Source organism: Neopsephotus bourkii, unplaced genomic scaffold (assembly GCF_033783945.1).
Source record: "Neopsephotus bourkii isolate Nb327-2 ecotype Australia unplaced genomic scaffold, CSIRO-AGI_Nbou_v1 NB_1820, whole genome shotgun sequence".
Classification (NCBI taxonomy): domain Eukaryota; kingdom Metazoa; phylum Chordata; class Aves; order Psittaciformes; family Psittacidae; genus Neopsephotus; species Neopsephotus bourkii.
In genome coordinates this window covers 14026722-14080756 of record NW_026902293.1, presented here as the reverse complement: position 1 = coordinate 14080756, position 54035 = coordinate 14026722, and the positions used below count along the sequence as shown (strand labels likewise).

Sequence of the window (54035 nt, the reverse complement as noted above, 5' to 3'; positions counted from 1 at the left end):
TGTAGAAAGGGTTGAAGGTGGAAGGGTGGTAATATGAAGATAAAGCTGTGTCCTGCCAGGCTAGAATACAGGGTACTTTAACAAAATAAAAAGACAACAGCAGTGTTGTGTGACTTCACAGATAACTTCATATAAACAATTAGGACTACCGAGCAACTTCCTGCAGTGGGAAAGAATTAAAAATGGCTTGTTTCCCTAGAAGACATCCCATGCTGTGTCTGCTGAATTGTTCCTTTCTGTGGTCAGAAATAAGCATTATGTCAGTCAATTACAGGTGCCATTTGAAATTTCTATACACAGAGGGGAAAATTACAGAACCACTTTCCAGAATGCAAAGTAGCACTGAAGGGCACTGATGTAGCTGCTGCATTGAATAAAAATAGCTAGTGAGGTTGAGTGTGCAAAGCCATATAGGCTATGCTTTATTAAAACGCTCAGGTAAGGCTTGTAATTTAGCACAGGAATGTTTTTAAAATAGGAAGTGGGAGCTTCCAAGCTGATTTGTTGGCACTAATAAGGCCAGAGTCAGCTTCTATTTGAAAAGGAAAGCAGGACTCCTCAGACTGGTTCTCTTGGTCAGACACACCTGCTAACAAACCAGATTGAAGTCCATTTGTCAGTGAATCCAGATCAAGTTCTCTGTGGTAGAGCACCAGTGTTGCTGTATTCATATGCTGTCAATGCTTATTTTAAGAAATAAAAAAATTATTTTCAGGAAAACAATGGAACAACTCCCATAGCATTTATCACTACACAAATGCAGGAAAAGGCAAAAAAAAAAAAAAAAGCAAAATAAAACTAAATCCTAAATCCTAGACTTTCTAACATGGCTTCCATGAGCATATTAAAAGCTCTGATGCAATCAGAAATCCCAATTCTGAAGATTCCTGGAAACTCTCTCTTTTCCAAGAGCAGCTATTAATTTTGATGCATCTCCATGATGAGATGTGAGGTAAAGGTCAGTCAAACCCCTTCAAGCACCTTGATGTTATAAGCAACATCAAAGGAGGACGCATCTTATAGCATATCCTGCTTGTTCCTCTTAGGACATGAGGCATGATGATCTGTAACCTTCAAAACAGGTCTTCAGACTCAATTCAGACTGCAAAATTGTTTGGGTTTTTTTAAATACATCTTTGTAGAGGGATTAATAGGAACTGTTTATGCTAATGCTTTACTTATTGATGGCCTACTGGGAGCAAAGTTTTAAACCTATACTTGCTTTGGAACACCTCTGAACAAACTGCCAAGACCATTTCTCAGAAAGTTCTGGAAAAGAGGGAACCTCTCTTTTTGTATCCATCAATAGAACTGAATTTCAAGCAGAAACTACAGCTGCAGAGGGAAGAGCTCTGAACACCATTTCAAGTTGCACAATACAGGGTATTTATTGCATATAGACCTGCGATCACTTTTACACTCACATGTTAACTCACCCTCTGTGCCTTATGGATGTTCTTTACGAGTGATGTACAATATCAATAGACTGACATTTCCCCACATTAAGGGTTCTGAGGAGAAGGTTCACCTGGATTCGCTGTGTAGTTAAACTATTCCAGACCCAAGAAATTATTATTAAACAAAGACACTCTGGAAAGTAACTATATGGTGTTTCACTAACAAATTACTATTTTGTCAAATTGCATCATTTTCTGAGTTACAATACTATTCCAGTGGCAGCATCAGGCCTACACAAATAGTGAACTGTCTTTATCGTTACTTGTAGAAGAATCTGTAATGGTGCTTTCCAAAGAATTGCAATAGTGCTAAGTTCAGAATCCGTGGATTTTTTTCATGTGTCTACTATAATGTCTATTATATAATGAAAATATGCTGTATAGTGTATGAAGGGCAAAAAAGTGGCATTTTTAAGCCTAAACAGTCTTGCCTAAACAGGGTTTTAAGGTACTTAAAATAATTTTATCAGAATGAACCTAAATCTAAATGAGGTTTAATTCAACATTCTCTGAACTTTCTGCTTGAACATATTTTTATGCGTTATCTGTATAGTTTTTGCCAATAAACTCCTTTATCTGATAACCTACCTGAATTTTCTCTGAAAAGTACTACCCATCTGCTTTCCAGGAGAACAATAACCAGCATTACTCTTAAGTCCCTCCCATTTCTGTGTTTGACTCTACCTTACACAAGAATAAGGTAATGGGTGTGGACAACTCAGAATCAGGTATATGGAATAATTGTAACTTCGTTTTCAATAAAACTAAAGGCATTGAATTTGTTAGCATTTGAAAAGCAGATTTTATTCAATGGCTTGAGGCATTTCATATAAATTTGGTAGGCATTTCACATACGTTCATGTACTCTCACTTTGCAAAATTAGGAAAAGTGATCCTAACTTACCTTGCCAGCCTTAGGTTTGGCCAGAACTGAGACAGAAGTCAGGGAAGGAATTTGTATTATCAGACTCTATCTGTTCTACCTGTTCTACAGCATGCATATCGATATTTCCATGCCAACATCAAACCTATATAAATGCTATGCTGTATTTATCATCATTACATACCAGGAAGAGTTTGTATAATGGCAGCAGTACGTGACTGCAATGACCTGATTAAAAAGGAATTATTTTTCCTTAAGGCAGATAAAAGACAACAGGGTATCCTGTAGGACTAATAAAACATTAAATAAATTTCACTGCATGGGATTTGGCTGCAAAAGAAATGAAATATTTTGTTTGATTACAAGGCATGCAATAAGCACGTGGATGTGGTATTGATCTGGGACATCTTCTATTTGATAATATTTATAGAGGTGATGAGCAGGGTTTTTAGTTTAAGTGTCCTTAATATAAAAGTCGGGATGATGAAGGTAATGCCATAGAACCACAATCTTACATTTATTACCTTTTCTCCTAACTGGATCCTGCTTTAAATTTACAGGATTCAGAACTATAAGCTTTCTCATACTATACTCTGGTATTAGTATTTCACATTTTCTATGGAGTATTGTCCTTGAGTCCAAGTTTCTTCTTCTAATAAATTATGGTTACTCTAGTAAGCTCTTTTTCTCCCACAGATATCTCCATTTCTTCTGAAGTAAGACAGTCTCAGTGTGTGTCTTGGTCTCATTTTTGATTCAACTTTTCTGAATTCCCAATGTTGTTTTATTATTATTCCACAATCTAGAAGGGCTAATTCTGGAGCAGACATTTTCCTCTCCAAATTCTCCGCTAAACTGTTATCTGTCTCCCTTAGGAATGCCTCTCTTTCACACTTCGACTTTCCTTCATCGGCTATTTCATCCAAATCATCCAGCCCTTTTGTCTCTTTCTGTAAACATTCAGCAGTTAATCTTGCTCTGTTCTTCGCTGTGATTTGATGAATTCCTGATAATATCAGTTCATACCTTATTTTTCAAGCATTTTAGCTTGGCTTTTGGGCTTCCTGGCTGTTTCCTAGAGAAATCTGGTAAAACTAAATGTGCATTTCTACCTCATTTCTCCCTTATATTTTCCATAGTGCACATACAGCTTTGGAATCTTCTGGGATGACATCTAGACTCTTCAAATAAAAGGTATCTCTACATTGCAAGCACTTTTTCTGTTAAGTGACATCTACACTCCGTTCCCACAACTAAGATCTCAAATCCTTTATATATCTATGATGATAGCAGCCTGAGTTAGGCTTATCTTATGGGGTAATAATATCTGAATTAGGAAAATACTCTCCTAAGAATATATCTGAGCTAGAAAAATAAAACCTGCCTTTTTTTCCTATAATTTTCTGTAATGAGATTAAATATAACAGAGAGAGGAGAAGCCAGAATAAGGAACTCTTCACATTTCACTATTCACACATACTGTAGTGACAGGATAAAGGGTAACGGGTTAAAACTTAAGCAAGGGAAGTTTAGATTGCATATAAGGAAGAAATTATTTCCTGTTAGGGTGGTGAGGCACTGGAATAGGTTGCCCAGGGAGGCTGTGAATGCTCCATCCCTGGCAGTGTTCAAGGCTAGGTTGGATGAAGCCTTGGGTGAGATGGTTTAGAGTGAGGTGTCCCTGCCCATGGCAGGGGGGTTGGAACTTGATCTTAAGGTCCTTTCCAACCCTAACTATTCTATGATTCTATGATTCTATTTCTGTCTCTTCCAGGCCTTGTACAAACTAGCTATTCATTTCCCCCAGTACTCCTCTTCTTTTTAAAAACTGTATAGCCATACCATGCTGGTAGTTAACCTTCATTTTTCCTCAAATAATTCCAACATTAAAATAAATTCTTGTTTTCTCAAATCAAGGAATACTTGCAACTCAAAACTCATTGACAGTGGAAGTCTACTAGATTTCTAGTAGACAGATGGAAAGAACAGCCCCAGAAGGATGCCATTAGCAGAAGCTCCAGGCATGATTGTGCCATGATCTTGCAACACCAGGTGCAGTTGAGTATCTTGAGGTTCCTCCATCAATGACATTAGCAAATCAACATTCAACAGTGTGAGGCTAAGGACGTCAGTCAAATATTTATCTCTTATACACATCATGAGCCCTTCTACAACTTTTTATTAAGGTACTATCCAGTACATGGAGCACAAAACTGTCTCATCACTATCATTCTCTGGAAAGTCTAATTTACAAGAAAAGGGTGTTTCTGAACAGCAGACTGCAATCATGTGAAGTCAGTGTACATCTAACCAGGAACAATATGCTTAATATGCTTAATAAATTTTGTCCAACATTCTGTTGGCAAGTTTGTTCCTGGAGTTTTCTCCGAATCAATAGACATCTTACAATCTGGGGAGGAGATGGGAGGACTGAAATTAGGGATGCTCTGGGAGTAGAACCACAAGACTGTGAAAGCTCCATAAGCTGTAGTGTTAACGGAGTCAAGCTTCCTGCTTTCACAAAAATTGTCTGTTATTTCTAAACAAAAAGTTTTGACACAAAAGGGACAAGAGTGTAATTTATGGCTATTTTCATGAAGGTTATTTTTTCCCATGTGGAACACTTAATTTTAACTAAGAGGAAAAGACAGGTAACTAAGTACTTTGCCATGCTTCTTTTCCTGTCCATACTTTGCCAATTCCCCCTAAAATACATGATTTCCAACCAGAAAGTGAAAGTGAAAAAAAAAATTCAACACTCAAGCCTGTAGTGCATTATAATATCACTGAATTATAATACCACTGTGCAATTCTACATGAATAAACACTTTGGAGGTGAAGGCTAAAACTGGTGAGAGCAAGTGAGTACAGAAAATCTCATACCATGGCATGCAGGTCTGTTCAGTGTGTCACAGTTTTCAGTCCTACAGTTACCGGGCATCACAGTCTTGCGTTGTGTGGCACATACCCAGGAAGACAGTATGAACAGAAGCAAGACAGCATTGATAAAGTGGTTCCAAAGTCATAAATCAACATATCTGAAATGCTCCTTGTGGCACACTCATGAAATCTGGGTACTACAGTCTGCAGGTTTCATTGCATAGCCTGGGTTTTTTTCCTGGTCCAAGCATCATGGCTTATCAACCTTAAGAGCACTCCAGGCCATAAGAACATTATTGGATATTTCAAAGTTCAAGATTTAAACAGCCCTGGGGTTGCTGGGTAACCAGAAATTGCTGGTATTTAAGGAAGTGATGTATGAGCAGCAAAACAATGAGCTCGTGCTCAAGCACATGCTGAGCTATACAAGGTGTGCTAAGCATTTTATCAGAGAGCAGAGAAGAAAGGCTCTACAGACAGGCAACAAATTATTGCTATTATATAACTGGTATTAGGCAGGCTGCCTGCAAGCTTTTGTTGAATTTCAGTTTCATAAACTTAGGGTTAATTGTTCCACTTTTGAAATTACTAGTGTGTCCTGCTGGGCTTGTATTTTTTCACTGGCTACTCCTGCTATATTTATTTGTTTAGTATCTCTTGTTTTCTTGTATAGTTTTAAGCGTATGAGGAAACAAATATCCATACTTAAGTATAAGAGTTTCATGAAAATTTAAGAAAATATCAGTGCCATGGAATATAAATCAAGAGGTAAGAGAATTCAACAGAAATTGATGCTAGCAGAAAACAAAGTAAACCCAACAAACAACATGCACATACAAAAAGCAAGAAACTTTGTTCCATAAAATGCAAACGCAATGCAAAGAATACAAAGACATGCTCACATTTCCAGCAGCTTCATTTTATAGTCTTTCTACATGACTTGAAAACTGATCAATATACAGATAAAATAGAGTATCAGATGACCATCATCAGTATAAATATACATGTATTGTCACTCAAACTTCACCTTGTGGTGACACCTCTTACATTCCATGTCTCTGGTTCTTCACCTTTAATAAGTATTGAGTAATATAGGCTACCTTGGGCGCACTCTCAAAACCTATCGGTGCACACACCTCATCAAATCAGAAACCCCCAAAATAACATAATTTCTTTTCTTGCAAACAAGAAAAGGTAAAATGGTGATAACAGACTTACTGAGGCAAAAAGTCACAGATTTAGGAGATATAGGGAAGACGTTGTGTAAGGTAAGAAGTCATATATAAGAAATCATGTTACATAAATATAGGCAATAAAAGCAACAGTTATACAAAACAGTTCCAACTCTTAAGTTTTATGTCATGTTAATGTTTGCTCCTCAGGACAGAAGGAAGCCGTGACTTGGCAGCCCTGGCATGGTCTGGCTCAGTCTGGTTTTCCTCCTGCCTGCCCTGAGAGACCTCACAAATGAAGGCAGCATTGAACATCCTCCTTTAGCTGTGCCAAGGTCCCATGAGGACAGCTTCTGTGGTCTCCTGCCACTGCTGTGGGAGTCTGCTGGGGAGCATCTGCAGGGAAACTCTCCCTATAACTTTACTAGGAGCAATCCTCAATTTAGATCAGGCTTAAATCAGTCTATATTATACAAAACAGATGTTGACTCTAAGTGACCCCTGAAGTTATAGAAGATTGGACCTATCTAACGGAAACAGCTTCTCCAGTCTTTGGAGATTCATCTTGATTTCTTTTTCCTTCCTTAGATGAAAGGATTTAGAGAAACGTGTCAGTTAAAACTGTCTCTTGTTCACTCCCTGAAACGTGGCAGAACAGACTGTACCAGGTCACAACTCTGGAAGTTTTCTCATGCTGGACCTATGGCATGAGCATCAGACTCAAATGTCCATGACATTTTCACCCTTTGACTTGTACCAGAGATGACGTGATAGCCTACTGCTGATTTAGGCTTTACATTTCAAACCCTACCATCTACAAACAGTGAGTCTTTCTCCTGCCTCTGACAGGGTTTGTTTCTGCTTTCATAATGGAAATTTAATTACTTGGATACAGTGTGCACAGCACGGGGCATACAGATTAGGAGACAGCATCTGAAGGGCTACAGAGAAATGCACAATAGGGCTGACCCAAGCAGACCACAAAACAAAGGACTTAAGAACTACAGCACATTCAGAAAGCACAAGTTCAGTTGCATTTGCCTGTGTGCTGCCTGCGTTGCTACTGTCGTTCAAACTGTGCTTATCTATGTCGTTTATATTCTGTCTCTACTGCAGCAGGTCTTGTGACTGCATGGGGCTGTACCAGTGACGACACCTCTGCAGGGATGAGAAGTGATTCTCTGAAAGGTGAAGGCAAAGGGCTACATATGTGCAATTAAATCCAACTTGCATAAACAGGGGAGAGGAAAGATTATACCAAATATAAACACATTGCAAAAGCCTGTACACATCCCCTGAAATTCCTTTCTTCCTGAGATCAAATCCCCATTAATCTGCTGCCTGCTTTTCAGCTCACAGCCCAACACCACCTCCCCATGCCCCACATTTCTTGGCCCGTACACTCAGCTGTGCCACAGCAGATGCTCGGTCCAGTGTGACCAGAGCCCCTCTGCCCTCTCCTTTCCAGGCTGCACCCAAGGGACACAGTAGAACTTGTGCTCAGCATAAGTCCAGATTTATACTATGAGCTGCTACAGCAGTGATGGCATGGTGGAGGTCCGCACCAGAAACCCATGACATGTAATGGGAACTGATAAAAGTGTGGGATGCCAAGTGTGCTTGTGCCTAAATCTGCCAATCTCTGCACCAAGGGTAGGAAGGCTCTTCAGAGGGATCTGCATAGGCTGGATCAAGGGGCTGTGGCCAGTGGTATGTGGTTCAACAAGGCAAAGTGCCAGGTCCTACACTTGGGCCACAATAACCCCATGCAATGCTACAGACTAGGGGAAGAGTGGCTGGCAGAAAGGGACCTGGGAATGCTGACTGACGGAGCTGAACATGAGCCAGCCTGTGCCCAGGTGGCCAAGAAGGCCAGTAGCATCCTGGTCTGTAACAGCAATAGTGCGGCCAGGAGGGACAGAGCAGTGATCATCTCCCTGTACTTGGCACTGGTGAGGCTGCACTTCAAATCCTGTGTTCAGTTCAGGGCCCCTCACTGCAAGAGACATTGGGGTGCTGGAGTGTGTCCAGAGAAGGGCACCAAAGCTAGCGAAGGGCCTGGAGCATAAGTTTGATGAGGAACAGCTGAGGAAACAGGGGTCTGGAGACCTTATCTCTCTCTACAACTACATGAAAGGAGGATAGAGAAAGGAAGTGGCTGTCTTTTCCCAAGTAACAAGTGATAGGCCAAGAGGTAACAGGCCTCAAACTGTGCCGTTAGAGGGGAGGTCTAGACTGGGTATTAGGAAACATCATGGTCAGCCATCGGACCAGGCTTCCCAGGGGATTGGAATCACCAAAAACATGAGGCCCTCAGTGACATGGTTTAGTGATGGTCTTGGCAGTGCTGGGGTAATGGTTGGACTTGATAAGCTTAAAGGTCTTTTCCACCCTTCTTGATTCTATGATTCTGATTCACTTCTCCGTATAAATAAAACACACTATTGCAACATGCAAATGCTGCTGTGCACAGACTGTCAGGCGTGCTGCCACAAGCAAGGCAGGCTCCCCTGAGTTCACTGGAACTGCTGACTTGGTGCAACCGGCGCACAACGGTGGTCGTACTCCCTGCCCAACGGCCCCACCACAGCCGGAGGACTGCGAAGCGCAGCGGCAGAGACCCGAGCATCGCCGATCCGATCCGAACCCAGCCGAGTCAAACCGAATGGCACCGAGCGGAGCCGATCAGAGGAGCGGGGTGCAGCCGCCTGCGGGGCGGACGGGACGCTGGCTCGGCCCATCCTGCCTCAGTGAAGCCGGCAAACAGGCGTGGCAGCCGGGTACGGCTTCAGGCGCTGGGAGCGAGAGTTGCGGCGTCAGCGTTGAAACGGGCCGTGGCAGGAATGTCCGTCAGGCTCACCTCTTTCCGTGGGGAGTGAGAGTTGCCTCGTGCCCTGTCACGGGTGACTCTTCCTCGGGCTGAAGATGTAGCAATTCCTGCCTCACTGGTGCCTACACTGGAAACAGGTGGCCTGCATTTCTGAAATACAAAACGTCAGCACAAGTAAACAGTGAACAAGTAAAAACGAATTGTTGAGAATGGCTGTGAATAAAAGCACTTGCTCGCAGCTGTTATGTGGGGGCCACACCGGCATTTCCAGCCGGAGGGAGGTGACGCTGCACTGGGAAAATAGCAGGCTCTGTGAGCAGACACATGTACCTATGTTTAACACCTCTTCAGAATCCATCCTTTGGTTACATCCAAGACTGTGCTGCTCCCGTTTGGAAACCAATCGCAGGTGGGGGAGGAAAGGGGAATTTCATGTATAAACCCTCCCCTTCTACGCCGCCGCAATGTTCTTCTTGGCATTGATGGATGTTTGCAGCCAGTCCTGGGAAAGAGGCTGTCCACCTCCAGCGTGGTGTGCAAGGCTCAGGGCCACACACACAAGTTCTCCACTAAAAACTGAGCCACGGTATGGAATGCAGGGTCCAGTATCCCACAGTAGATCTTATGTTCTGGTGAAGAATTCTTTTCAAAGCCCTGTATGAAAATGTATGCAGGACAGTGTGTTTCAGGTCTTCTATTATGTATGTTTATAAATAAATGCCAATTTATAAGAGTAAATTGCCACGCATCATTTACCAAAATTAAACCAACAAAATATAACTGAAAATGAGGAGCAATTATTTCTAATATTTTTTAGGAGATTTGTTAATCACTGACCAAGAATAATGGCATTTACAGCTCAGATGAAATCTCATGATTTAAAAGTGGCCCAGTGTGGTGTTTCAGAACACAGACTCAAGTTGATGCAGAGACTCAAATCCCCGTTTATTACCACCAAGCCATTTTTATCCCCTTGTTCGGTACTTTCCCAAACTGCACATACATACAACGTTCAATCTCATTGGCCACTGTGAAACTCTCCAGGTAAATAGTCCAACCACAACGTTGCAGACCGTCTCACAACCCCCACATCCTCTGGCCTTCAAGGCCCTAGCTCATCACCCCGGGGCCTGTCAAAGCACCAAGGCCTGAGAGCTCGTTCCCAAACTGTTCTTCATGCAAATCTTACCGCCTTCACTGCCTACAGCCCAGAGGCTCTGGAGACAGTCCTTTTGTGTAGCCTGCAGGAGCTGCCATGAGACATCTGGCATTCATCCATATAACAGTTCATAGGGAGGATTTCTTTTCCTGTTCTAAGGCAAAGACTGTGCTCTTTATCTGGCTATTAAACTCAGAAAAAATAATAAACTTTGGTGTGCTGCATAAAATAATTTTTTATGAAAAAAAAGGGAGCAAAGTTTCTTCACAATGTGACATTTCACACTAAGAGTGTGATATTGGGGGCTGGAAATTCGCTGACCAATGACCAAATATGTTTCTCCACACTGGTTTGTATGCAGAATGATGATGCAAAGATGACTTGTTTGTTTGTTTAACCACCTCTAGTACACCTTTACTTTTATCTACCCTCCTCAGTTTTATCAAATGTAAGCAAGTATTCCACATGTTGAGGACCCATTACAACTGTCTCCTGTGCTGCTTCTCATCTGTTATTCACTATTTCCTGTTAGCTAAATGTTTGGCCCAAGACCAGTTCCAGTCACATCTATCTAAAATTTCATGGTTTCTGGTGGAATAACTATTGGTCTCAGAGACAAGGAAAAAAACCACACTGATGTAACATCAGTTTTGTGAAGGTGCTAGAGACATGAATCTGTGAGAAAACATCCTTGGAATACAAATGCTTTAATGACCCAGTTAGAGCTCACATCTCAGAAATGGAAGGTAGAAATGTCTCACCTCTGTGCCTTCTCTTTCCACACAAAATCAATACATAATTTGAGGAAATAAGAAGAAAACATTGTTCTCACATGCAAAAGGGCTAAGACTGAGTTACATAGTAAGTCCTTCAGTGGTGAGCAGTCAAATTGTTTACTACAGTGTAGAATGTATCTCCATTATTCTTCACTACAGCATTAAAGCAAAACAGTTATTTGATCAGCCCTTTGAGCAGCTGCAAATGAACTGCCATTTTCTTTCATTTTTGTGAGATAGATTAAGATTCCCTACTTATGGAAGCCAGAGGTAGCATTTTGCATCTCTTCCTTAGGACTTTCATGGTATTTTTCTCAAGATTCATTTTCCGTGCAGTCCATGCCTGTGGCACCCTCTTGCAGCTGTATTTATCTATATTAATGGCTACATTTGTCTGCCAGTGCCACGAGTGCCACACACGGAGGTGGAACTGCAGCAGCCTGCCTGCAGGTCAGGTGGATGACGCATTCTGTTGTGAATTACATGAATGACATGAATGACAACTGTCTCTGAAACACTGAAACCAAATATAAGGGGAGGCAGGGCCAGCTCATAATTATTAAATGGTAAACCCCTAGAGTTCCTGAAAGTACCAAAACGCAATGAGCTATCACTCATCATTTTTCTGACACGAATCAAATTAACAGTTTTGAATTGCCTTTGGCTAATGTAATTCTTGAAGTTCTGTATACCTACATGCTCTGTTTAATTTGGGTCATCTTGCTCTTCCTGATCAGAAGGGTCATGTGTGTTTTACAGTTAACCAGATACGTTTTTTTTTTGAGTAAATCAAGTTGAGCTTGAAACATCCTTAGGCAATTCTGGAGAAGAAAATTATTATTATTCTACCTGTTTCAGATTTTCTTTTTAATTACTTCCTGAGTTGTCATTAATCACAAACTACTAATGAGAAAGGCTTTAGTTAATAAAAATCTATCTAAGCATGATGTCTGAAACTTGCCCAAAAATATAGTATCTCCTGAAGTTACTTTGCTCTTCAAGTCCAGTCATGCTTATTCTTTCAAATCCCCCCTGCATGGCTCAGAACTGGAACTGAACTTGGCTGACCCATCTCTCAGGAAAAAGCCCTCATCAGCAGTTTATACAGTCAAGAAACAGGTTTTTCTTAATTACTTCTTTTGGTACTCTTCCTCATGGGTGCATTCAATTACACGTTGTCACCAGAGGAAAAAAAAATAGGGAGAGGGTGACTTCTACTGGGTGAAAGTGGGAAAGTCTCAGCTCTAATGAGTTTATAAATATATATGCAAAACAGAGCTTTTTTTTTTTTTTTTTTTTTTTTTTCAGGGAACAGGAACCACTCTGGAGCATCTGAGGTGCAACAATTCAGCTTTCCACCAGTTTCACTGGAAATGTTTTCTCTGTTGAAAGAGCTAGAAGATAGATGCAGGATTAAAAGTGTGTTCCCTGGGCTGTTTGTTACAGGACTAGGTGTATTCTGCACTTGGCACACAAGTCACAGTAAGAGGACAATACTCCATTTTCTTAGTGTCTAACCATATATAGAGTGCTCTGTTTCATAGATGACAGTGGAAGACACTTCTGTGAACTCCAGCTGATTCAGATTTTCCACAAAACACTCTTTCCCGTTGAAAAGTGCGTGGAAAGACTGTTTTAGAGCACTTTTATTTTTAGTTTACCAGATTGGCTTGGCTTCCCAAGAACTGAAACAAAACTTTAAAACAAGTTAGAATGTTTTAGTTTGATATTTTGAAAAATTATCCCTTTTTAAATTTTGAAATATTTAGTTTATATTTTTTCTTAGAATTGGGTAGATACCAAGATAATTTCAAGAAACATAAGCTGTTATCTCTATCTTCCTGAAACAACCTGAAAAGTGTTTATCAGACAGAAATTGAATTTTGGTTTGGCTTCAGTGACAAAAATTTTGTTTCATCTAACCTTTTTGTTATTGTTTAGGTTTGTACTGGGTTTGGATGACAAGGTTTTAGTAGCTGCAGGGTTACAGGGGAGGCTTTTCTGAGAAGCTGCCAGAAGCTTCCCCTGCATCAGACAGAGCCAATGCCAGCCAGCCCCAAGACAGACCCACTGCTGGCCAAGGCCATGCTCATCAACAATGGTGGTGGAACCTCTGAAATAAAACAGTTAAAAAGGGGTAAAAATTAAACCGTGTGCAACTGCAGCCAGAGAGAGGAGTGAGAATATGTGAGAGAAACAGCTCTGCAGGCAATCAAGGTCAAGTAGGAGAGGGAGAAGGTGCTCCCCTGGAGCACTGGGATAGAGGTTCCCCTGCAGCCCCTGGTGCAGATCAAGGTGAGGCAGGCTGTGCCTCTAAGGCCCATGGAGGTCCATGGTGGAGCAGATCTCCACCTGCAGCCTATGGAAGATGCCACACTGGAGCAGGGGGCTGCCTGAAGGAGGCTCTGACCCCGTGGGCAGCCCACACTGGAGGAGACTCCTGGCAGAGTCTGTGGCCGCATGGAGAGATGAGCCAATGCTGCAGCAGGTTTGCTGGCAGAGCTGTGACCCCGGGGGGGACCCACGCTGAAAAAAGTCTGTTCTTAAAGGACTGCACCCATGGAAGGGATCCACGTTGGAGCAGTTCTTAATGAAGAACTGCACTCTGTGGAAGGAATCCTGTTGGAGAAGTTTGTAGAGGACTATCTCCTGTGGGAGGGACCCCATACTGGAGCAGGGAAAGAGTGTGAGGAGTCCCATAGCAGCCAGAAAAGCCTCCTGCCAGGGGCAGAAAGGATAGATTCAGAAACCACTGATGGAACCATAAAGGCAGGAATAGGTGTAACGTAGTTCATTTTTCTTTGGGATATAAAATTCAGAAGGAATTGGTTATACCACAGAAGAGAGGAGTCTTACCAGCAGTGACTAAAGCATTGTTGGCCCCTTCTAACCATGTGTGATAACCTCAGAGGACTGTAAGTTTAGAGATATACAAGGCCCCTTTCCCATGCAGTATGGTTCGACAGAGACACCCTGGGTAGTTATGGTGCAGTCTTTTCCAAAACCTGAGCAGCATAATCCCTCACTGTCCCTTGCTACCAACACACACTCCCTCAGGAAGAGCCACAGGTGACCAGGACTATGCTGCTCCCAGGACTTAAGCCCCTCTTTCTCCAAAACACCCTGCTGAGCTGTCTGGTTTGATCAGTTTGCAATGAGCCATCCTGGATCGCCTTGCTGTCTTAGTGGACAGTGAAAAAATAATTACAAAGGCACCAGACTAGATCCAGTCTGTATAAGGCCTGGATAGTTTTGTCTTTTTTAGAAAAGTTTGTTTTCTCTAAATCATCTCAGGTGAGATACGGCCTTTTTAAGAAGTGGTATTATTGTCTAAAGCTACTTGGAACAAATCCTTGCTGGTTATTTGGGATTCAGATAATCAAGCCAGCATTAAGATTGCCAACTGGCATGAAAAAAGTGGGACTTTGTCTCTTTATTTAAATAGCAGGTCAAATAGCTAAATATAGTGATTTTTGTGATTTTTCCAGGGTGTCTGCCTACCCTTGTACAAACAGAGCTTCAACAAGTACAAAATTAAAACTGCAAAATTTGGAATGGTATTTTTCTCCTGACATACATTTTCTCCCAAATGCAGGAGCAAGCTTCCTGCCTGGGGTATCTCGGTGCATCACAGAAATATTTCATATACTTAGATCAGTGTTCAAAGTGTTGAGAGATGAACAAGAAGAGTCTGTGACATACCTTGGCTTCATGCTCTTCTCAGCTTTCTTGGGTTTTTTCAATTGCTGATCAATGAAAGCTCAATTTTTCTCTTTCTCATCCTCATTCCTAGTTTACTTTTGCTTACTTCTGCCAGCATGGGCAGCCCTGCTGTGGTGGAAGTACTCATCCCCAGTGGCTAGTGTGAAGATGCTACACAGTGTCCTTTATCATTCCATCTCAGTCTTATGTGAATGATACCTGCTGGCAAGAGCAACAGGCCATGGACACCCTACCCCTCTTCACCTCTGACAAAATGGTGGCTGATCCACATCATGACCCTGGTAGCCCTTGAGTTGCAGCACAGTCAGGGAATCCAGCCAATAAGGATAAATTGGCACCTATAGGGGTAAGAGTCAGAAAGCACTGATGGAACCCTGAAGGCAGGAATAAGTGTTGTTGCCCTTTCAGTTTTAATTGTTGGTCTCTGAAAGTTTCTTTTGTCTCTTTCTCCTCTTCTTTCCTGGTTTCCTTTAATCCACTCTTCACAGATCTGTTTCCCTTTTCTGTTTCTGCTTTATTTGTCTACCTGGGAAGAGCCTGCAGACTTTTTTCTTCAATAGTACTATTAGATAGTAAACTTCAATGAGTTCTTACTTTAATGAAAGCTAGGTCTTTTTACCTTTCTTCCGCTGAAAGGCTCTTCGGTTGCTCAAGGCACATGAGGGAGTCTGCCACGCTTTCTGTGGAGGCAAAGCTACAGGGACCTAAAATGAAAATGTATTGACATGAGCATCCTGGGCTGATCTCTTCTCTAGGCTGGACTGAGTGTTTCCTGATTCAAAACTTGGCTGTGCACTGGATTTTCAACAGTACATACCATAAACATACACTCAGTGTTTACTGACTCCTTCCAGGTCTTAATGAGGAAAAAAATGTTAGTACCAGACAGAAATGGCTATTTAACAGGGACTGTGGCCATCAATTTAGAGTCCAGGTCAAGTGTCTAAAGCTTCCCTCCTGGGAGTCTTGAACAAGTGCATCTGTGCAGATTGAAGTCATCTCACTGCAACTCTGGGATTGTGGACTGTATCTTTTTATTGTAGCATGAAGACAGAACAAGATTGATCTCCGAGTGCTTTTGGTAAGGAGGGTACAATAATCTGTGTTTTTATGGGTGTGTGAAGTGTGTTTTTTGAGATGGCTGCTCAATGTTTCATTTGGTTTGATATGGACTGCCACAAAGCATAAAGCAGAAGTACAGGAGCATGGTTATCTGCGCAGTGGAAACCTCACTTTACTCACAGGTGTGCTGGAGATGTGCTGCAGCAGCAGGGGATTTACCTCCAGAGAAGGACTGAGTCTGTGCAAAAAGATGTGTGTGATTCAGCAGGCCAGTTGCAGTCAAATGAGTTAACTCTCCTTACTACCAAATGGCCACTGTTTGAGACACAGCGTCTGAGGAGTGCTTGGTTACTAGGCTTGCATATCATGCACCTACTGCTGATACACAGGCATGGAAGAATTCACAAACAAAGCTTCATGCTAAGGACAATTAATTTGACTGCCCTTTAGGCTGATGCAGAGCTCTTCAGACAAAGTTTCATTAAAGGTTAATGCTAAGGGGCATAGTGTCTCTCCACAGCTATTGTAGGGATATCAAAATTGTTGACATGTTATTGTTTCGCTTGTTCAGATAATTCTTGTCCACTGAAATTTCCACTACATAAGTGCTCAAAATTTAAATACTCTTCTGGCACAATGGGAATATGAGCTGCCAATTCTTTCAGTTAAAAGACTGAAAGATCATTAGAATGTGGGTTTGTATGACCATATATAAAACTTTTTAGTTCTCATTATGATTAATGTACCTTACAACCAAACTAGGGTCAGCATTTATGCTACCATGTAAACATTTTGGCTGACATTAATGTGGCATGCAAATATATTTGCTTGCTTATAATGAAAAATTGATGACAGTGATATCTCTCAAGTGCAAATATGAGGTCTTTAGGGTAAAGCTTACACAAGCTATCGCACAGCTATGTTTGAATATTAGTATTCACGTAGCCCAGATTTAGGGCTGCCTGGAAGGCATTTCTCCCATTTCTTATTTGTGGTGTTGAGTTATTTGATATTTGGAAACCTGTCTTTGCATGCTGGTGTAATCTCATTAGCTTCTGGCTGCAAAATACAAAGCTGCTTAGAGCTCTTTATTTCTGACTCAGCTATCTACCTTGCATAGCATCAGCTACAGATTTATCTGTGGCTCTGACGAAAGCAGAGTCATTACTGAGTCACTGTTCCCTCAGGGACTAAAATGTCAACATCCTGTCATCTTGCCACCTTAGTATATTAGTTCTAGTATGAATTATTTTAGAATACAAAAGGTAAGTGATGATTCATTAGTCCAGTTTTCTGCAGCATGTTTTTTATCTCAGATGGAATTCAGGTAGTACTCTAATGTTCACTATTATCATTACTAGGTATGAAAGAGGAACTGATCATTCGGCTGAGAAAGTTGGGGCTGTTCAGCCTGGAGAAGAGAAGGCTGCATGGAGACCTCATAGCAGCCTTCCAGTATCTGAAGGGGGCCTATAGGGATGCTGGGGATGGACACTTCATTAGGGACTGTAGTGGTAGGACAAGGGGTAACGGGTTAAAACTTAAACAGGGGAAGTTTAGATTGGATATAAGGGGGAAATTCTTTCCTCTTAGGGTGGTGAGGCACTGGAATAGGTTTTCCAGGGAGGTTGTGAATGCTTCATCCCTGGCAGTGTTCAAGGCTAGGTTGGACGAGGCCTTGGGTAATATGGTTTAGAGTGAGGTGTCCCTGCCCATGGCAGGGGGTTTGGAACTTGATGATCTTAAGGTACTTTCCAACCCTAACTATTCTGTGATTCATCTGGTAGCTGGCCAAAGATGTGTTCAGAAGAACACCTGGCCTGATACAGGGAGGAAAATGACTGCTTTGATGGATATTTAATAAATGTAGGTGGCACTGTCACATTTATTTAGTGTTTCATTATTTCAGAGACAGTTATCTGTCATTCATATACTCACCTACATGTATGGTGGCAACATCTTCAATCATGAGGCATTACACAGCTGTAGTAAGTACTTGGGTACTGTATACACATGACATAAATACATGGTCCTTGCCCTCAAAGGACTTATCATCTAATGCTAGGCCCTGTGTGATTTTTACTAGCAGACTTTCTGGTTAAGATTCCAAGTGCTCATGACTTTGCCCTAGAGATGTCATCCCGGTTGTAGGGCAGGGGCACTGGGGCAGATTGCCAGGGCTGTGCAGCAGGAGCTCTGGGAACAATGTCCTCACGCCAGTGCTATATACTCACCTGACCTGCGGGTGGGCTGTTGCAGTTCCACCTCTGTATGTGGCACTGGCAGATGAGTGCAGTCATGAATACAGATGAATATGGCTGCAAGTGGGTACCACTGGCATGGACTATATTGAAAATGAGCCTTGAGAAAAATACCACTGGAGTCCTAAGGAAGAGATGCAAAATGCTACTTCTGACTTCCAGAAGTAGGGAATTTTAATCTATTATCACAAAAATGAAATAAAATGGCAGCTCATTTACAGCTACTCAAAGGGTTGATCAAATCACTATATTGCTTTAATGCCATAGTGAATAATAATGGATATATATGCTACACTGTAGTTGTAGCCAAGTAAGAGCTTCCATATAATGCAAATACATACAAAGACTGCTGATAGATTTTTTCCAAGCAGATTAAATTATATAAATTATTTTAAACAGCTGTTGATAAATTTAGCCATGCTTAAAAACAACAAATGCAGAATCATTCAGGTTGGAAGGGATTTCTTCAGATCATCTAGTCCAACTGGTCAGTCGGGACCAGCTATAGCAGGCTGCCCAGGCCCATGTCTAGTCATGTTTTAAATGGCTTTAAGGATGGAGACCCCACAACCTTTCTGTGCAACCTGTATCAGGATTACACCACCCTCACAGTAAAAACTGTTTCCTTGTGTACAGATGGAATTTCTCTTATGTTAATGTGTCCCTTGACTCTTGTCCTGTCAGTGGGTACTAGTCGGCGCCTCCTTTACATTGTTTCCAGGCACTTGCGATCCCCAGGCACGGGTCCAGCTCTGTGCCCTGAGGTTTCCAGCATCTAATCTCTGCTCAGGGCCACAGTGTGTGTCAGATCAGTGGGAGAGGGACCCAGTTGGACAACACTGCCGTCACTAGAGGGCAGAACAGTCCACGGGAATTCAGGGGCAAAGACCGGGGGCAGTTATGGGCACTCAGTATCACAAAAGCATTAATGACAGAGCTGGGCTTTCTTCACACACTACACAAGAGATATTGACCCTTTTTCAAGGTCTGGTCTTATTTTTGAAGCGAGGTCCTTCTGGAAGGAGGGGGTGCCCGTTGTGGCTGATGCCATAAAAACTGAGGCAGAAAATGAGCATTTACAGGACAGTAAACCTCTATGGGGGTTTTTCCACTTGCCATCCTCAAATTCTCTTATTGAGAATGAATTCTGGAGCAGTGACCAAGGAAAAGCAATACGGCTTGAGTGGCATTTGAACTTGCTACTGCCCCAGAAAAATAAGCGCTTTATGAGTGTATCTTGCAGTCTTATAGCTGGGTATTTAGGTAGATTTGTGAAAGCAGTGAGTGGACAAGGGACCCCATGAGGTTGCCAGGGTGGCTCTGAGAGTGTCATATAGCGGACCCTATTACAGGCTGGATCAGATTAAGAGTGCAAGGGGTACAGGCTCTGACATTCAGTCAGAGCATTCAGGCATATGTTAGATATGTGAAATACCTTTCTGAATTCTGACTCATGATGATTAGTGCTTTTATGACTTGGGACCACAACACTGGAAACCTTGTGAGCCCTGTGACAAAAGTGCAGTTTTTCTCATCCCTTCCCTGATATACTAGAAGAAAAAGACCAGCTGTAGATACTAGGCCACTGGAAGGGCCATAAAAATACCTCAGTGTTGAGGAATTAATTAAAAAGCAACTTTGATGTCTTGACAAATGGATAAATTTCACTGATTGCATTTTGCTGTTTTATTGTAAATCTTTTGAGTGAGTTTCACAAATTCAAATGTCAGGCATATTAGGTAGGTTTTTTCTTTTGCTTTTTTTTTTTTACATATTTGTAGACGGCATACTACCAACGTTAGGGATTTTTTCCTGATGCCCCAACATGCTGCTGACACCCCAGGCAATCTCAGTATGTCATCTCCTCCCAGAGCACCTTCATCACTGTGCCAGAAACCACTGCCTGCCTGGGGCAAGGAGAAGGCTACCCCACTCTGCCACATGGTCATGGCCACCTTCTCATCCATGCCAGCATCCCTGCACACAGCAGCATCAAGCCTGCCTCTGCAGGAATGGGTCTGGGTAGATGTATGCGAGTGAGAGGAACTGGAGAGGCTGGGAGTGCAGAAAATGGATAATATTTAGACAAATTAATAAGCAGTTGCTACAAGTGAGTCACTAAAGTATGCACGCTGTCACAGAGTGGGATCTGTATTCTCTGCTGAGGAACTATGCTTTTGCACTGACATCCCTTAGATAGCCTTACATTGTCCTGCACTGGTCTGTTTGTCTCCTCAAATCACCACTTGGGAGTTCCAGGTCTTTCTGCAGGAGAAGGGAGCCCAGCCTCCACCTGAGGCTTTGCAGGAGCCTTCTGCACACTGAGAACCCACCAGAAGATCTGGGGGAACACTGGGGCTGTGATGAGCACTGTGGAAAACTAGGATCATCAGGGAAATTGTGCACAGCCCTCAGGCCTGATCCAGAGTTTTCTGAAGTCAGTGGGAGTCACTCCACAGACCTGACTGGTCATGCACCCCTAGGCCAATACAGGTTCCAGTGGGCTACTTGCATAGAAACATCTCCACCTTCATGGGGCTCATGGCAGGACCAACTGCTTTTCTTCTGTTGCTAACTATCTCTTAGTGGCAAGGACTTAGAGAGAAACAAACAGCTTTATAAGTTTGTGACAGTACTTTCTGAATGACAATTCTCTCACTGAGCATGAAGAATTGACTTTACCTACATTGCAGTTTGCCATACAGCAGATGGAGTTTTCTGTTTTGAAACACAAGTTTCTGTTATACAACCAACCCAAACACCATAACCAAGCACCCACGAAATTTACTTATTGGATTGAAGTGTTGGAGAGCTCTGGAAGGCCCACCTATTGCAGAAGCAGATGTGAGTAATTAATAACCAGCCCAAGCTATCTACCCCATCCAAGTTAAACTGCTTGAAGATTAATCACAAGGTGCTGAATCACTTTGTTCTTCCTGACCTCCTGTGAGATTTCTGCCACACGTGGGAGGAGTATCAGGACTCTGATATGCAAAGAGACTACATGGAGGTAGCTCACTGCCACGCTGAAGGGTTTAGTACTGGCACTGGTAAGAATTAGGGGTCAAAGCGGTGCAACAACAGATACATACAGAAAAAAATCTGTTCTTGGACAGATTTAATGGGGAAAAGTCAAAGTAAATCTCTTCTGTGCTCCGGTATGTGAATCACTAATGGTCCTACTAATTGGTCCCAGGCAGCTTCATACATTCCCAAACCTCTCAGTTCATGATTCCAGTCTAATTGCCTTCCAGGTTTCAATCAGGTAAATGTTATCTGAATTCACATGAAGACCTGTTGTGAGCTAATATACAGCTCTTCATCTATGGCTGAATGTCAATGCCCATGAAAAAAACCAAATCACTGCATCCTTCTGTTTTGTATGTAAGTGTAGATCCTTTGAAATCACTCAGACTGAAGTGGAGCTACAGTAGCAAGTATTTAAGCAAGAAAGCACATTGCCATGATTGGGATGCAAAGTGCTGTCTAAAGATAATTCATTATGAGTACATTGCAGTGCTCCCAGCCAATTGGTTTCTGTTAGGTATCTCTAAAGGTAAATTAGTATAATAGAATGTACAGTATTAATATTTGTGTATGTTCTAAAAATATAGTGAGTTGAAATTTACCATAAGCATGGCTTCTTCTGTGGTCCTGGGGACTTTGCATCAGTTCAAGATGACTTCTGTTTGAAGCTTTACAGTCTCCATAAAACTTACAGATTGATAAGATTTATTTTTTATTGTGGATGAGAATCCTGTTGCCAATTACTAGCAAAACCTTGCAGTTAAGACACAGCTGCAATAACAGTGTATTTAATGACCCCCTAAATCCCAGACAGAAGAGCAATGTGCTGAAGACTATTATTTTTTCTATTATTGCTCCTTACTCACCTGCTTTCATTAACATTTGTTGAGCTATCTGTCCCCAGGTGCCAATGCTTTTTCATGCTTAATAATTTTCCATTAAATCTTCCATTAAAGGATTGGTGAGGCTGCAAGGTAAAGCACTCACTACTATGTGGTGTCAAAGGTAAGTTTGCCCATGATTAAAAGCTTTGCATTTGAGAGGCTGGACTACAGTCTACTGAGTAATAACGGAATCACATGCTGGGTTTCTTTCACAGCCTTAATGAGCGCAAGACCAAAACTGTTTATGCTCAGTGACCACAGGCAGTATTCAACAGTCACCTCTTACTCCCTTTGTCCATTATCCAGTGGCACAACTCCCAGACATGTGCAGACCCAGGAAATCTGTGTAAAGATAGGGAAAATCTCTAGCAAGTTGGATGGAGAGTCCTGCTTCATTTATCTGCTAGGGCCCACACTAAGCACAGTATGTCCCTGTCAGTGTTTCAGCCAGAGCAAGCCATCCATCTGTGGTCATGGTGAGGCAGAAATCCTGACAGACCAGTTACACTCACTCCACACTCTCCAGTGGACTGTCTGAGCTAAGTAACACCCTGGAGAAGTGCCCCTTAGGCCTTACACAAACAAGAAAGTGACAGCCCACCTATTTGTGACTGGCCAAGAATTTCATGTCCTCAGCCTCCTAACCTGAGGGCTGCTGGTGTGCCCAGATCCCACAGAGGGGGAAGAGGACAGGGGCTATGTGCTATGCACTGGGGCTGTGTGTGCTTCTCTTCCTTCTCTCCTGCAAGAGCATCCTTTCGCAGGCTGCACAGGAGGAGTTTGGGGGATGCAAGGACAGCATAGGACACACTTTGGAGATCCTACTGCTGTAGTGCTGTGTAACTGTACTTAATATTATCCAAAGCGTGTGATGATGAAGTAACACCATCCTGCCTTTCATAATGGCCAAGGCTTTCTGGCCTCACCACAGGTGGTTGCAAGTTTAAACCATTTCTTTGTAATACACTGTGGAGCTATTTGATTCTGAATTCCAACACTCTGACCCTGGTGATCTAAACTCTTAAGTATTATGGAATCTGGGATCCAGATAATCTGTTGTAGTGCCTTTGGCTGTGATGGAGTTAATTTCTTCATAGCAGCTGGTGTAGTGTTATGCTTTGGATTTGTGACCAAAACAGTGCTGATGACACAGGGATGTGTTAGCTGTGGCTGAGGAGTGCTGTCCAGTTGTCTGTGCAGCACATCGCTTACTAATACACCAATGGGAGCAGCCAGGCAACAGTTTTCAGACTGACAGAGGCAACATCAAGATAAGCCCAGTGGTTTCCTCAGCCTTATAATTATAATTATCTGAGTTTGAAACTCCCTGCCTCCCTCCATCTCTTCCTCCATCTCAGGATATGGGTCCTATAAATTAGAATGGAAGGCAGGTGTAGCTGTTGCTCAACAGTTTGCCATATACCTGATTTTAAATAAATAAATAAAATTATTATAAAAGATACTACAGACTTATCTTAAAAAAAAAGAATTTCAAAGAGAATATCCGCGTGCCTTCCTATGCATGCTTGTGTTAATATATATGAATATTAAATTTTTAATTGCAATCCATGTGATCCACATGAAGCGAGATTATGTGTCCACACCATGTGGTTAATTCTGCTGGCAATAACATGATCTCTCATTGCTATGTTGATAAGTGTCTGAGAAGAAAATTTATGTCTGTGGTTTGTTATGCTGCGCACTACATAGATCACTGTACATGTCAGCACTAGGTAAAAAACAACCAACCGAACTGAATTATAGTTAAACATTTATTTAGTCTCATTCTTTTCCATCTGGTGATCACATAAATGCTTTTCTACATTGATTTAATTTTTTTAATGTATTCAAATTGTATATAATCAGCACCATGCACTTGTTACTCCTGCTGTTATCCCTAGCCCTGTCTTCTGGAGCATTTATGTTTGTATTCTGTCTGCTGGTGAACCTTTGCACTCATGTTTCTGTTCCATCCTTAGTAACACTGAACATATGGAAGTCCCTACACATCTCTTAAGAACATATATCTAGCTTCTCTAGATTATTTTCAGAAAGCTTATAGATTACTTATAGCAAGGGAGATATATCAGTATTCCATCAAAAAAAGTTAACTAAAATTCAGTTTCCTATACAGCAGATAGAGATTTTCCCATCAGTTTCCCATACACCATTTTTAGGTACTGAATATTACAGAAACTGTCTAATCCCGTGTCCTCATTTTTTGCCTAGGATTCCTTTATCTGAACATTTGCCTTCCACAACAGTGTAGATTGGCTTTCTACATGCTTGTAGATTGCCCCCATCAGCATTTTCTAAGAAAAGGACACTAATGAGGAAAGAGGTGAAATGGGCCACATCATAGAGCAGGAATATGTAAGAACATACAAGGTGGAGAGATCTAGAGTTAAATACAGTCTAGTCAGGAGTTGACTGTGTGCAATTCACAACAGTAGAAGCCCAAGTACTGAGGAGCCCTGAGGTATTTATGGGTGTTCCTCCACTGGTTATCTACAGCCTCTGCCCATGGATGAGTATTTCTGGGGTGCTTTACCAGGAAAACAAGAAATGAAAACTGAGCAAAACATTTCCTCAAAGATACACTTTATGAAATGCTTAATATACATTTAACAAAACCTAATAAATATTTATAGATGTTGAGAGGAGGGGGGAAAGGGTTAGTGTGTCAGTGATCCCCAACCTTTCTATGGAACCAGCATTGTGTTTCATTTGTCATTGCTTCCTTTAAAAGAACATGAAGGATTTCCTTTTAGGAAGCATGCAGAGCCCTGGCAAAGTGCATATTCTCTCTTTCCTTAGGTGATTATTGCAGTGATCTCACATGCATTCACTTGAATGATGTGCTTTCAGTCAAGAATGAAAATCTGATCTGAGCTCCCTGCACAGATGTGCTCTGGCACAGCCTGCTTGCAGCAATGCAGAAATGAAAATTTACCCAAGATTGTTTGGTTTTATCAACTCCAGATTCTCTCACTATGAAATTACAGCAAATTGGTGACTCTTCTCTCCCAGTGCAAAGTTTAAGTTTGACAGATACTGACCTTCAGTTGTAGTCTGAAGGGAATACAGAGTCACATTAGAACAGTTCAAAGGAAAAAATAGAAAATGAGGGATGCAAAGAACTGGGATGAAACTTCAAGGTTAGGAGTGCAAGAAAGGCTATCACTCCTTCACAATCCTTCATACCAACCAATCTGTTAAATAGGCTTAAGACTATATAAAATAGGCTTAATGTTGCTTACTGAGACTAATCAAAAAATAACCTTTTATAAACTTACAAAATGATCATAAATTCTAATCTAATTCTGTAACTTGCCAGTATCCCTATTCTCTGTTAGAAGGAGTGCATCTGGCAATCTTCAGTGCAACATCTGTTGGGAGGCACATAGAATTTATATGCAAACACAACGGTAACCTTTTTCAGAATAGTACACCCATTCCTGCGTCCTCCCCACCTTTTTGAATGCAGAAGGCTGAAATATATCAGAACTGATACAGTTCTGGCATAGCTGGTACTGAGAAAGTGAATCCACATTCCCTACTTGGTATGGAAAACCATAATTCAATGCAGTGTACCCCTGAAGAACCTAAAAACAGAACCAGCACTCCTACCACTGTTTGTGTTATTGTTACAAAGAAACCATTTTAGACAAGTGATCACAAGATAGATATGCTTGAAATTCATTGTACATTCAGAGCTCACCACTGGAGAGTGAGGAGAAAACTAGAAACCCTGAAACAGTTACTCTGATTAAAGGCTTTCACGTGGGCTGTGCTCAAGAGACAGGGGTTGTAGTCATGGAGCGATTGGGTGCTAATGTCTATATTTTATTTATGATTCAAACAATTATAATGCACATCTTACCTAGACATATAAGAACATAAAATCCATTAACTAAGAGCTTGTTGTAGCTTGAAACAATTACAATTGCAATTCTAGTGTGTAAGGAAAGATTATTGGCTATCAGATATGCAAATATAAAATTTCTGCTCACATATTTGTTGTTTATACTTAAATACCAATCAAAACTTGGTCAAATATAAATGCCCCAATACAAAATTTAAATAAAAAGAGTTCTGCAGAGCAATTAGAGAGACCTTCATCTCTGGACTGGCACTTATCCGGGCACCTACCATTTCAACAGTGTGCAAATGAATACACATACCCTAGGCTCAGAATTTTGCTCTGTTTCTTGCTAGACCCAAGAAGAAGCCACATAGCAAACCTTTTTTTTCAGCAAACCTAAAAAGTGCAGAGCAAAACCTTTTCCAGATGTAGATTTTGACACTGTCCTTTAAAAGGATGGCTGGGACACTGTGCATGTATGAGTCCTTGCAGCTGTCCAGCCAGAGGGCATTCAGACTTAAAGCTTTTCCCAGACAAGGCCAATATGCTAACAGCTAGGTCCTGGAGATTCTTTGTTCTCCAAGAATTGAAGCTACTGAGTTTTGAAGAAAACGTTGAAGTATTCAGAGATCTAGAGAAAAAAGGAAGCTCAATTCCCTAATCAGGACAGTCAGGAATTTCATGTGGAATTGAGGAGACCCATATGCCAGTTCCCAGAGATGACTGCATTCATTATGCTCCATGACTTCTTATCATAAGCCAGTCCTTGGGCCAAGCCTTGGCATGACTCTACACACCTTCTCCTGGGACCAGTTTCTGTGTTCCAGCTTCGAGATGTAAAGAAGGACCTGCCAAAGGCCATGAAGTACCTTAGTGGCTTTTGCCATGGGGCTCTACTCATAGGCTGAATAGTTTCACAATGCAGGACTAATATCAGTGTTAGTCTGAGGTTTATGTTACACTTCATAAAGACACTTTGGGAAACTCACCCTGGTCTGGCTGGACAGAGCAAGCCACTGGGAGACACCAAAGTACATGAGGTGAAACCCATCTGTATCTCCTCGTAGGTCTGCCAGAATAAACAACGTAATGTATGTTGGTTATGTGGCTTGTACGTAGAGCGGACATACACTTAATCTTCGAGTGAATCACCTTTTTCACACAAAGATCATCGGTGATCCCTAAAAGAACAGCTGCTCAGACACATTCAGCTCTGGCCTCAGAAACCTCCCACACCAATGTCATGACTAAAAAGCTATAAAAGAGCTGGGCCAGGTTGGAGGGTCAAATAGCAGCCTGCAAGTACTTTTAATAGGGGACAGTGTGACTACTGATATTCATTCCTCTTTCTTAATGGCCTTATGAAGAAGCAAATAGTTTGGAACAAAACTTTTATGAGGAAGTAAAAAATAGGTGACCTTCACAAATGAGTCAGTTCCATCACACTTTCATATTGCTGGAGTATGTGACTCAGCTAAGAATTTACCTTGATTTTATTATTTTTTATTATGAAAAAAATGTATATTGTAAAGTGTCAGCTCCTGAAACGCTGATACAGAAAGATCTGCCTATTATCTGAGACTCTTCTAAAGAATCTCATTATTGTTATGTCCTTGCAGGAGAACCAGGCAGGAGAAGGAAAGTGATTTACAAATCTCAAAGAAGAGGAACATACCAATTTCAAACAAGAATCGCTAACTAAAACAAGCTCACTTTTTGTTATATGCCATTGATTAAATGCATTATGTGATGCTTTGTCTTCAGCTCGTATCTACAGAAGTTATCACAATTTGAATTCATGAATTTTAGCAAAACAGTAAGCCCACAGAAATAATGTCTTTACCACATTGTAAGAGATAGAAAGTTTTGCAATCATGAAATTTCACACGGATTGGTTCATATTTTTCTGTGCTTTATAATATCCATTTTGGTTTTTAGGGCCCAACAAATTAAGTAGTTTTGTTTACCAAATAAAAATATTCTTGTGCACATCCATATCTGTCTGTATCTGGTAGTTGGTCCCTCCTGGACTTGTTTGAATCTGTTATCCAAACTGATAAATGAAGAAGTTGTCTCAAAGGTTTTATTTCATGCAGGTTGCATGGAGCGGTCAAGAAGAAGGGAGGAGGCCCATGAATGCCCTGCTGGGGAAGGACTACAACCTTTCTTGGAGTTGAGGGAATCCATCTCCAGTGTGGAGGACACAAAGCTTCAGTGGTTCTGCTGCTCAGCCACTGTTTCAAGGACAAGCCAGAGCAATCATTTCCACTGACAACACCCATAGGTCACAGAGGTTCTGAAATGTGTACGTAGTGGATTTTATACGTTTTTCAGCCAGCCATATGCACTGTGACTATGGGACCATCTCATCTATTTGCTGAAGTAAGAGTGTTAATCCAAGATGCCCTGTGCCTTCATGTGGGACCATTAAATCTCTGTCTCATGGTAGCACATAAAGAATGAAAGGCACAGCCTTCTCTCTTTTCAAAGGAGTGATTTGCTCAGGTCCCCTCAAGTGGTCTTTCTTTGGTCTCATGCCTTTGATATGGCTGTGACAATGCTTACCAATGAGGTACAATCCTGGTTTTCAACAGATTGAATTTGACCCTATCATGGCTCAGGAGTCCCTACCGCTTTCACCAACCAGCAGTGAATTCTGTCTTTGTATCAGTTCTGCACATCTCATCTGTGATCACTTTATGTGTCTGCTATCTGCCCAGTATTTACCAGCTCTTCCCTGAGACCTTCCACGCATGAAGCTCTTCATTGCTTTTCTTCTTGCATGAGCAGCAGCAGCTGCTTCTCCCTCTTCAGCCTAGCCAGACATTCTCTTTAACTCATTCAAAATTAACACCACAATTTGTTGGCTAGAGAATGGAAAATGTAATTAATGGCCATAGTGATCTCAGAAAGTAGCAAAGCTGATCCAAGCTGATGAGTTTCTTTTGTTCTTGGAAAAGGAGGGAAAAGCATTTCCCTCAACTACTTTATTCTAGAAGACAGATATTGCAGGCAGCCAACCAGAGCCAGGCTTGGTAAAAGCAAGACTAACTTTACTAGAAGGATGCTTTTTCTCCTATGAGTCTGAAATTAGTTGTAGTTTCAGTCAAAGTGGTATCCCATGTTAACAGAAACTAGTAACAGAACATGTATTTACATAGCACATATGTGCTTTGTATATATGTTGCTATACATATATACATACATACATATGTATAGACAGACAGCAAGCTATAAGAACACAGAGGCATAGGACTATTCAATGGGAAAAAGGCTTTGAGGCAAGGGAGTGACACATTATCCAAAACAAGCCAGCCTTCAGCACGTTCCACTAGAGACATGATGAGTCCTCTAATGACCGTGACTAAGGATTAGCTGCATGCCCTTCTGGGGGGATAGCTTTCCCCAGCCAACAGACCAGAGAGTTCAGCCCTGGTGAGCTGACACATGGCCGGTGGGCATGACACAATGTCTGTGCCAATCGTTTCTTGTGATCCCACATATTCCCCACAAGATACTTTATAACAAGGAGCAGAAAAATGCATGGCAGCCTGAATCTAGCTGTAAGGACTATGCTTCTGATGAAATCATGGAATAGAAAACTTCTCCCTTCAGCAAAACATCACAAACCCCAGAATTTTGCGAGTGAAGTTAGCAAGACATATTTTGCAACACTGCTTCAGACACTACTGTCTAGCTGCATTTGTTTTAATTTTCAAGTCATTCAATGTGAGGAGAAATTTGAACTGTTGTTTTGGGTTTGGGGCTTTTTTTTTCCAATTAAATCTGAAACTTCAGAATTCAGAAAATTCATTTTCCATGGTCTTGAAAGCCATGCACATACTTTTCAAAATACTGTCTTACTCAATGTGAAAGAAGGGGTCTAAAGATCTACCCATTTCTGTATAGACGACTGTAGTGAAATTTCCAAGGTACAAGTTTGGCTATAGAATAAATGAAATTTATCAAATGTGGTCCTGATCTAAAGAAGATTTGATGAGTCTAAATTTTTCAAAAGATCCATCACCTGAAAGATTTTTACTAAAATCCCCACTAAAATCCATGTCTACTTTTATATGAAATTTTAGATGAGTACCTAGAGCTACCTCCTCTTGCCTGCTCCAGAGACCTCTGTAAAGTGAGGCTGAACTAGTTGATCGTTTCCTGCCCAGCTCCATACAGCTAACCGAGGGATAGCTTCTGTGATTAGTGTGATGCTGGGGCTAGAGAAGGGGCTCCCAACAAGCAACCTGGGAAAATGGACTTCCCACATGTTTACCATGGGTGTATTTTATTCTGACCAAGTTTAGACAGATCTTACCTAAGATTGATGGTAATTCTAATTCCTTTTCATTGTTAATGACAGTTATCATGTATCTGGTGCTATGGCAGCTGTGATTTTATTCCACACATACATTCTTGCTAATGTTGAAGACTGCTAGTGATGTGGACACAGGTTCAGCCATCCCTTTAAAGTGCTTCAAGTCTCAGGAAGGCTCACAGCACCACGGAGCTAGGCCAAGTCAAATTATTTTTGGTGTCTGTAGTGGATAAAAAGTAACTTGGAGAAGAAGCTGTCAAAAAGCTGTGCAGTGTGGCTGCATGTCTCATGTCTGCACTTCTGTTTCAGAAGGACTGCTCCTAATTAGTATCGATCAGTCATATCATCAGGCAGTGGTATGTCAAGTCAAATATAGTAGTAACTCACTGTTTCTAGCCCATCCAGATGAAAATGTGATGTTTTCCCTTTTTACCAGATACTTCTGAACCCAGGTTTCCCTGCTCTCACAGTGCATAGGACTGCACTGCATGGTGGAAATGAGCGCGTAGAAGTGAGATGTGTGGGATGTCATTACTACAATGACCTGAATTCAGTCATACCATACAGAAAGCTGCAAGCTAAAAGCAAGAGGGAACCCCTGTAAAATAACAATGAACACAGCCAGAGAAAAATGAAAATTGCATCAGACATGAAAACATTCTAAATGCGGACTCACAGCACCCCACATTTCCTTCCTTGCTGCCTTCAACACTCTTAATAATCTCCTTATACTTTCAGTTAAAGCTCAAAGTATAGTGCCCCTGAAGTGTCCCCCCATTCGTCATCACTCTACTCTCACACTTTCCAATTTTTTCCAATGCCTGCTGAAGCATTGTTTCCTCAGTTTGTCATCATTACTTCAGACAGTCCCATCAATACTGGAAGGGGCCTCTGTAAAACAACCGCCAAACCACATATTCACACACTTTCTCCTATCTGCAGCTGAGTCAACCCAGTCCTGAGCCTAGTTTAGTCTACCTTTTACTAATTATAAATACAGGCATTATGAAGCTAACTGCATGAAAAGTCAAATGACAGTTCCTTTAAAGAGATTAGTTTGACTTTAAGTTTAAAATTTAATAAACATGGCTCTAGAGGATGAGGCTTACCTCAGCTTCATTTACAGCACCCAGATAGCTCCTTTGCAAAGTGCAACTGGGAAACCACCATATCTCTAAATAAACCCCTTGGATTACATGTTCCAGATTTGCAGTATCATAAATTGCAAGGAAGGTAAAGCCTGCTCTAAGATATGCAACCCAGTTTAATGAAACATGCTATAAAAAAAAACCCCACATACTGGAATTCATGGTAAATTACCTATTTTAGAGAAATAATTTTTGCTTCAGAATTCCTTTTTCTAATCAGGCAACACATATGCAAAGAGATATGTACTGCAGAACTGACTGGAGAAAAGCAAGTAGAAAGGTGTTTTATCATACTGTTTTCTCATATTTTCATACATAAGGAAATTGCCATTTTCACCTGAAGGCAGGAAGCCCTGGGTATTCTCTCAGAACCCTGCAATGTCAGTGATGTTCTGTGACTTGCATTCCCATTCAGAGTAACATCAGTTATCAGACACAGAATACTTCCTGATGCTGTTTTGGATATTTACATAGAGGTTTATGAGAAAAAGGAATCTTTATGGATTAAGCCCTCCTCTGCTGCACAACTGAGCTGCATGTTCTTAGCCCTATGTCTAATACTGTGTTGGGTACTGGTGGTCAAATACAAAGCTTTGAACTCTCCCAGAACAACCCAGCTGGGAAGAAATTACATTTAATAAAGTATTTAAATAAAAATGGATGTTTTCAAACATAGGGACCTGCATAGACTTTATTCGTGTAAATCATCCATCTGAGTAAGTAGAAGCATATAAGACAACCTGCGTCAGTCAGCGATGTGTGCATCCAACATACACAGATGTTAACTCATTTGAATAATTTCTCAATATGGCTACAAATGAGGAGCGCAAACATGAACAACACAATGCAATCCACGTGAAAATTCAATGGAAATACTAACAATGATTAAGTGAAATTTCCCAGCCAAAATACTACCTGTTTGAAGGAAGAAAACAAAGTGAGAACACAGCCCAGAAACTTTCACAGTGGGAAACCTGAAGACAGGGAGCATAAGCCCTGTCTCATCACCAAGCTCAGCAACATCATCCTATCCTAGAACATGCCAGCTAATAGTCCAGCCATTGCCACAGCACAGCTGCTTTGTATTTCCAGAGCTCAGTGCAAATTACCATTCAGACTAATGGTTTTAGATACAGCCTGTACTTATCCACTGTGCAATGGACTTGCAAGAGGAATCGATTCATATGCCATTACAAAAAAGACATTGTTAGAATAGGGTCATCTCACTAAAAGAATAGATATGGATGTCTGAATGATGTAGCATATTTAAGATGCTATTTCCTTGCTTGCACTCACATGAAATATTATCAGTACTCCTGTAGTTCAAACAAACATCTGAAAAAGATACCATCCATCAGTGACTTTCATGAAGATGTATTACAGAGGCACTAACAAGTCTTTCTTTGAAATGTCATTATTTTTACGTTTCTGAAATCGAAAAAAATATACAGAACAAAAATGTAGTATTGTTGAATTTTTTAATGCAGAATCAAGTATAGCCTTACAATCCTGTTTCATTGTTCTTTATGTCAAAACAAGAGACAAGTACACCCTGGCGAACTGCATTTTCATCAGGAGAGTCAAACTATGTTTCCAGACATTTATGCACAAATCTCTTTGATAGCAGGACCAATTATATTTGCAAATAAAGTGAGAATATGCCTCAAAAAAAACCCCAAAACACAAAAAGAACTCTTCCTATCTTAACACCTTTTACACAGGAAACCACTTGCATACATAAAGAAAATATAAATTCAGAATATGAAGACCCAGTACTCAAAATCCATGTCCCTTTGATTGTTACATTAAAATGAAAATTAGTTTTTTAATATGGACAACCAATTGTGATACAAACAGAAACAGCTCTTCTCCCACAGTTTTAACTACATATAACTCTTTGAATACAGTTTTCAGAACAGACCTCTGTTTCACCTGTCCATTATTTAAAAGTTAAAAGCTTAGTTCTTTATCAATGGTTATGAAGCAATTTTCTGTCCTTTCACATTTTATGTGAGTATAAAATACCAAAAGAGTGCTCTCCTTTGCTTACAAGGATGCCTTGTGCATTAACCGGTGCAGAGTAGGATATGGATAATGCTGAAAACAACTACTGAAGAACATGGTTTTATGCTGAAAACAACTCTCTTAAGTTCAACCTATTTAGCATGGAATAAGGCAAGCATCAAGCAACATGTGGGCAATAGGAAATGGTTTTGTAGTTGTTAGTAGCATGTTCTTTCTTCCTTTGTACTATTAATGAAAGTTAATGCTAAAGCAGTAATGAAGACCCAAACAGATTCTCTACTTCCATTTTAATGATAGGATTTGTCTAAGTAAATATTATGCTCTGAAAGTGAAATTCACATTTCATGACTCAGAGTTTCACCCTCCAGACCTACAGATGGAGTTCTGTCTAAATGCAACAGAGGACACAAACCAAAACCATCTCTTAGTTCCAGATGTCCCTTCACTCAGGGACACCCAGCTTGAGCCAGGTCCTACAGGAATGATGCGCTCACCATCCTGAAATACCGAGGCTGCGTTGGGCGCCAGTTATCAACCAAGGGAAGATTAGGTTCATTCTCAGCATTCTTGGATAGGCTGCGGAGCTTCGCCATCTGCAGGAGAGCAGAAATCAGTGTCTGATGCCCTTGGGATCAAATCCACAGCCCAACAATTAAGCCAAGGAGACATCAAAGTTGTGAAGATGTCCTTTGCCCCATCACCACAAGAACTGCACTCATGTTCTTTTCCTAGCAGTGGTATTAGAAAAATTCAAGACAGAAAAAATGGGTCCTATCTGAACAGGACTGTGAAAAATACTGTCATTTATGTACTGTCTACAGAACTGTGTAGAGCCATAGAAACTGCAGGAGGTCCTCAGATAATGCAAATAGAAAAGCCTATGCCCTAATAAACCCTTTCTATTGCCTCAGTATCTGTTAAGAAGCCTCTGGAATAGCAACGCGTTAGCGCTGAATTATAAACTAATTGTTCACTTCCATGCTGGGTCTGCAGCAGAGGATATATTCTACTGTAGTGACACTAAAAGGTCGATTACTGATAACAGGAATGCAAATATGGATAATGACTTGGTTTCAAATGGTTTGTGAACAGGGTCTGAAGCCTGACTCTCCTTGGCCATTTTTTTAACCAAGTATGGGGTGTTTTTGAAGGATACTGTACAAAGAGTCCTGCCCATACTCTTCAAAACTGTGTAATGCTCTTCCTCTGCTGCTTTCTGATTTTGAAAGGATACAGCACATATATTCACTCACAGATACATTATGTTCATTTGTTGTCACTACCATGAACAACATTAGATAACATGGCAGCAGTGATTCAGACACTTGACAATTCTTGTCTAATGGCTTACCATTGAAAGCATGCAAACATTTTCCCATGTGTACACTGAAGATGTAGCCCCATGCATAGTTCACATCAACTTTGCCACTAGCTTCAACAGACTGATGTACCTATCTTTTATGGTACAGAGTTCAAGTTTGACAGAAGCAGAACTTCTGTCTAGGCTGTAAAAGTTGAGTCCACTGTGACTATACTAATTCTAGTTTATGGGCTGAGCCAGTTCAGGCATCTCAACATTGCTGTTCACTACATAGCTCAGAAAAGACAGCTGTCTGCCACATTTCTAACCAGTATAATATGCATCAGATGGATTATTAATCTGAAATTAGATTTCAGATGAAGAATAATTTGTATGGGAAAAGTAAAACATGAAAATAGTTGATCAGTTTTGTTAATACTCATAAAGTGCTATTCAGAAGTTGCTGGTTTTATTATTATTTGTGGAAGATCTGCCCTACTTGGCAAAAGAAAAAGGAAAAGAAAAAGAAAAAGAAAAAGGAAAAGAAAAAGAAAAAGAAAAAGAAAAAGAAAAAAAGAAAAAGAAAAAGAAAAAGAAAAAGAAAAAGAAAAAGAAAAAGAAAAAGAAAAAGAAAAAGAAAAAGAAAAAGAAAAAGAAAAAGAAAAAGAAAAAGAAAAAGAAGGGAGGAGGCATATATTCAGACTATATCTACATAAAGGTGAAAACAAATAGTCTGCAATTGGATAGTTACTCCACAGTTAAATCCCTATCCTTTCATTAAGAGTAATCTGAGCAGCTAGGCTACCCACTCTGCATCTCAAAGAGTTTCCTGGTGAATTGATTTTCCTGCAGAGTACTGATTCATAGTGACTGCACTTACTCTTGTGGCTATTAAACTGTTACCATCTGGCTGCAAAAGCATCCCAGCAATCCACTGTAAATGCACGTGCACGCACTTAAAATAATTAACTATTAATGAGGCTGTCTGGTAGTATGCTTTCAAGAACGCTTTCTAGGATTAGAAGTAATTGGTAACACAATCCTCTTTTATGAACACATTACTTAGACTGCAGGCACTCTGAAGTGAGGAAAGTCTTTCTACTGTATTTGTACACAGTAGCTGGTGTACCTTACAGAAACATGGGTATCGAGCACCTGATACAGCTCATTTGTAATTTTCTTCTTTCCATGATGCCATCTAGAATATGTGGCAAAGAGAATCACCTATTCCATTAAATTTGGATTCTGATAGAAGATGTTTTTGAAAGAAGCATGCTATAAGAGACACACTTGCAAAGTAGGATGTTCAGAATTGGACATGCTCAGCTGCATGAGGTGAGAACACTGGACTCCTCCTTCATTCACTGTGCAAAGCAGTTAGGGTACCCGGCTGTCCCACTGCATTTCATTGCAGATGGTCACTTTTCCACAGCAGCTTTATTTCATAATTTGCCTAGTGACTACCCTCAAACATTGATCATCGTAAGCAATAAAGACTTTACATGAGGATGCTTGACATAAATGGCTGAAAAAAAAACTGCATAATCGAAGTTGTTAGTGCAAACTTAACATAAGCTTTAGATAAAATATGTCAGTGTTATGATTCAAATGGTTGCAGGAGAATACAAGTTAATGGTTTGAGCTTTCCTGCATTGGCTTTTAGTGTAATGCAGTGCTTTGAGCTCTGTGTAAAATACAAGGTATGAGCCACATCCAGCTAGTTTCCTACCAGCAAGAGTTAACACTGTGGGAACACAAGGACTGGGAAACAAAGAGAGAACTAGTAATTTTTTAGTTGATGTTGTAAAAGGTCTCTTGCCCACAGGAGCAAGGACTCTCATGTAGTAATTACTGCTTGCTGTCAATCATGCTCCAGACTGCTATAAACTCTTACCATCTACACTGTGTTATGATTTTACTGATCTTTAAAGCTCTTTGTGGATGTGAACCCATAATGTCTGATGTGGGATAGGAAACAATGAGATGCTCCAAATAAAGAAGGTCACCATTTCTGCTCAATTAATTAATGTAGGAGTCTTACAGACAAATAGGTATATCTAATAGGTTGATAGCACATACAACTGCAGTCTGCAGTCCTTGGAAGATTTTTAGAGGTCCCCTATGGAGTCTCAGTGTAGTTTCTAAAGCATTCAGTTCTGCCCTTTTAATCATACACTTTCTCACAGAATCCAATGAGTATTTTCCTTGCCAAACGAGTAAGATCAGGTTATGTCATGTAACTAAAAAGAAGTGGGTAAAATATTATCTATTTGAAATTTACCTGGTCTGAGCTGACTATAATAGGGTCTCTCAGAATAATCCAGGTGATGCACTCTTCACAAGGTGGAGTAGTGAAAGACCCGTGGTATGTCCAGTAGTCATGAGATTTAGGGAAAAGAATTGAAGGATCAAAGTTTGGAAAAGGAGCTTCTTTCCCCTTAGGAAAAAAAAACCCACACACATAACAAAACCAACAAATAAGACAAAACCAAACAGAAAAGTCTTCAACAGTTCTAGTCAGGATTAGGTAAAGATGCAGCTCTGGTATTTTAAGAAACAGAGTGACTCAGGTACTTCATAGATACGAACTAAGGAAACTAAGCACACATCTACACAAGACATACTGATGCAGTGTAAAGATAAGTGGACTGAATGACTCTCACAGATGGCCTCAGAGGAGCATGACACAACAAATAACTTCATAATGGTACTTCTTGTACCTGAGCTAACTCATGTGAAACAGCATCCAGTACAGATGTGCTTTGGTCATTTCTCTGCAGAAATACTCTTCCTTCTGGCCTCCTTTCTTATGGAAATTCTGTCTATCTACTGAACACTGGGTTAGGACACTATATAATGAAGTGAGACAGGTAGTCCAGATTTAAAATATTTACTCTAATAGCAAACAAGACAGCCTATGAAATGTGACATTCTTATCACATAATGTTATCTGAGACATAGATGTCTAGTCAACAGCATTTACAAAGGTCCATTAGGCAGTATATTTCAGGAAGGAATGGACCAATTTCCAACGGTGCCTTTCTTTTGTCACTGATGACTGAGAGAGTAAGATTCCATGCCTACTTTTTAGGTGTAAAATTTGGCAAGATGACTCACATTTTCATGAAATCATGAGGCACACTAAAGCCAAAGAAGGCTCATATGTAAATGGAAGGAAGGACTTACACTGTTAAGGAAAAGCTACCCATGGTTTTATTCACAAGTATATTATGGCAATATTGCAGAGCAGAATTTGAAACCTAGAAAGTCATGACTCCTGAGTTGTTGTTTTTTTTTTCTGTCCTGAGGGTTTGCAGCAATTTCCCTATAATGAGAAGCCCAATATGGTTACCTTTGTTTTGATAGCATTTATTTCTTCAAGAATTCTCTTCATCTCTGGTTTGGGAGTTTCCCCTACCTGTAGAGAAGAAACAACAGCTAACCAGAGTTCTGTTCAATCAGTTTTCTTCGTTTTCCTGTTTTATATGCATCTAAACATGTATCAACTACAAAATTACAACTCATTAACCACACCTATCACCCCTAACAGCCTAATAAGCTAGGTCTTCTGCCTGTAGCCTTTGTCTATACCCAAACAGATATTATGATCCAAATGAAGAAATTATATCAGTACAGAAACTCAGCATTGTGGGTAATTCACAATACAGCGATTCCTTTTGACATGAAATTTTAGCCTAACAAAGATAATTATCTGTTCAGACTCAAGTACAGAAATTGAATAAGTTTTAGTCTAGTTAAAAAAATAGCTTTCATGGTCGGATCTATGTCTACAATTGCCGATCTCAACATAGACATCCATCTTTCTATCCTTAGTGAATATCCGTTAAACAAGAGACAGCAAAGGCCAATATTTCAGGGTAAGACTGCATGGCCCCAAAGACTTTAAAAAAGAATAAGATACTGGTATTGCCTGTGAGTTAGTTCTGCTGGGAGAAAGTGCATGAAAAGCCTAGAAGCTATATCTGTCCTTGAAATCAGACCATGATTAGCATAGAGACAGCTGACTGCTACTGGTCAGAGAGCCACTACTGACATTGTGTCCCCAAAGCAGGGACAAATACATCTGAATTTACAGCTTCCACCACTCACATAGTGACACAATAGCTGCTGGGACAAGTGTGTGTAGTATTGGATACCCTTTGAAATAACATGACTCAGGCTCTGTAACTCGAAAAGCATGCATTACTGAAAGTCAAGTCCTTCAGTGTGGTTCGATCCCTAGAAAACATTCAGAGGGTTTTGCTTTTTTAAGCCTGTAAGAATAGAAAACTCTATAGTAGCATTACAAATAAGCATTGTATGCCTCTACTTACTTGCAAAAATATGGCCAAAACAGCTATTCCATCAGTTCTCCTCACAGCATCAAGGTAATTACTGTATTTGGGATTCCAGTGTAATAAATGTAGCTAAAAGCAAAGAAATGCATGAAAAAAATGTCCATTATTGAATAGCAAGCCATCAAAGCCTGAATTTAGAGTTCATCATATATGTTAAGAGCATTTGATGCAACAAGGAATGAGGATTAGACCTTCAGAAAAAAAAAAGAAAGAAAAAATGGACAGCAATCCATATATAAGTTACATATTTAAACTTAGGCTACTATTTGCTTTAAAATGAACTATAAACATCTTAATATAGAAATTGCAAAAAAGAACAGAAATCTCATCTTAAAGCTGAAGAACACATAAAAGATACTTAAGTAAGCAGGCAGAACATACAGTTCAAAAGTCATCTACTGATATGCGATTCATTTCCATTTGGCTTTCAAATTACAGCAATTCTAGCAAAGAACCCATATGAATGTAAGATCTGTATACTATTAGAATACAGTTCTCATTCTCCCTTATTATCCTCAAGTGGCAGAAAATCAAAGCAACACATTCTTCCTCCTTTCTGTTGCTACTATCTGCTATACTACTATACTTTCAGAATACTGTTTAGTAAGTTTGCACTGCTTCTCAGTAACTCAGTCTTGCTGTCCTGTGTTTCAAGCCACTTTGGTCTGAGAACATGGAAACTTTTGTTTCACATGTATTCTTCCTTAGTGAGAATTACTTCAATCTGACTCACACTTAAGACTCGGTGGAAGTAAGAACAGACAGAAAGCTAGAAATAAATAGAGAACTCTTTGAAAAGCAGACAAATAACAAATTTTGTCCCACCTGAACACTAATGACAAATGTTATTTTACACCCTGTTTTAAAGGAAAAAAAGTGGTGAGTCTTACCTCTCCTGCATATCTCACTCCATTCACAACATGCTCAGAGCCATGGTCATCAGACGAACCCCAATGAAAGTGAAGTTGACGCAGCCTGTAGACTCCTGGAAGTGGCCCACCTCTCAGCACTGCAATTGATAATCTGCAACAGCATTAGACTCAAGTATCTTCCAATTATTTTAAAAGAAATATATATATATATTAAAAAGATTTATTACAGGTGCTATATGTTCTGAGAGTACTAAGTAACTCTGCACTGATTTTAGCAGCACTCTAGGAAACCATCTTCAGCTATATGCACTTACAGGCAGATGAAAATTATTTGTGTCTAGGCTTCCATTATAGTTAATAGAGATCATTGTTTTAATGCAGTTGCATAAATGTGACTCTAGTACCTTCTGGGATACTGTGAATACACCTGGACCTCTGGAAGATGTGGCTGAAAATTTGCAGAACTGTACTTTTCTAAAGCAGTATCTGGAGGCAAGGTGAGTACACTGGGTCATCAAAAATAGCATGAGATACCTATGTTTGGGAAGCAAGCCCCTAATCAGAACAGTCAACCCTCTACAGTCAATTCTGCTTGCCTTAAGGTAGATACTCAACAGATGGTGACCTGAATTGCTCTCTGGACTCCATTGATTAAGTGTGGCTGCATCTCTGTTGACTAGAATGTTTAGAGACATAACCCACCTACTTTTAAAAGCCCACATAAACCACCTAAATTTAGATATTTTAATCTTCCCCTGAAATCCATGTAGTATCTACCTATATCAGAGCAAACAAAAATAGCCATGATTAAGATCAGCAACTGAAGTACTAGATGATAAACAAACTCTCACAAAACACTACAAGTTTTGTCCCTTACTGCAGGCTATGATTTATTTGTTTTAAAAGCAACATTACTGGTGCTGCTTCTGCTATAATAGCTGCACCCTTCAGCAGTCGGAAAGGAAAATAAAACCAGCAAATGTTCCAGAAAAGCAACCTCTGAGAATGCAAGTTATTTCCCTAAAGAAAAGTTCAGCCTGTGATGAACAATACTCTGTATTCTAAATAATTCCTGCCTGACCAATTTGGTGGCCTTTTATGATGGGGCTACAGAACTGAGGGACAGGGGTAGAGCAGTTGATGTCATCTACCTGGACTTGTGTAAAGCATTCGACACTGTCCCACATGACATCCTTGTCTCTAAATTGGAGAGACACCAATTTGATGAATAGACCACTCAGTGGATAAAGAACTGGCTGGACGGCCGCACACAAAGAGTTGTGGTCAATGGCTCAATGTCCAGCTGGAGACCAGTAACGAGTGGTGTCCCTCAGGGATCGATGTTGGGACCGGTCTTGTTTAACATCTTTGTCAGTGACATGGACAGTGGGATTGAGTGCGCCCTCAGCAAGTTTACTGATGACACCAAGCTGTGTGGTTCGGTCGATACGCTGGAGGGAAGGAATGCCATCCAGAGGGACCCTGACACACTTGTGAGGTGGGCTGATGCCAACCTCATGAAGTTTAACCATGCCAAGTGCAAGGTCCTACACCTGGGTTGGAGCAATCCTAGACACAGCTACAGGTTGGGCAGAGAAGAGATTCAGAGCAGCCCTGCAGAGAAGGACTTGGGGGTGCTGGTCGATGAGAAAATGAACATGAGCCGGCAGTGTGTGCTCACAGCCCAGAAAGCCAACCGTATCCTGGGCTGCATCAAAAGGAGAGTGACCAGCAGGTCGAAGGAGGTGATCCTGCCCCTTTACTCGGCTCTTGTGAGATCTCACTTGGAGTATTGTGTGAAGTTCTGGTGTCCTCAACATAAAAAGGACATGGAACTGTTGGAACAAGTCCAGAGGAGGGCCACGAGAATGATCAGGGGACTGGAGCACCTCCCATATGAAGATCGGCTGAGAAAGTTGGGGCTGTTCAGACTGGAGAAGAGAAGGCTGCGTGGAGACCTCATAGCAGCCTTCCAGTATCTGAAGTGGGCCTATAGGGATGCTGGGGATGGACTCTTCATTAGGGACTGTAGTGATAGGACAAGGGGTAATGGGTTAAAACTTAAACAGGGGAAGTTTAGATTGGATATAAGGAGGAAATTCTTTCCTCTTAGGGTGGTGAGGCACAGGATTGGGTTGCCCAGGGAGGTTGTGAATGCTCCATCCCTGGCAGTGTTCAAGGCCAGTTTGGACAAGGCCTTGGATGATATGGTTTAGTGTGAGGTGACCCTGCCCATGGCAGGGGGATTGGAATTTGATGATCTTAAGGTCCTTTCCAACCCTAACTATTCTATGATTCTAAACTTTTACATTTTTTACACATTTTTACATTATGTCCTAAATGAAGGTGATGTATTTGAAAGGGTCTCACAATAAAAGGGAATAACTTTTGCACATTCACCAAATGCTAATTAATATTCAATCCTCACTCACTTTATATGGAGACAGAAGTTATAGCATCCCTATAAGCCATTCCGCAGTTCTCAAGAACAGGTCTTTTATATGTTAGAGAAAAATATCCTTAAATCTAAAAAGGAATGAAATCCACTATCATCTCCAGAAATAACGTACCAAGAGTATTCTTTACTGAACATTAAGAGCAAGCTGCTATTCTCAACAACTTCCCTTTACTTGTTCCCACAGACGTTCAGTACCGTGGCCAATGCAGACACAGTAACAGTAGCAGCTGACAAGGCCATCAATTCTCCATTAAAATAGATCTGTAAGACCAAATAATCCAGTTTAAGGTAAAAATGTGTCATTATTTCCACTGACGGGCCAGCATCAGACACTTTTCGATTGGGCATTACATGAAGCTCTGCATCACTGTGTGCCAACACATTCCTGTTTCATGCAATTATAAATAGACAGCAGCTTTTACTTAGCACACAGAATGAAGCAAATACTAAGATACCTATAAACCACCATCTCCTCAGGGGCAAAAAGGCATTTTCTTTCTTTTAATTGCAAGGGAGTAGTGTAAATCGTAGAAAAAATGTTTATGATTACAATGTAATTAAATTTTGCTATATTTTAAAGACGGTAAACAGAACAGTTGCAAGAATGACTTTCTCCAATATCTAAAACATAAAAAATCCCAAAGTATGCCTGCATATCTCAAAGATAGTAAAAGAAATCTTTATTTAAAAAAAAACATGTGGCTTGGAACCTGAATTCTGAAGGTATCTTTATCCTCTTGGATTTTTGCATTCAGAAAATACTAACATGAATACACATCCATATAACAGTTAGAAAAAAAATATGAAGTAAAAGTTTACAAAAGAAACTACAGTATCTTTGTTTTTCAGTGGTGTTAAAATATAGCTTTTTATATGTTTACATATTTATATGTATCAGGGAATTAGTCTAACAATTATTTCATAGGAAATACTCACATAACTGAGACTCCCACTTTTAAAGCTGTGATAACTCCTAGCACAAGACATGTAGTAAAAGATGCTTTTCTAGCAGGCCTCATGACTTAAACTCTGAGCTTCTGCCTATGACACTCGATGAAATAAAAAGAGCGAGCTTTTAAAAAAGGAGAACTGGCTTTTTGGGTTTTTTCCACCCACAATGGAGTCACTCCACTCATTCCATGTATTAGCCAGTTCTGTCTCATGCTGCTCCGTTTATGATGTATTGAGGCAGATGTTTGTTCAAGAGAGGGCAGGTGTTGCACAGAAGAATGCAATTAATGCAAGAAAAACCCCTCTGTATTTCACTTTGTGTTTACACAGCAAAATGAATGTGTGATGTAGTTTGAGTGGAGACGGCCACTCCATTCCACCTTAGTTAGCAGGGTGTCCTTAACAACAGAAAAGTGACAATAAGCTTTAGAAATACGTGCATCTACTTGCTGAGCACCTTAGGTAGGGGTCTGGTTGTTAATTTGCACTAATGTCAGTTGTCTCTATCCTCATTAAGGTAAAATTGAGAAAGTAATGGCTACACAAATGCCTTGCCTGTTTGCTGTGAAAGCATACTGTCAAAGTCAGGTGGAAAAACATAATGTGAAACAGAAGCTCACTCCTCTAATGGAGATAACAGGGCTTTATTGAGGGACAAAGTCAATAAAGCAAAAGCAACAGCGCTGGGCGCGTGACCATAGCCAGAAGTGCACTGATTAGCATTTGTTACAGGTTTATATACTTTCACTATTGCATTAGTCACATACATATTCGTAATTCCTGCGTATAGGCGGGGAATATTATAACTAGCTCCAGGAACTTATTATCATAAGTCTGCTCCTCTTGGCGTCTGTGCACTGCTCTCCGGTGACTGTGGGCAGGGGTCTTGAGGATGAAGTAAGCAGTCTTCCTCACAGTGTACTTTTCACCTTTGGCACAGTTGGATGCCCCAGTAATCACAAAACTAGCTGAAACCAGCTATACCCATAATTTTTCTGATGGCTGGCAAAGATTTAGAACAGTGAGACCTTCCTGCAAAATTTATTGCAGGATGGGCAGGCAAGGAGTATCCAAAGCTAGCAGATGTTTGGGAGGCACTGTCTCTAAACTAATTGATAAGTAGAAGGATGGTGTGAAATAATTTACTCATGTTTAGTGGGGTCACTAAATTCCACAGACTTACAACATAAACGTTGTTCTTTATCTCCAACCTAAGTTAAGCTAAAAGTACTTTATGTTTTCCAGGCACTAGCTTTCTTTATATCCAGTCGTCGTCCCCCCCCCCCCTTCCCCCCCCTTCTTTTACCTTTACAAATTTGTTTGCTATGCGACTCCATTTTGCTCAAGAGTTCTGGCCATTTTCAATTTGTCTAATCTTGTATCTTTAGCAAGCTTTGCGAACTCATAGTTATATCCACATAGTAACACCTATGATTTGCAAAAGCCAATACATTTATGTTTTATCCCAATAAGGAGCACCAGACTCATGAGGTGAGTTGTACTTATAAACACATGAGAAGAAATAACTGTTCATACAAGATTTATAATCCTCACATCCTGCCAAATCCATAAAGTGAACTGGTAAACCATAGCAAAATTAAATTAGTAAGGTATTACTGCATGACAGTTGAAAAAGACACATTACCTTTGTTAGACTGCTTTATAACAGAATCTAACAGTGCACTCTAAAACTCACAGGTTTTTAATGTCAGGGCCACATTTCAGATGTTATAAAAATCCTGTGCTCAAAAGAGGATCTCTGTACTGGCTAACTGCAGAGATAAAATCTGCTTCCTAAAAGCTTTTGGAACGGAGATTTCAGTTCTCACTGAAATTTTCTTTAGCAAGCACTGAACAGATATGCAGAATTACTTTTGTTTGTATTTGAACTTATAGGGACAGACTGGGAAAGAGAAGTGTCTGTCAGAAGTCTGTCAGCATGCAATCCACCCTCACATGCACTGTAACACACCTTGTCCAGCTCTGTGCCTCTTGATCACAGCCTATTAATCACTCAGCTCCCAACTCATAGAATCATAGAACAGTTTGAGTTGGACCTTCAAAGGTCATCTAGTCCAAACCCCCTGCAATGAACAGGGACATCATGAACTAGATCAGGTTGCCCAGAACCACATCCAGCCTGGCCCCTGCATGTCTCCCCAGGGATGGTGCATCCACCAGCTCCCTGGGAAAGATGTGCCAGTGTTTTACCACCCTCACTGCAAAAAAACTTTTCCTTATGTCCAGCCTCAATCTCCCTTCTTAATTTAAAACCATTACCCCTCATCCTTTCGCAGGAGGCCTTGCCTAAAAAGACTTCCCCCATCTTTCCTGCAAGCTCCCTTTAGGTATTGGAAGGGTGCTCTAAGGTCTCCAGAGTCTTCTCTAGGCTGAAAAAGCCCAGCTCTCTCAGCCTTTCCTCATTGGAGAAGTGTTCCATCCACCTTGTTTGTGATCTGGGGCAGGGCTGAAATCCCCATCTCCAGAGGCAAAAAACTGACAGTGCACTGTGTAACTGCATAGCTTGAACCCTTGACTGTTCAAGCATTTTTATCTCTAACAATGGAAATTCAAGGTTAACAGAAACTGACCTCCTAAATTCTCTGTACCCAAGGTTTTCAGTGCTCATAGTAACTCTCAGTACCTTCACGAGACACTACATATAATAGATGTTTCAAACACTGAAGAATTTAACTTTGCTGCCTTTTGTGGTATGCAGCATAGCCGCTGTACCGCAGGTACACAAGCACTGGGATTTAGCTGTGCTATTCTTGTAATCGATACTGGCTTTTCCCATTGTAAATTCAGAACACAAAATGTTAAGCAGCATTTTGCAGGAATCAACCAAAAGCTGTATATTTATAGACAGACTTCTCCTAGTTTTAATTAAATTTTATGGGGCTTGTCCTCATTGTTTTAGAACCAACCAACAAGTAGATGCTTATTCACCAGAAACTGATAACCAAAATCTCACCTGCAAAGATAAATGAGATTTCCCACAAAGTGGTACTCTATGAAATGCTTTCCACAAGCATGAGTCATACTAAAAGATATGGATAAGGAACAGTAACTGTCACTTTAAATTATTTTATTCATCATCCACTTCCAAACACACACATTCCTTTGATAAGAAAATTAAAGATTCTGCAGGCACCATCAAAGTAGCCTTGTAAGAAAGTGTGCCTGCACTGAGGTACTCCAAGCCCTGAATGTCATCCATCAGAAAGTCACTAAAAGTAGTAATCTGGCCAATGAACCTCCATAGAAAGTGCCAAGGAGACAACAAAAACAACAAAGTGAGAAGATAAAGGAGGCATCCATTTGACATAGCCTTAGTGCATCTCTCCTCAGTTGCTCTGTCTGGATTCCAGTACAAGATTACATATCTTTACTGTTTATTAAATGATTGAACATCTTGATCTAGCCATCTAACCAAGATACTACAAAGAAAGCCAACAAATCATTAATTGTAAGAAAGTTGCAAGCTATGTATCGCACACGGCATCATGACAATGGTTCGACCAGATAGGTGCTCTCAGGACACTTCTCTGGCATGAATATTGTTTGAATTTTAAAAGCAAATGGACTGTGCTAGTAGAACTAAGATTGCAACCCTAATTCAAAACAAAACCAGAGTCACTGCTGGATCTAAAAGAGTATCTGTGTTACCATTCAGGCTGAAAAACATAGCAGTGGTAGGCTGACAAAGTAACCAAGTTCTAGTAAGGGTTTTATTCAGCACAGCCACCTTGGTAGTTTTGAATACAGCTCCCAGTTCTTTCTTGGATTTTGAGACTCCAGCCTCCACCTGAAATGACCTTACAGTGCTTACAGTTCTTCTTCCCCATTGGTACGGTCAAACAGGGAACTGAGTCTGCAACAATGCATTAATTTGTATGGACAGGCAGCTAAGGCAGGACACAGCACCTAAAGCAAGTATCTGTCATCAAAGCCTTCAACTGTATAATAGAGTCTTAAAGTCAACCAGACTTTATAAACAGCTGTAGAAAAATTCCTCACTTACACTAGACCAACTCCAAAGATAAGAATAATAAGGCCTTTTTCAACATAATGTGAATCACATTGAATGGCAGTTTTCCCTGAAAGCTTCTCTCTAATAATTTGAGTTTAAGAAACTGTCCCAATGCAAATATTCAAAGTATTCCTCGCAGAGAAGACACAATGGAAGTAAAACTTGGAGACATCCAAAGCAATCTGATTTATCACTCATGTTTGCAATTTATTCAGCAACCTGTTTCATCTACCACCAATGAAAATCTACACAGAACTACATATATGAATATGACCACTCTATAGATAGAGAGAGAGAGCTACAGAGGGAGAGAGATACAGAGAGAGAGAGAGGTACAGAGATACAGAGACACAGACAGAGATACAGACAGACAAAATGTTTTTGTTCCAGAGGAATAAAAGCTCAATTCCTACAAGATTGCTATTACGTATGTATGTATTATGCAGATGGTTATTTCTTTACACACAAAAAAAATCACTGTACATATCGTAAAATACGTAAAACATGCTCAAGTCAGTAGGAGTATGCACAGTGGAATTAGTCCTGTGATTAGCATTATATTAGAGAAGGAACACCACCCACAGACTCTGCAGGCAATGGTATAACAAAGGAAACATAACAGTAAACCCTGAATGTTTCTTGCCTTCAAAGAACTGAGAACTACACCTTTTTTTCCAGTGAGTCATTTTTTATTTCTGAGATCAGAATACAACAGTTACTGAGAAGTTAATCTGGAAAACAAAATAAACAAGAACATTCCAAAACTTTCTGCTCTTTGTGGCCAGTATTAGATCCATCCTGCAGATTGTAGAGCTTGCATACTCCCTCCTAGGCAAAATCTGAGTAATTCTGAACAAGAATTACTTTGACATTTATGCAAAAGATGAAACCACTGATATATCTGATGCTGTTCCAAACAAATACAAGGGATGGCAGATGGGTTGGAACTAGATGATCTTAAGGTCCTTTCCAACCCTAACTATTCTATGACTCTATGGTAAAAAAAGGCAAGTAGTGGTCACGGACATTATCCATGTAGCCATAGCTACACCTCCTTGCTGATGCATCATGCCATCTGACATTACTATTTTTATTCAAACAACATTAAAGATTCCCACTTTGCTAAAAAATTAATCAAAGTCTTCACCACACAGTCATTTTTGTGTTTTGATAGTGTATTAACTAGTTCAGCTTACATACATGTTGATCCCCTATCTTCACGAAACCCACCTCAGTAATTAAAAATCCATTAAATTAAATCATGCATATATATATTTAAGACCAAACTATGAGTAAAATTCCTAGTAATTACAGCATCAATACTAGTTATATTGTAATAGAAATTGAAACTTTTAATGCAGTTAAGAAATAAATCTGCACACTATGTAAGACAAGCTTTGAATATTTTCCTGAAATTGACATTTTTTTTCCTTTTCTTTACCATCCCAGGTACAAGAAATAACAACACAACTCTGTTGACCTTGATACAAGAATTAAAGAGTGAGGTATGCATTTGATTTTTCTTTTTATCACAGCAGTAATGCAATTTCATGCTTTTTTCAGTAGTGCTTTTTCCTTTGAAATATAGCCAACAGTATTAACATGAAACGTAGGTGATTCTGCCAACATAAACTAAGTATTTCTAGCACCTGTTAAACAGAAGAATCTCTTTAAAATATATACCCTAGTAGCCCTTAAAAGATATGCATTATATATGCAGCACATTGTTGTCATAATTACAAGTGGATGTAAGATTTTGGACATTAAATCTGAGACACTGGATATTTTCATCTCAATAAAATTTATTAAGACAAAATCTCATGAATGCCGAAGAGAGTTTTAGCTGATTAAATACCATGACTTTGTGGCAACATACGGTTCATTAATTCATTTATCAGAAATTACATAGGTACAGTTTACAAATACTGTAATTTCAGCCAGATACACGGTTAAAGGTGTTTTGCTGGGCATCTCATATAGCTTAAATGGAATTTGGTCCTTAGATAGTGCCTGGACTCCTTGCTCCTGGAAAACAAGACAACTGCAATGACTATAGGAAGTTCAGAAATCTACCTTACACCTTAATTCACCCTTCACCAAGCTTCCTTGCAGCTCTCTCCATTCCCTGGGATTTTACCTGTATCCTTTAAAATTGGTCCTAGGCTTTTCCCACCAGTTTTGCAGAGCACTGGCATCACAGAAGCCTGCACTTCACACATGAGCAATACACAGAAACCTTCTGACAGCCATGAGCATTCAGAGCACACTCTGCTCTCCAACCAGCTTCAGAAATAGTCACTAATATATAATGAAAGCTTGAGATGAAAACAAAACTAACCTGATCTATCGAATGAATCATCAAATACAACTCTGCAGGTTTTCCCATTGTTGAGGATGGTCTTCGCTGCACCAGGATCGTAACTAGCAAACCATGGTAGCAGGGAGGGATCATAATGCACTTCTTTGTTATTGATTTCAATAGGTGACTGATGGCGTCCTTTGGCAATCGGGTAATTTTTGTGCCACTGATCTGGTCCTAGAAAGAAGGCCAGAGAAACATCAAGACAACCTTTTCCAGCTAGGTATGAATTACACTTAATGTTACAATTAAATGCAAGCTTGGCTTTACCTAGCTACAGAACATCAATTAAATGTACTAATAAATAGGTTACTAATAGTCTGGTTGTTAGTCATGCCATGTGAAGAGTTTCACTGTATAATTAGTGTAGCAATTAGGTTATTCTAGTTGAAATACTGGATACTGCAAGTCATTCAACTGAACCTAAACTTTCATAGCAACCGTAATACTTTACTTGTCAGGAGACTGACAATACACCAAGGAAGGAAACTAGAGGAGTACACTCTAAGTCTACCAGTGGCTAGACGTATGATGGGGTATACCCAAATGATTGCCCAGAGAAGCTGTGGATGCTCTATCCATGGAAGTGTTCAAGGCAAGGTTGGATGTGGCTTTGAGCAACATGGTTTTGTGGAACGTGCCTCTGCCCACAGCAGGGGCACTGGAACTTTATGATCTTTTTATTCCTTTCAACCTAAACCATTTCATGTTTCTATGATGGTGTATGATTCCAATGTGGCACCATGCAACCATCTGGAGAAAGAAAAGGCCATTGATACCTAAAGAAACCAGAAATGTGCAACATGGATTTAATTATCGTCACAGTTCTAGCAAGCACTTAAATGTGGAAGAAGCCTGACTGAGGCCAGGTTTACAGCCTCTGCAGGCAGGAAGGATGGTGGCTGCGCTGTGGGAAAGCAGTACTACTCCTGGAGCAAGGCTAACCTAGAGCTGGATTTCAAAGCTCTGTCAAATGTTAAATTACATAAATAGTAGGAAAACTGACTTTATTTAACTTAGAGACCTCTCTGCACGGCCTCTCCTTCCACCTGCTTCTTCTCTTCCACACCTGCGAGTGACGACCCAGGCCCGCCTGGTGCCCACGGTCCCCCCATTCGTGAATGGCTGTGCTCGCCAGCCCGCAGCAGAGCGGAGCCGGGCCGCGGCCCCACTCACCGTTGTCGCTGTCGTAGCCCCACGGGTAGTAGTTGGGGTTAATCATGGTGTCGGTCTCGCTGCCGCGCCCCGCCTCCGCGCCTCAGCCTCTCCCGTCGGCTGTGGCCGCACGGCCGCCTCCTTTCACGGCGGCTTTTTATAGACTCCCGCCAACTCCATGCCCTTACCCGGGAGGGACCGCATTGCCCCGGCCGGCGGGGGCGGGTAGAGCAGCGCCGCCTCACACTGCCCGCCCGTAGCTCCTGTGGTGAGGCGTCCGGGCTCGCCGGGAGATTCGCCTCAGAGCTGCCGTTGGCGACCGGGGCCGAGGGGCTCCCGCTGTGGGGGGATCCGGTATGAAAACTTGGTCATGCTTGTGCCGGGGCTGCGAGTAAAGGAGCCCGCCCGGGACAGTGGGTGAGGGAAAAGGAGCCTGCCCCGGCGCGAAGAACATCGGGTGTGGAAAAGCACTAATATCCACAGCTAGGTACAATACTCAGTTCAAACGGGGTACATGTGTGTACACACACAGACAGGAACACACATAAACCAGGAAGCTTTGCCTGGCTGACTTCGGAAATTGTATCGACAGGTCTGGCTGTTTTGTTTTTTTTTTACAGTTGTTTGCAGAAAGCCTGCTTGCCATAAGACAGCATCAGGTCTGGAAAGGCTGGGTCCATCCACAGGAGACCCACTGGTGATGCGTTTCACACTCGATGTGCAGCTGGGGGTGAGGGGACCAATCCAACAGCTCCTGTATGCAAGGTTCCAACCATTCCCCATGGAATTTCCACATACACGCGTGGGCTCCAGCACTGCTTCCCACTGTGCTGTCTCCTACTGCCTTCCTGAACAGCTTCTGCAAAAAAATGGGTAGCATTAATTGCCCCTGGCCTTTAAGAAGGTGCTCCTTCCCACTGCGAGGACTCTTGGAAACTGGAAATGACTGAACTAGCTGAAGGCCCAGGTCCTGACAGCTCCAGATAAAATCTGCATCATCAAATTAAGCATAGAATCAATTAGGTTGGAAAAGACCTTTAGGAACAAGTCCAGCCATTACCCCAGGACTGCCAAGTGCATTGCTAAAGCATGTCAAAACAGCATGAACGGCTCGCGGACTGGGGGCATGTCACTGGGTCTGGATGGACCCTGGCATGACCTCCTCTGAAACAGGTCTGTTGTCCTCATGAAGCTGAATTTGGATGAGTTGCAACAGGTGCAGGGGAGAGAACTAAAGAGCCTCTTTTATGAGAGGAGACTAAAGGCTTAGTGAATAAATGGTAAAAGGGGAAGTGACAGCTGTCTATATCTACACACCATCAGAGAGGTAAACACCAAGAAATTAGCAGAGTAAAGAGCAATGTTGGCCAAGGATCAACTATATATATATGTGCCATGAAAAGTTTGCGACAAGGTAATGGATGAAGATCTGGGACCACCCAAGGTATTCTAGTAACTACAGTAACTTTGCAATGCCAAAAATGGAGACATGAATAAGGCACACAGGAGCTATATATTTATGCCCTACAGATTGCATACTATTTCCCACTTCTTCCCCAGTTTTCACTTCCATTTCCCACCACCTTCTTACTGCCATGACCCACAAATTTCCAAATCCAAATCACCCCCCAGTGACTCCAGTACATCCCCCACTACACTCACCAGACTTACAGAAAGAACTGTACTGCAAACATGACCATATAGCAGCCCAGTCATACATTTGCTCGGATGGAACCCAGCTCTCTTCACTGTTACAATTTCTGAGTTTATTTATATGTATATATATATAAAGTTTTAATTTGCTCCTGAAAGCCAAATTAATGTTAAGTCGGGGAAAACATAGTTCTAGTGCCTCCTCTATTCATGCATTGAAGTTGATCGGTTGGTCTCACCTGCCACGTACAGAGCTTCCCCAGTATCCCCATTTTTGAATAAGTGCCTTACACCCACCAAAACAACTTCCTTGCCCAGCCAGAAAGAGATGGATGGAAAGAACACAAAGCCCTGGGAGATTTAATCTGATCAAATCTAATCTTTGTAATTAACTCTGCTTTAAACAGGGGTTGATCTACATAAGCTTCTTCCAGAATGTTATTTGCTTTTTTTAAGATTTTATTAATATAGCAGAGAGTCGTTAAAACTCTGCAAATCAAAGAAAGAGAGAAAGATAGAGACTAACTTAATTTTTTAAGTTTTAAAGAGGATTCTTTTTAGTTTGACAACAAAAGAGAATTCCTTTGGATCCCAGCAAGGCTCCTCTTTTTTTTGAAAAAGTTTCTCTTCCACACGTATATTTATAGGTTGTATTACAATGAAGAGTTATTATTGTTGGTATTTGCTCTTCATATAACAGTAGCAGTCAGAGGACCTATCATGCTAGATACGGTACAAACGTTTAATAAGGCCTTCAGAGGCCTGAGAGACACATGGGAAGCAGGTAGGCAGTCAGGAGCACTGAGAGTAGCTCATAATTACAAAGCAGAATAATGAGACAGAAGTAGGATTCCATGCACAAAATCAAGTTTTGTTGTCCTGATTTCTTGATGAGCTATGGAAATCTATTTCAGGGCAGACCATAGGTTACAGTTTGGTGAGTCCCATCTGTGTATTGTAATTAATAAATGTGCTTTAGATAATGGTAAAGTTAGATTTACAAAATATATTATGGACTTGGTCTCTAAAATAAATATTAAGATTAAGTTTAGAGATGAAAAGCAGTCAGGAAATGAGATTAAAATTTACCAGGCAATATCTATCCACTAAAAAAAATAAACAGGAAAATTCAACACAAGGAATCCTATAAACTTTCTAGTTAGATAGCCATTATGGTGTTACCGTGTTACCCAGATGCCATATACACTGAAAGGTAAGTTCCTGTTCAGAAGTGGAGCAATCTGCTCATGTGTGCTCTGGCACTGTGGCTTGGAACAGTAAGAAATTTGACCTCATGTCATGTTAGAATACTAAGAATTTGACCTCATATTAAACAGGTGATTAAGTTTACCAGGATAATTTTCTAAAGCTTATACAAACCATTTATTCTTAATCCCTGGTTATTAACTGATATGATAAAACT

General features: G+C 40.7%; 1 protein-coding gene across 1 annotated transcript; it reads right to left on the bottom strand.

Moving 5' to 3' along the window:
- Positions 1-32909: 32909 nt before the first annotated feature.
- Positions 32910-51193, bottom strand: LOC133206667 (carbonic anhydrase 3-like). Its single transcript, XM_061342812.1, has 7 exons — positions 50981-51193; positions 49784-49981; positions 40022-40140; positions 39108-39200; positions 38126-38191; positions 37055-37210; positions 32910-34066 (listed from the first exon to the last, which is right to left on the bottom strand). The coding sequence occupies exons 1-7, from the start codon at positions 51024-51026 to the stop codon at positions 33947-33949; spliced, it is 798 nt and encodes a 265-aa protein (XP_061198796.1). The 5' UTR covers positions 51027-51193; the 3' UTR covers positions 32910-33946.
- Positions 51194-54035: the final 2842 nt, after the last annotated feature.

What these genes read in the sequence shown, in the direction of transcription:
- LOC133206667 (XM_061342812.1), bottom strand. Translation starts at nt 51,026, where the DNA reads ATGATTAACCCCAACTACTACCCGTGGGGCTACGACAGCGACAACG. An exon ending in TGATTCATTCGATAGATCAG is followed by an intron (nt 40,141 to 49,783) that starts GTTAGTTTTGTT and finishes TATCAATTGCAG; the next exon opens with TGCTGAGAGGTGGGCCACTT. An exon ending in TAAATGCTATCAAAACAAAG is followed by an intron (nt 37,211 to 38,125) that starts GTAACCATATTG and finishes TTTTTTCCTAAG; the next exon opens with GGGAAAGAAGCTCCTTTTCC.